Source organism: Myripristis murdjan, chromosome 17, assembly GCF_902150065.1.
Source record: "Myripristis murdjan chromosome 17, fMyrMur1.1, whole genome shotgun sequence".
In the NCBI taxonomy this organism is placed as follows: domain Eukaryota; kingdom Metazoa; phylum Chordata; class Actinopteri; order Holocentriformes; family Holocentridae; genus Myripristis; species Myripristis murdjan.
Genome location: NC_043996.1, coordinates 11,168,027 through 11,234,340, shown reverse-complemented (window position 1 = coordinate 11,234,340; position 66,314 = coordinate 11,168,027). Strand labels below are relative to the sequence as shown.

General features: G+C 39.9%; 2 protein-coding genes across 3 annotated transcripts; one reads left to right on the top strand and one right to left on the bottom strand.

Annotated features, from left to right (window-relative positions):
• Nucleotides 1–63: 63 nt before the first annotated feature.
• On the top strand, nt 64–20,450 carry LOC115375169 (macrophage mannose receptor 1-like). The gene is made up of 31 exons (XM_030074535.1): nt 64–172; nt 601–954; nt 1,766–1,936; nt 2,066–2,221; nt 2,671–2,781; nt 4,336–4,473; nt 4,590–4,766; nt 5,090–5,247; nt 7,332–7,445; nt 8,560–8,675; nt 8,860–9,008; nt 9,097–9,293; nt 9,428–9,540; nt 9,816–9,903; nt 10,040–10,193; nt 10,384–10,422; nt 10,816–10,979; nt 11,516–11,577; nt 13,186–13,286; nt 13,432–13,574; nt 13,855–13,966; nt 14,279–14,406; nt 14,544–14,576; nt 17,150–17,246; nt 17,621–17,853; nt 18,195–18,360; nt 18,609–18,776; nt 18,879–18,995; nt 19,319–19,477; nt 19,789–19,824; nt 19,996–20,450. Exons 1-31 carry the CDS (start codon nt 82–84, stop codon nt 20,238–20,240), a joined length of 4,290 nt encoding a protein of 1,429 aa, XP_029930395.1. The 5' UTR covers nt 64–81; the 3' UTR covers nt 20,241–20,450.
• A 12,274-nt stretch (nt 20,451–32,724) lies between these two features.
• cacnb2b (calcium channel, voltage-dependent, beta 2b) lies at nt 32,725–65,243 on the bottom strand. 2 transcript variants are annotated; one of them, XM_030074253.1, is made up of 14 exons: nt 64,826–65,243; nt 51,661–51,723; nt 47,385–47,507; nt 46,044–46,183; nt 44,217–44,278; nt 44,077–44,102; nt 43,600–43,680; nt 43,359–43,417; nt 43,134–43,243; nt 42,492–42,500; nt 41,142–41,293; nt 40,612–40,707; nt 37,483–37,656; nt 32,725–34,874 (listed from the first exon to the last, which is right to left on the bottom strand). In XM_030074253.1, exons 1-14 carry the CDS (start codon nt 64,841–64,843, stop codon nt 34,086–34,088), a joined length of 1,902 nt encoding a protein of 633 aa, XP_029930113.1. In that variant the 5' UTR covers nt 64,844–65,243; the 3' UTR covers nt 32,725–34,085. The 2 variants fall into 2 exon arrangements, with proteins under 2 accessions (XP_029930113.1, XP_029930114.1); XM_030074254.1 differs by lacking the exons at nt 42,492–42,500; nt 64,826–65,243 and adding an exon at nt 58,335–58,487.
• Nucleotides 65,244–66,314: the final 1,071 nt, after the last annotated feature.

The window sequence follows — 66,314 nt, the reverse complement described above, 5'->3', positions numbered from 1 at the left end:
AGCACTATTAAAATTCCCTCTTCTGGATGATAATCTACACAATCCTTTATTGCTAGTAATGTGTAGACTGTGTCTGCCAGAATGAGACATATGAGAAGAATGTTAACCATGTGGATAAGTATGGCAGCTTTTGTGCTCCTCGTCCAAACATCCCAGTGTTTGGCGTCAGATGGTACAGTATTCAAGCTTTAATTTTAAAAAAATAATAATAATAATTTGTGGCTTTTACAGTCTACTGTGCATTGTGTATCGTATGTGCCCATTATTTTTAGCATGTGGGTCAGTATGCACTGCAGGAGGCTATTTTTCCAGTATGTCTTGAACTACTTTTTTTTTTTTATATATGAATTGTTGTCCATTTTAATTGATTTTTTTTTAAAAAAATCTGTTTTGAATTCTGATTGTCATTTTTGTTTTGAATTTGGTGAGGAATTTAAATTTGAGTATACTGGCAGTTTCTCCAAGGATGCTCAGGATTCCTCCGTTCTATCACAATCATGAACAGAGCAATCTGTTAAATTAGAGACCAACTCTCAACATTTGTATTACAACATTTGTATTTTGTATTTCACTGATTGCTCTACCACTTTGTCTCCTCAGATTCACCATTCATGCTCACTAACAAGGACACTGGTTTTTGTTTGATGAAGAAACCAACCTGCCTCGAAGTGCGCTGGACAACTTCTGACCGGCTTTTCGTTCCCTCGAAGGCAAGATGCGTGGGAGTCGGGGGAGAGAGTGAAGGGAGTGAAGTAAACCTCTTTGAATGTGATGAAAAAAGTGCGCTGCAAAAGTGGGAATGCAAGAATGAAACGATGCTTGTCCTCAAAGACAAAGAGCTTTACATAAACATCAAAGCAGAAGACTCGGTGGTTATCTCCAAAGAAACTGGGCCCAACAGCCAAATCATAATATCAGGGACATCAAGAGGTGCTTGCTCAAGAACATCCAGAGGTACAGTATTAAACACTGCTTTACAGGAACTTCTTTAATGAGTTTTACTTTACTGATTTTTACTTTTTTCTTCATAGTTTCCCAATAGGTTCAGTTAAGAAAAATCTACATATCATCATATCAAGCAATGTGTTTCCATCATATTGCAGTACATTATTATTTTCCTTCATCTTGGGTACCTCAAAATTCATAAAGCAAAAGAAAAATCATGGGAATAGAAACAATTATCTTTCTCAGTTAAGACTGTAATTTGAGCACTCCTGTAAAACTGAGCCTACTGAAAGGATGATATTAGTTTATTTTAACCTGAGATGGGTAGGCTGGTAATCCAGTGGCTCATTGCATTGTAATTTATGCCACACAATCATGAATTTTTTCCAGGTCAGTGAGCAGCACATAAAACAAATATATTTGCAAGATCTAATCCACATCTGAAAAAAGAATTTAGAGACATATCTTTTGGAGCACAGTGTCATATTTTTAAAGATAGATAGATAGATAGATAGATAGATAGATAGATAGATAGACTGTGAATATTGTCCAGACATTTCACAGAGACATTACACAAAATATACGTCTTAACAGGAGAAATGTATAACTTTCAAAAATTTTAACACAAGTAACAAAATAAATAAGGTGGATCAATACAAAGAATATATATATATATATATATATACATATATATATATATATATATATATATATATATTTTTTTTTTTTTTTTTTTTTTTTTTTTTTTGCATATCCTAATAATAAACATATGAAGATAAAGTTCTCAATCCAAGTGTTTTTCTTGTTTCTTCCGATTCAGTACTTTACACCATTGAAGGAAATGCAAATGGGAAGCCTTGTATGTTTCCATTCAACTACAAGGACAAGTGGTACAGTGACTGCACCACAGCTGACATCTCAACCAAACGCGCCTGGTGTGGAGTTGAAACAAGATATGATAACGAACTTTGGGGCTACTGCCCAACTACCTGTGAGTATTACCTCTGAATGCTATAACTTTATTTAAACTTAAAACTGTGGATGGACGGCATATTTAAACTGCATATATACCTTGTGTGCATTATTCTTAAATAGTTTTCTCATTTATTTATTTGTTTAGCCACAGAACACTGGATGAATAATCCTGCATCAGGAACATTTTACCAGATCAACACACAGTCAGCTCTGACTTGGCCTGAGGCTCAGACCAGCTGCAAACAGCAAAACGCTTCCCTGCTCAGTGTCACCGATCCCATTGAGATGGCTTATATCTCAGGTACAGTGCCCTGCTGTGGATATCTGCTTGTAATGATACAGTGATTGGTGAAATACTCCAAAGCACATATGCTTATAAATAAAGCTTTTAGTAGCAAACTGAGAAGGCAAGTAATTTGCAAACTGTTATGCGTCCACTGTAACACAATGGATAATGCAAAACCGTTACATACTGAAGTTTATCATTTAATGTCTCAGATTGCTACAGATAATAGTCTAGATAAAAGTAGTAGATAAAAGTCTGTTATTTTGTCATCAAATGGCCAAAATTAGCTGCTGTTGCTTAAAATAGACCAAAACTTGTTTATATTGGTATTATATGCATTTTTATAATCAGTTTCTAAGGCTATGTGGCATTGCATGTCTCATTTAGATTATAAGTCTTTATTATTATGTTACTTTATCATATTGCATCATATGCATTCATGCACTCATGCACCTGCATTACAGGACTAGTAGCCTCAAAAGATGCTAAACTTTGGATTGGGCTGGTGGTGGACGAGGAACGTGGCTGGCACTGGGCCGATGGAAAGCCCTTCCGTTATCTGAGATGGGACACCGGTAAGCTTCCTTTTCACAAATTTTATTTATTTTTATTTTATTTAACCTTTATTTTGACAGGGAAGGTCCATTGAGAGCGGGCTCTCTTTTTCAAGGACGCCCTGTAGCAGCAGAAAACACAGAGATTACTGACACATCAAAAACAAAAAACAATGCAGTAAAAAATACAGGCATAAAAACAAGGTAATAAAAAATTTTTGTGACATAGTAGAAATCAGGTTAAATGAAACAGGTGCAAGCCTGGGTCTGGGCCCCCACTACTGTATCGTGAAGTAGTCTTTTAAAATCTTCGAGAGAGATAAGTGTATCATTTCTCAGTGAGTCAAATGCAACAACATTGTTGTTGCATTTGATAGCTGTAGAAACTATATCTGCGAAAGAAAAAGGATGATGACATGAACAGCCTTGATTACCTTGCCTCCACAGTGTGAAGTGCTGGATGTGTCACAATTTTTACAGCTTACTGATAATCCACCATGTCTTACCCTTAGAGAATGAGAGAAACCAAGGCACTCATCATGAAGTGAAAACATTAAAACGTCTTTATTTCACTGGAATGGATTACGTACATTATTACTAATACAGATGCCACACTGGGCCTGCAGATGGGACCAGAGGGAAGGTCATGGGGTTACCAAAAGTGACAACTATCATCATGTAGCCAACATGAATGCTGTACTAAGCCAAATTCCATAGCAATGCTTAAGTAGGTTTTGAGACATAGTGTGCAATATTAACAATTTGACCTAGCTGTTGCTAGAGAGAAGGTCATAGGGTCAGCAAAATCATAGTAGTAGAAAAAATGTTAATGCTTGAAGGTTAATATGCAGCTCTATTCAAAGTTGTAGGTTACAGTGATGTACTTGAGAGATTCAGATTCAAAAATTCCCTCCTAGACACTGGTTATTTGTTCAAGTTTGTTCAAGGATTTCAGTGCTACCGATTTTTACCCTGTTGGCAGGGCCTGAGACAAACCATGTCTGCTCATACATCAGTCAGTCCAACTATTGATTTCAAGGCATAATAGCCTGAAATCTGTTGGGTCAACTGCCATGAAATTTGGTCAGCATTTCATGCTCCCAAGTGGATGAATTTTGTCAGTTTTGGTGATCTCATGACTTTTCCTCTAGTGCTATCTTCAGGACAAACTGCACAAACCACACTCTACCACTATTGACATTCCTCTGACATGCACCAGGCCAGGAACCAGTGGCATCTAATGACCTGCATTACATGAAAATGTTTGAACTGTTTATATTGAATTATTTAAAATTGTCCAATGGGAATGAACACAACCAGCAAGTGTTTCAAGTTGACATTTTCCCCAGTTTGTTCCTCTGCAGACCAGAGACTTTCAAATACTTTCATCTTCAGTTTTCCATTGTGTAAATATGGTCTCACTGTCAGAAATTCATCATCATTGTCACAATGTCCCACAGTTGATGTGGAGCTGTTTGTAAGAACATCAAGTCAAGTGGCTTCCCCTTATTCTGGACGTTGGAGAGTAGCAAGCACTGTCCAAGCTCATCACCATCGTTTCACCATTTTTTTTAGGTCATCCCCTTACTACTCCAGGACAAATCTGTGCACTTCTTGATTCGGGTGAACAATTCTACTGGCAAAGTTCATCCTGTTACAAAAAACTGGGGTACATCTGCTACCAAGGAGGGATGTTGCCACCTCCAGTTCAGGGTACAGAAAATAGCTTTCCCCTTCTCTGCTTTATTTACCATGTTTTTGTACTGTTTCTGGTAATAACAGCACCATATATCAGTCTTTCAGTCTGTATCTCCTTTTTTTATGATCAGTTGAGACAGGTTTTTGTTCAGACCACTGGATCCCCTACAATGGCCACTGCTTCCATCTTAACCGTGACAAGAAAACATGGTCCCAAGCTCTCACTGAGTGCCGTAAAGATGGAGGAGAACTGGCACGTGTCGACAATGTGGAGGACAAAAGCTTTTTCATCTCTCAAATTGGATATGGTAAATAAAGAAAACAGAAAGAAACTGATGGAATAACAATATGATTTTTTATACATACAAAAACAATTAAACCTGGAGCTTTTCTATTATATACTTTTAAAAGCAGCAGTCCAAAAATCAGTACAATGGCCACTGGCACATTTACAGGTCTGTGCAGTTTGACATTTACCAATGGACAGTTGATACCAGTAACTCCAATATGTCCAGTATGTAAAGTGAATATCTGAAGAGTGTGTGAATGCCTGTCACTATTTACATATTAACATAGTGACAGATGGCTAATTGTTTAGAAAATGATGAACATTTTCCTCTGTCCTTGTCAGCACCAGCTACTGATGAGCTGTGGATTGGACTGAATGACAAGAAGACAGAGGGGCTGTTTGACTGGAGTGACCACTCCACTGTCACCTTCACCAGCTGGGAGTCTGGAGAGCCGACTGCCTCCGCTGACCAAGAGGACTGTGTTCTCATGAAGGGAGAGGTAGGGACCACTACTTACACATATGCTGCATCTGTAGCTTACCTGTAGACAGTATACAGTATGTGCATGCATCACATCACATATCCACTGCTAGGAAATGTTAAAGCTAACAGCCTTTGTTGATTTCATGCAAAAGTCTGTAGTCATGGTCACTAGTCTGTTCTAGTTATGTGCCTAATGACAACAAGTCAACCAGGCCAATCAGCTGTCGGGCCGGTCCGGTCCGGCTGGCCTCGCCAGTCTGATCTTTTTTTTTTTTTTTTTTTTTTTTTTTTTTTTAAGTCAGAGAGACAGGCCAGGCCAATCAGAGGCCAGCTGTGAAGAGATCAAGACGTGATTGGTTTGTTTTGATTAACACCTGCCCCAACAATCTTAGTGTGCTGTAAACACAGGAAGCCTGTTGAGGAGGGAGTGTCGCGACTCGCGTGTTTGTGTCTGACTGTGGAGGAGAGGAGAGGAGGCGGAAGAAAAGGTTGCGTGATTCAATAGAAGTTAATAAATGAATTCCCCAAATCCGGGGAAAAAAGAGGAAATGTTTAGTGGATGGGGAAGGTGTAGCCTGCGGAGGATTCCTACGTCATTATCGAGGCTTCCTGAAGCGCACTCGAGTGATGCAGCGTAAAATGCCGAAGTATGTTTCGGAGGTGTGTCGGTGAACACCTGTGCATGAAACAAAACGATAAGCAGCTTCAACGCTCTCAAGATGGACAACACTGATTCTGTAGTTTTATGTATTTTATTTTATTTTGTCTTCGTGAAGATGCAGAACATTAAGATAATTGTTACACCTCACCTCAATTGCAACAGACTATCCCAATTAAAGTAACTGTACACATGGCTACATTGTAACGTACCTGATGCGCTGATGGTTGCTATGGAAACATCATGCAAAATGCCTATCTAACTCATCTAACTAAACTTGCATTTACAGGCGTTGTTCGGATGCAGTTAACAGCTAAACCGAATCTATGGTGGTAATTATAGGCATGAAAACTTATCAAAACGTCATGATATAAACATTAAGATGGTCTAAAACATGCTTAATAATTCCAGCAATGGTGGCTGATCCAGAAATTCAACTGGACCGAAAGGTAACCTGGGAAGTAGGCTGTGATGTCGGCCGCGAAGCATCGTGGAGGTGTATCCTGCAAATGAGTCAAAAATAGGCTGCATCTGTCGGCTACATTTGCAGGACCCCGCGCGGTAAAATTGAATTTGGACAGCACTTGTCGCGCCGCCGTGACGTAAGCAGCCTACAAATACGACCTAGGTAGCGTACAGCCTTTGAATTGGGACAGAGCCACAGTCTCCAAGTCCGGCCCTGCTGTCAAGTGTACATACAGTATGTTGATAAAAAATATATGTGTATGCCAAAGGTGGAGTGATAGCTCGGATTCTTACCCATATAGTCATATTTGCTGCTGTATGTGAGTGTAATGCATCAACCAAGTTTGGTCCAATAAATCCCTCTCTGTCCTGAGAACAGAAGCTTCACAGGGACTGCTCTTCTCCAGCATGACTGAAGTAGATACAGACCGGAAAACAACATGGTTTTGAGCAGCAACATGAACCTGAAAAATTGTTAGGGAAGGATGCCGAAGAACACACATTTGTTTAAGTCTCACTTTCCTTTTCTCATAACAGATCAGGATTTAATGGACCAAACTTGGTGGATGTGTGCAGGGTCAAAAAGTACTTTTTAGCTTACCTGCCAAGGTAGTTGGTAGATGAAAAAAAAAAAATACAGGCCAGACATATTTTTACCAGCTAAAAATAATAAATTACTTTTTTACTATTGCAATTTAATATTATTACTATTTAGCATATCATCTTGGTCTCACATGTGATTCTCAGTCAGTATTTATAGTAGTGTACTCGCTAAATACCCACATTTGGTGATTGACCAGTGTTAATTTTAAACCCTGGAAGTAATATCTTCGTGCTGAACAACAAATACGATTATATGGGTAAGAATCCAAATCACTTTAAGATGGATTTTGGACATTAACATACAATGACTGTGTGACCATCTGGTACGTCCGGTCTGTACGTATGGCTGAATTTATGTTCCTTTTCTCTTGCAGAATGCAAACTGGAGTGACCGTCGATGTGAGGAGAAACATGGCTTCATTTGTATGAAGAAGAGTGACTCCAAACCCTCTGGAGATGAAACACCACAGGATGAAGGCTGCAAACCTGTGAGAAACTGTTGTTGTTGTTGTTATTATTATTATTATTATTATTATTATTATTATTATTATTTGCTCCTGGAAAAAAATATACAGTCACTGAAGGCTGTTTATTTATCCTTTACTTACCCAGGAAGGGCCCACTGAGCTACAGTATATCCTCTTCCAGCAGAAGACATAAAAACACTTACACAAAACAAGAAAAGAGAGAAAAAAAGTGCAGAATGATCTGTAATATCAAAGTCCAGAAGGCATTTCACATCAGGGCAGGCTGTGGACAGGGCTCTCTGAAACAAGAGCAAGCTCCCTTTAAAATATTTTAAAATTTACTTAACTATATTTTTGAATATATTTAAAGAGTGTAATGTTGCTAGATTTACATTATTTTGCAGTTCATTCCTCGCCCAAGATGCATTGAAAGAGGAGGCAGTTTTACCAAGCTCTGACTGCACTTTTGGAAAATTATAGTTACTTGAGGAAAAGATAACAATCTTAAATGGGCAAAAAATAAATTACAAAAATGTATGCCTCTGTGTGTAGAATGTTTTGTTTTCAGCAAAAATGTAACCTTGCTGGTTATTTATCATCCTGACATCAACCAGCATGTTTATTTTTTACTGCAAAGGCACATGATAAGAAGGTAAAACTAGCCTGTCTCATGGTGGTCTCCTCAAATTTGGAGCAAATTTGAAGAATTGTGGTTCATTCAGATTTTTTTCCTGAGTACCCAGAGAAAAGCTCTGTCCCAGTGTGGACAGCTTTAGTATTAAAGGAGGTTGTCTGCTAGTATATTTTTTTACTGCAGACACTAAGTGATTTCAGTCCCATTACAGGTCATTTTTATTTATTAAACAGAGCACATATGCCTTCAGGAATAGATGTACTGTCCAGATCAGTGTGTATTACATATATATGTATTTTATGTAATTTAACAGAAAATCATTGTCAGGAATCTTCTGAACAATATATGACATTAAAGTAATGGTCAAAATTTTTGTTAAAATCACTGACATGTAATTTTAGAAACCTCATTACTGATATTGTCCTGCTGTACTAATCCAGAGCAGACAGGTTTTGCTCAATACAGTACTGATCCGTTTTGTTGTGTTTTTCCACACTCCAGGGATGGAAAAGGCATGGGTCCTACTGTTACCTCATCGGGTCTGAGACAAAGACATTTGATGAAGCTAAACAAGATTGTGAGAGCTCAGCTTCTTATTTGGCTGATGTCTCAACTGGGTAAAAACATATATTTTTACTCCAAACATTTTTGATCATTTACTAGACCTCAGAATTTCAAAGGCTGAGCATTTACTGGGATTTAGAATTACAGAATTATGTATTTTAAAAAAATTGTGATAGCAATACATTCACATAATCTGATGTGCCCAGAAAGCCCATATACTTCTGTGAATATTTCCAGGGTGGACAATGCATACCTTGTCAGCTTGGTGGGACTGAGACCAGAGAAACACTTCTGGCTTGGGCTTTCAAACCAGAAAAACATTGATGAGTTTGTGTGGACAAACACAAAATCAGTGAAATTTACGCACTGGAATGCTGAAATGCCAGGTATGAAGAAACCAGAAATTCCATTTATAGGATACTGTATAAATATGGCCCACTCTCATTTTCTATTTTTTCCCCTCAACAATGCAAGGGAACCAACAGGGCTGTGTTGCCATGACAACTGGGGTTTTTGCTGGACTCTGGGATGTGCTGCCCTGCACCAATAAGGAGAAATACATCTGCAAGCATCAGGCAGAGGGGACACATCCAACCCCTGTCCCACCAACACCTGCCCCTCTCAAATGCCCCGATGGCTGGACTCGTTTGACTTCAAAAAAATGCTTCAAGGTACGGCCACAGGAAGTAAACACACACACACACACACACACACACACACACACACACACACACACACACACACGCACACACACACCAAGAACTTTTCATCTGCTCTGAACTACATCTTCTCACCTGTCTTGCAGTTTTTTCACGAATTGTCTCAGAAGACTTGGTATGACGCCAAGAACTACTGCAAGACCATTGGAGGAGATCTGCTGAGCATCCACAGTACTAGTGAGGAAGAAGCAGTTAGACGGTATGACCTGTTTCAATACACTTATCAGGTTCTCCGGCAGATAGCTTTGTCTAGTGTGCATACAGTATGTTCAATAATAACTTCTCCTTAAAGCAACGGAATGAGCTAACATCATTCCACAGCAGCTACACTGACAAGGCTGCCTGCGGATTTATCTGCAGGCATTTTTTTTAAATTTATTTATCGGCCTTATAAGCACAGATATTGGCCAATGCAGATCATCTGAGAATGCCAGCCCGAATAATCAGTCTGTCACTATTCTTTATCTGCCACAGTGAGATGATCTCAAACAGGTACCGTGTAAACGCCTGGATTGGCCTCAGTGACCCAAGCACCGGTTATGTATGGAGTGATGGATCCCCGGTGAGTTACCTTTGTTTGTAATATACATTTATTTTTAAATGTTGCATCACATATTCTTAATTGTTTTATCAAAGTTTACTGCCGAATACATTCAAAACATTGAGTGATAGTACTTTTTGTTTTTTTGTATTCACAGCTAAATTTCCAACACTGGCAGAGTGGAGAGCCAAACAATTACAATAATGTGGAGTCATGTGCTGAAATCGTGTCAACAAGATGGGAGCAACAGGGCTTTTGGAATGACTTGCACTGTGAGAAATACCTTGACTGGCTGTGCCAGATCCGTGCAGGTACAGCTGAGGAAATGCTGAATCTGAATCCATCTTAGCTCCAGGAGAACAGTCAGGATTCAGTGCCGGTTAAAAAAACAACAACTTTAACTCGAAAACTTGTGTTCTTAAAAAAACAACTGTACTCGCTTTCAACTGACTTTTTGGCTTTTTTGTTTTGTTTTGTTTTATTTGTCTTTTGTGTGTTCAGGAAACACTCTAAAGCCTCCACCAAACGACACTGTTCCTGGTAAGTTGCCATTAAATTATTGCATTTATATATTTTTACATTTCTTAGCCTATGAGCAACTTACAGTTTTATATATATATATATATATATACACACACACACACACACATAGTTTACTGAGGGGACATCTTGGGGCTAATAGTGTGCAACCTTGTCAGATTTTTGTTTATACATCAACACAGGGAAATAACTGAATGTTTATTTTTAATTCATTTTGAATATGACACCAGACACAGCTAGACTGAAATGTAAAAATAATTATGTAAACTTATTTGTGTGACAGATTATAAAAAATCACAAAAAAGGATGCTCCTTGATGGGATACAGAAGGGAGAAAGTTAAATATAAAATAAGCAGAATCACAAATTGTGAAGTTATCTCTAAACTTTGCAGACTACAATACCACTGCCGATGGCTGGATTGAGTGGAGAGGGAATCAGTATTATATTAATGAGAACTTCATGGCAATGGAGGATGCTCGTCACTTCTGTATACAGAGACATGGTGACCTGGCTGTCATCAACAGTGAAGCTGAAAATCTCTTTCTGTGGAAGCAGGTGGGCAGTAATCCCTATAAACAGATTTTTATATCCAGACATCTATATAAAACAGTCCATGTGGGGAGTGAAATATGCAGAATGCATTGACAGACATGTCAATGACATGGATCTTAAACGCCTACAAAAAGTATAAATATTTATATATTTTATGAAGAAATGTTTGACTCGTAGGTCAAGTAGGTCAAGCTGCAGCCTCCAGCTAGTGCTAAGCACGCCCCCACAGTGCAACACACACACCCACTTCAGCACAAGACACACCCATGCAGATGAAGAAATGTCCATTTATTACAGTACAAGAAACACCCACCCCTGTGAGGTAGGGCACATGATGGGAGTAGACATGTCATGTACTAGTATCGCCCCAGAGGCTAAACTGTGACATTTATAACACATTGTGTGCATGGCTCAATGGTCATAGCATCCAGCACATATATTGAAACATTATAAAAAGTACCGTAGATCTCACTGTGTGTGTGTGTGTGTGTGTGTGTGTGTGTGTGTGTGTGTGCGTGCGTGCGTGCGTGCATGTGTAGATATCCAGATCATATGGAGATTTTTACATAGGTATCTCAGTGGATCTCGATGGAACATTTGGGTGAGTCTGAATTAATCAACCTGAATTATACCAAACCTTAAGAAAGACATTCACATTTTGTGTTGCTACAGCTTGAATTCAGAATATAAACACATCCCATTCATGAGGAAGCATAGATCTGTGAGAGTGTGTAGTATCAGCTGTTTGATTGTAGCTGTGTAAGTGATCATTAGGGTTTGGTATTTGTTTCGATTTTTATCGATTCTGCTTCCGGTTCCGGTTCTGCTTCGTTCTTTCTGATTCAGGTTCTTTTCAGATTATGTCAGTACCAAAAAATCACATTGGATTGAGAGCAAAAACATCTTACTATCACATGAATAAATTGCATAACTACTGTTAGATGCTACCATGTTGAATCTCAGTTCTTTTTGCAATCATAAAAATATAGAGCTAATAATAATAATAATAATAATACATTTTATTTATAAGCGCCTTTCACAAACACTCAAGGACACTTTACAAAAGATGAAACAGCAATAAAAACACAGGTAAAAGACTAACTAAAATACAAAGGAAACAATGCAAATACAAAGGAAACAATGCAATTACAGGGAGTACGCAGCTTTAAACAGGTGAGTTTTGAGTCTAGATTTGAACAGAGGGAAAGAGTCGATGTTGCGGATGTCCGGGGGGAGTGAGTTCCAGAGTTTGGGAGCAGAGTGGCTGAAGGCTCTGCTCCCCATGGTGCTGAGGCGGACGGAGGGCACAGAGAGGTGGATGGAGGAGGAGGATCTGAGGGAACGGGAGGATGAGGCAATGTGAAGGAGGTCCGAAAGATAGGGAGGGGCGAGGTTGCTACACCATTTCCTGGTCATTTTTAACCTAAATGGAGATTCAGCCTTTTAAAAGGAATGTAATAGCCTCACAATAAACCTTCTTACAGCTTAAACTTTGATCCATCTTTTGACAAGATGTGCAACACTTTAGTATCATTATAATACAACAATAATAATAATTTTATTACAGGAAAATACATGTTCAGTTTTACGAAACAGATGTTGGTTGTCAGTGATCAGATTGAACACGTCAGTTGTCTGCTTTCAGCATACTGACATCAGCATGTTGAAAGCATCAGCACCACATCTCTCACACAAAAATTTGAATACTGAAGATAAGTACCCAAAGCATCTTTGTCAGTATTGTGATTTTGAGCAGTGTGTTTGCTGCTGCCACTGGTGATTGAAAGATAAACTGTCAAGGTATTCAGCTGCCCTACAGCAAATGCATGACCTTTCAGTAACTTGATGGTAAAATTGCACAATTAGTAGTGAGGAAAAAAAAAAAAAAAACTTCTCATGCATAAATTTTATTCATGTCTGATATTGGAACCATAGTGTTGCATATTGTGTTTAGCTGAGCTCATTTACAGCACAAAACTGTTGCAGTCTGCATCCCAGCTTCCAGTGGCAGCTTAATTTGTGCACCGACACTGGTTGCTTTAGGACTTGATCTGTGACGCGGAGATTGATTTAGGGCAGAGAAAGAAAAGACGTATCCTAACAAAAACAATTAGGTCTCAGCCCTGCTGATTTTAATTCCCAATAAACATGTCCAGTGAGATGTTTTTGTGGTGACAAAATCTTAACTGCTTTTCTGTTTTCTACAAAGGTGGATGGACAAATCTTTAACTGTGTTTGAAAAGTGGGACCAAGATGAACCAGATTTCAAGAATAATGATGAGAACTGTGGCGTCATGACTTCCTCTCTGGGTGAGCAAATCAAAAAATGATTAATCTTTACTGGTACATATTCATGTGACAAAGCATTGACCCTGAATCAGATGTTCAAGTAATTAAAAAACAGTGAATTGTGTTTGATGAAGTGTTGAACTTAATATCTTCTTCATGCTCACAGGTTTTTGGAGAGATTTGAATTGTGGAAGGTCACACAAATCCATTTGTAAACGTATTGGCTCACTGCATCCCAACACCACAGCACCCCCCACAGCGCCCCCTGCAGGTGGCTGCCCACCTGGCTGGTCAAAATTTGACACAAAGGTCAGAGATTACTGTTAACCTGAATAAAAGGATGTAAAGACCTCTGATATTGGACAGACTTAATCCTCAGTGCTTGCGATTATCTGCACCTTGGATTAGACTGCACTATGCTGTAAATGCTAATTTTATGAAATGCCACCTCATATATGCAATTACTAAACTGAGCTTTCAGTCTTTTTTGTCATGAAGAACTGCAGTCTGACAGCTGTGTGAGGACTGTGTTTGTTTGGTTGTGTTAAGGTATATTTTTCAGATTAAACATGTTATTTCTTACCTATAGTGTTACCTATTTGTTACTGACAAGAAGGACACGTGGTTTGGAGCAAGGAAACAATGCCAAAGCATGGGACAGAAAACAAATTTAGTCTCCATTCTTTCAAGTCGTGAGCAAGGTATGTTCTGTTTGTTTCTACTGATAGTAATTATCCACAATATCTATACCATGTAATGTTTATGTTTTTAAATAAAACTGTTCAAAAATGTTAAAAAAAAAAAAAAAAATGTGTTTGCTTGGTTCTGAAATGTAAACCAGTGAGTATCTGAGAGATGTTGTTAGCAGTTTTCTTTTGTTGTGCAGTTTAAGATAGAACCGTACATTTATAAAGGGTCTATGAAAAGGATTCACTCTATGCCACACCCCCACTATTAGAGGAACAAACCAAATATCCTAATGACCTTTGTACCCTAATATGTTACATTTTCAGTGTATTTGGTCACCCAAATGGCTAAGGCAACTACTACTGACCTGTGGATTGGTATGAATACTTTAAGAGATGATGGATTTTACTGGACTGATGGTCGTCCAAGGAAGTACATAAACTTGTGGTTTAATGTAAGTAGAAACAATGTTGTGGTGAAAGTGATACTGTATGCAAAACTGTTGTTTCTAATATTTAATATAATGCATTTTGTTCATTTTTCTTGTGGTGTTATGTTCATGAATATTTTTGTTGCTGTTCTCTGTTACAGAGACGACATTGGTGGTACCACATGGATGACAAGGTAATGTGTCCAAAGTACTATTTAATATCAAACTACTCAGTTTAGCTATCGTAACTAAAGACAAACCAAATGCTCTATGAAATGAAATGGGCAAGGAAACGGCATCATAATATATTCAAATTTTTATATTGTAGTGGATGTTCTTGCCTTTATAATAGTATTGAAGGATCTTGTCAGGTCACATTGTGCAGGCTGTTCTCATGAAACGTTCGTAGGAATTCCTACGAAAAATAATGCACAAATTTTCGTGCATATTCCTACGAATTTCCAGCAGCACGAGCGATCAGCGCGCCTGCGCGAGCCCCGAAGCGAGAGCCTTAAGAAAAATGGCGGACATTCCTTTTATTCTCAGTGGAAAATGCAATATTTTAAGAGAGCTTATGCATTCAAATGCGTTTTGATAACATTTCTAGCGGGAAATGTGCATTTTATTTCCAAAATCTTCGTTCAGTTAGTGTATATAATGTTTACTTTGTTAGTTATTACGAAGATTCTTTCAGGTTTCTATCGTTGCTATGGCTGTTGCTATGGACGCTGCTACCACTGTCGCTGATGTAGCTTCCGCTCGGAAGTCCCTTCCTCACTGACTGTCACCTGGAAATCTGGGGAGGGAGGCGTGGGGTTAACCTGCTCTCACAGAAATCCGTGAAATGAGCATGACCTCCTAATAACGCATTGCGTGCTCCTCGCATGTAACCTGTTTTAATCGATTTCTATGGTTTTAATTCCGTGTGATCACCACACAAACGGTGTTCACTGGAAGTCGGCGAGATTCCGTGACGTCACGCTGTGGGTGGTGGTTCATAGATCCCGGAAGTGCAAATTTAATCGATATTCCGGAAAAGGTCTGATTATTAGCCATAACGTTGTAACCATCCAAGGCAGACTTACCACGAGCTATGAGGATGTGTAACGATGGCATGTCCTTCAGCCGAGTCCACAAGTCCCATATAATATCAACTTTATTTTAAGAATTCACAATGTTTATCCTAACCCGGAAGAGGGGTACCAGAACTACAATTCGTGCAGAGTTGCAACACACAGAGGTGTCCTGCGCCATAGATTTTGTAGTTCTAATATGTTATGTCTATTATGTGATGTTGTGATCACTAATTTTTCAATCTTTATTATAGTTTTTGGGTGTGGGAAGAACGCCTGTTTGGTCAGATTTTATTTATTTTTTTCTTAAGATAGTGAAATCATGTTTTTTCCATGTTTTGACACTAGTCAGTGGCGCCCCCTATTGGTTTGCCATCGGGCATGATAGTAGAGGTCAAGAGCTTTCCAAAAATGTTGACCCCATGTCTGTGCCATTTTTTGTTGCTGCACTGCAAGCAGCATTGTAGTTCTGGTACCCCTCTTCCGGGTTAGGATAAACATTGTGAATTTAGGTTTAAAAAACATACATACGGTAGTTTTTCAACAGCAAAAGCATAACCTTAACATGTAGCCTATGTTTATACCACGAGTAAAGATGTGTTATGAAAAAAAAATATATATATATATATAGACTATATAAATCGTTAGTGCTATTTTGACGTGTTTCCGCGGTTTTTCCACCCGCTCTGTTTCGCTGACTGAAAGGGTTGTGTTCAATGGCGTAACATATCAGCATATTATCAACTTTCATGCACTTTATTACACTTTATTGACTTTATTGATGAAAGTAAAATCAGACACGTCGCTGATAAACACTAGGATTATGGGTAATGTAGTGCTTCTCCGTGATATGACATCGCAAATAAAACGTGTTTTCTTAAAATAAAGTTGATATTATATGGGACTTGTGGACTCGGCTGAAGCACATGCCATCGTTACACATCCTCATAGCTCGTGGTAAGTCTGCCTTGGATGGTTACAACTTGCAAGTTGCAAGTGGGAAAAGACAGCCCAGGGCTAACTGGAGCTTTTGTCTCTAACCCCTGCATCTACCTACCCATACCCCTGTATTTGTTTTGGGGCAAAATAAATAATAAAAAAAAAATGTTTTGGGCATGGCTTGAACCAGAAGTAATTTATTACTTTGTAATTGTTTAATTTTAACCACAAATAAATATAAAATAACTGAAATTCCTGCTTATTAAAACCATATAGGTTTAGGCAATCCACTCTAAGGACTATGTATTCTGCAAATACATTCTGCATATCTATGTATGTATATGTATATGTATGTATTCTGTCTATTCTTTCAGTCTATCTTCATCCCCTATGCAGTGTTAGAAGTAGCTATCAGGTTACCGCTTCTCAAGCCTGAAGGACAGAATGTCCAAGACAGCCTAAGTAGTGTTATATTTTGCAACAAGAAAGAAAGAAAGAAAGAAAGAAAGAAAGAAAGAAAGAAAGAGAAAACTCAATTGAGAAGAAATTGCATAAAATGTTTTGAGCCAAATTTAAACAAAAATGTTGCAAAGAGTAATGCATTTGTCAGAAAGCTGTCATTCATTACTTGCACAATATAGGTTTGGATACACTGTGGAGTTTCTTAGCCAAAGTATACACCATGAACCCTCAAAAAATGCCTTTGCTCCTGTCACAGTTTTCTGTTTTCCTACCTATTCCTTTTTTTATGCTAGTGTTTTGCGATGAACACTAATCCTGACTTTGGGATTGGGAAATGGCTAATGAGGTCTTGCAATGACACTAATGGATTTGTGTGCTACCGGGACATTGGTAAGTTGATTCCCTGCCATCTTTGTTTTATATATTTGCTCTGGTCTAGAAATAATTGCAGTAGACAAGACAGACATAATATAGTCCTGAAGTGTTTCTTACATCAAGGGACAGAGTGAAGTGTGCCCTACATAATGTACATTGGTAAATTAAATTCTAAATTGCCTAACAGAGAAGTCAGTGAGGTACTGCACCAGCCAAAAGATAATATAATTCTTGATTTATTCTTGGAGGATACAAAGAAGACATGTTGTATGCTAAATTGTCCTGTGGGCATAAAAAGACTAGATGAATAACATGGGATTTGGTGAAGAACTGATTGTTGAGTAGACAAAACAAAATCCACTCATAATCTAATTTCTTGTCTTCAACAGATCCAGCTTTTCAGCATGGAAGCCTAGAAGAAGATCCTACCAATTTTGTCAAGCTGGTTAATGACACCATCAAGATTGTGACTCAAAATCTGACCTGGGATGAGGCCAGTGAAAACTGTAAAAATGAAGCCGCCAAACTAGCTAATTTGCGAACTGGCTGGATACAGGCCTATGTCCACCTACAGGCTTTAAATGTCAAGGCTCCCCTGTGGATTGGACTGAACAAAAACAAGGTAAAGTACCAGGCTGGTAGTGTACAGCGCAGACATGGATTTAGAAATTTTGAGGAACAAAATAAGTAATATGAATGATTTTTTATTTAATTTTAATATTAAGTTTCAAGTCAATTAATCTATCCAGTACTTATAGTACAAAAGCCTCAAGAACCCTAACCTTTCCAAACAATTCACTCAACAAACCTATTATTATGGTGGGAGAGTAACTCAAATTACAGTGTGTGTAATGGAATGAATCATTCATTTAATGGTGTGTTCAATAGATTTTTGAGGTCAAGTAATACAGAAGTTAATTAGACAATGTAGCTGAATGCATTTTGATCCATCTCTGGTTACAGACCGATGGTTATTTCAAGTACATTGATGGCTGGCGCTTGGATTTCACCAACTGGTACCCAGGTGAACCAAGTCGGGACCGCTCTTGTGTGTATGTGGATGTGGATGGAACATGGAAAACAGCTTTCTGCAATCAAACCATGAACAGTGTTTGTATGCAGTCTAAAGGTATGAAAATTAGCAGGTTAATATTTCAAATGAATGAATAGGTCATTTTAAATTACTAGTTAATTTTCCTTCAGTAGAGTTAATTCCAGAAATTCCTGGGTTTTACTTTATGTGATATACATGTAGCATAATTTGCTTGTTATGCTACAGCAGCAGAGAGGTGTTCATTTCACTGTAGTTGTTCTCAAGGTAGGAAAAGGTCTAATTATTACACTGCAAACCTTAAATAATTTCTCTCTCAATCACAGACATGCCACCACAAGAGTCGAACGAGTACCCAGGAGAATGCCCTGAAGACGTGGATGGACGATATGGAGACCAGACTTATACCTGGCGACCATTTAAGAGTCATTGTTATGTATTTATCGCAGATGAAAGTGAATGGCAGGATGCATCTGTTAGCTGTATAAGACATGGTAAGACTTTGCTTTCTAACTTTTCTGATGGTTCATTTCACACATTTGATGCACTAAACATTGCTTTGTTTACTTTACGAACTTGCATTTTCTATTGTTTAGGTGGGAACTTAGCCAGCATCGAGGATACTGAGGAGCAAAAGTTCATCCAAGACAGTTTAAAGACATTTGAGGAAAGCCACAATTCTTTCTGGATTGGTCTGTACAAAACCCATGCAGGTACAGTACAGTTACACTCGACAAGAAAAACAAAAAATCTCAGCTTCACTTATAATAAATGAAGAAAATGTGTGTATTATAGAAGAGGTTTTAAAATAAATTGATTATACAATTATTCCTGATGAATAATGTGAAAACAAACAGGGTAACTTAAGCTAAAAAATAAACAATACAGATCATTATATTATTAAATTAAATTACATTAAAACAAAAATTACCTTCTCGAGAAGAACAAACAACGTGCAGTAAAGACTTATTGCCGCATAAGGACATTAAATAGTTGTTCTGTCAAATTATATGAGATAATTTCTATTTGTTCTCAGGGTCATGGTTGTGGTTGGACCAAAACGTCTTGGACTACACTAACTGGGACATACTAGAGCCTGATGACGACTCTTATGGAGAGATTATGTCCAGAAATGGGAAATGGAGGACAGGTGCCCGTTGGTATGACAGGGCATACATCTGCAAAACAGCCAAAGGTGAAACAATCAGACCACTGCAGAGTGAATGTGGTCTTTTCATAGTATGAGGAGAGTGTGTAATATAGTGCCAGTGGTTGAAACCATAATTATCCCTGAACGGGAAATTGATCGTGCAGCAAATAAGTAGGACACACTATACTTTATACATACGGCAAAAAAATATATCATATATTTAATTCCCAAAATTTCTATTAATTCATGGAAATTAAAATGTTGCAGAAAAATCATAGCAATTTGTCAGTGACACCATCCCATTTTATGTCTTATAAAAGATTATTTATGGAATGTTTCCCGTTTTTCTCTACCAGTGATATCGACTACAGCAACAACAACAACAGTAGCTAGTAAGTTGGATTTCTTTCTCTAGTATTTATGTTGAACATACATTTAGAGTCCTCAAAACTCATGGATTTTAAAATAATTGGACAAGACATCCATTTCTCTCTATGTTTGAATTTTATGTTTCCACTAAAATTCCTTTTACTGATCATCATCTGCTTATTGAATCTTTACAGCACATCCACTTGTGAATCCCCGTCACCCTGCGCACATCAGTTTGGTAGTTTTGCTGGTCATTGCTATCACTGCCGTGCTGGCAGGCGTCGCGTTCTACTTCTACAAGAAGTCTGGTCGTCCCTTACCGGCCTTTGACAACCCACTCTACAAGGACAGTGAGCGGTCCCAGCCTGACGTGGTGGACACCAGTAAACTGATAGAGAATGTAGAAGAAGAGAATCCTGAGCCTATTATAACTCTGTGATGTAAAAAGTAGCTGAACCTAAAGGGACATATATCATATTTGTAGGGTGAGACGGCAAATATTTTGTTGTCTGCAATGTCTGGCTGTAAGAGATAAAAATAATTGTTCTTTATTAAGAGTGGTTGTCATTCAAAATAATGTGAAATTTATCATATTTTTTTATAATAATAAATATATCTGTGATTGAATATCCAAACTTTTACTCATTATACCCAGTATAGTACATTTATTGTGTTTATTACACTTTATTTGCTACATTATCATATTGTTCATGTATTACATGCATTATAAGCTTAGAACTAGCGTTAGGAAGTGAAACAGGCCATAATTCACTCTCTAATATCTACTTTATACTTTATATGGATTTCTTGGAATTTGGCATTGATGTGATGTCGCTAATATTGGTTCTTGTGATATCCCTATCCCTATAAAATCAAATGACAATACAATCCATTGTTTGTTTTTTCACAACCACTTGTGAACTGTGTGGGTTTCACATAATGTATAATCCAGCAATATCCTTTTTGATAGAAAGTGCATCCGCAGACAGAATACACACCAGAGACAGAGGACAGAGTCATGTGTTAGTAAACTACAGTGCCGTGAAGGATCTTTAAAATTCTTTCTATGATCTTCATAATGTTTTGAAGCATGGCACCTCCTCCTCATGCTGGTCACTAGCCTGCTCACACACTGCTGTGGGATGGCATCCCATTCTTCAACCAGCATTTGTCGCAAGTCAGCCAACGTGGTTGTGTTGGTCACTCTGGCACGAACAGCACGCTCAAGCTGATTCCACAAGTGTTCAATGCTTTGTGAAACGGACCCCTGAAGCACACGGGGAGCTGCGGAGTCCGTGCTCACCCAGCCTTGTCATGCAGTAGCGGTCAGTAACCAACTTTGGAAATGCCCGCTAAGCTTTGTGACTATGTGTGTTGTGTCAGAGGTCTGATATGAATGGCTAGCATCGTGCCATATATACTTAACAAGTGACGTAATGCACTACTCGAAGCAGCACATGCAGCTTTCTGCATTGCGAGAGAGCAAGAGAGAAAAAAACTCATTAGGCCTGTTTCCACCGAATACGTTCCTGGTAGGGTGGCCATACGTCCGGATTTAGGCCGACATTCCGGAATTTAAATGCTTTGTCCGGCGTCCGGCGCAGCCTCAAGCCGGACGCTTATTTGTCCTCCTTTTTGGAGTTGCACTTGAACGCAACGCTGGCCTGACTGATGTACATCGATATCAGTCATATTTTTCGTCATAGACTTTTAAATTACAATCCAGAAAGTGCATTAATTGGATGCGCATTAGTTTTTCTCCTCCTGCGCTGCTGTGTGCTCATGCCGGAGTGCATGTGTGTGGCGCTGTCTGAAGTCTGAAGCAACCTGATCTCACAGAAATCCGTGAAATGAGCACGACCTCTTAACAACGCATTGCGTGCTCCTGGCACATAACCTGTTATAATTATGTGTGGCCACCACAGAAACAGCGTCCACTGAAAGTCAATTAGGATCCGTGTCGTATGGCCACCACGCAAACGCTGTCCACTGAAAGTCAATTTCGTGTGGGTGGTAGTTCATAGATCCCGGAAGTGCAAATTTAATCAAAATAAAATAATACATTAAAAAATAAAAAATCGCCAGTTTTCTAGACTAGACCTACCATATTGACCCGCATAAAAGACGACCCTGATTTTAAGATGACCCCTCTTTTTCAAGACCATTTTTGGAAAATAGGCTACTTTTTATATGGACAAAATCTTGTTTGAATAAAAAAGCCACCGGCCTGCATCAGGCGGGTCGGCCGCGGCACCGGCTGGTACCGCGCCCACCCGGTCAGGTCTGCGGGATCTGACAGGTGAGCGGTCAGTGCCGCGGTCGGCCCGCCTGGTGCCATGGCCGGTAGGAGTAGTAGGCTATCTAACATGGAAGGGCGCAAGCCAGTAATTTCGCCTAGGGCGGCACATAGGCAGAACCGCCACTGTATAGTTTATAATTTCATCATTTTCATATTTTTCTAGTCCACAAAAATCACATTTTAAGCCATTTTGAAATCAATGAACGAAATTTTATTTTAATCTGAAAAACACCGGCGTTACCAAGGCAACACGCTTCATGCTACCTGGTGACTCCCGGCTTCTCGGCTTCAAAGACGTCACGCCGTGGGTGGTGGTTCATAGATCCCGGAAGTGCAAATTTAATCGGTATTCTGAAAAAAAGGTCTGATTATTAGCCATAACGTTGTAACCACCCAAGGCAGACTTACCACGAGCTATGAGGATGTGTAACGATGGCATGTGCTTCAGCCGAGTCCACAAGTCCCGTATAATATCAACTTTATTTTAAGAAAACACGTTTTATTTGCGATATCATATCACGGAGAAGCACTACATTACCCATAATCCTAGTGTTTATCAGCGACGTGTCTGAATTGACAGCTTTCATCAATAAAGTCAATAAAGTGTAATAAAGTGCATGAAAGTTGATAATGCGCCATTGAACACAACCCTTTCAGTCAGCGAAACAGAGCGGGTGGAAAAACCGTCGAAACACGTCAAAAATAGCACTAAAGATTTATATGGTCTATATATATATTTTTTTCATAACACATCTTTACTCGTGGTATAAACATAGGCTACATGTTAAGGTTATGCTTTTGCTGTTGAAAAACTACCGTATGTATGGTTTTTAAACCTAAATTCACAATGTTTATCCTAACCCGGAAGAGGGGTACCAGAACTACAATTTGTGCAGAGTTGCAACACACAGAGGTGTGTCTATCATGTCCGATAGCAAACCAATAGGGGGCGCCACCGACTAGTGTCAAAACATGGAAAAAACATGATTTCACTATCTTAAGAAAAAAAAATTAAAATCTGACCATTCAGGCGTTCTTCCCACACCCAAAAAGTTTGATTAAGATTGCAAAATTAGTGATCACCACTTCATATAATAGACATAACATGTTAGAACTACAAAAGCTATGGCGCAGGACACCTCTGTGTGTTGCAACTCTGCACGAATTGTAGTTCTGGTACCCCTCTTCCGGGTTAGGATAAACATTGTGAATTTAGGTTTAAAAACCATACATACGGTAGTTTTTCAACAGCAAAAGCATAACCTTAACATGTAGCCTATGTTTAGCCTATACCACGAGTAAAGATGTGTTATGAAAAAAAAAAAAATATAGGCCTATATAGACTATTGCTGCGTTCCAGGCCACCCGTAACTGGTAATTTACCGGTTAAAAGTGGGCGGGGCTATAGCCAAACCTGTGAATTCACGCCTGTGAACTCGATTGTGCTCAACGTACTCCGACTTCCTTGTTCGAATGGAGACCAACTGAAGACGGTTGTATTTATCGGTTATGCCTGGAACGGTTTGAAGTCGTAACTCGTGACTTTGAAGCCGTGATTCACAGGTTCACAGGTCCGCTGGAACGCAGCATATATAAATCTTTAGTGCTATTTTTGACGTGTTTCGACGGTTTTTCCACCCGCTCTGTTTCGCTGACTGAAAGGGTTGTGTTCAATGGCGTAACATATCAGCACATTATCAACTTTCATGCACTTTATTACACTTTATTGACTTTATTGACGAAAGCTGTCAATTCAGACACGTCGCTGATAAACACTAGGATTATGGGTAATGTAGTGCTTCTCCGTGATATGATATCGCAAATAAAACGTGTTTTCTTAAAATAAAGTACGGGACTTGTGGACTCGGCTGAAGCACATGCCATTGTTACACATCCTCATAGCTCGTGGTAAGTCTGCCTTGGGTGGTTACAACGTTATGGCTAATAATCAGACCTTTTTTTCAAAATACCGATTAAATTTGCACTTCCGGGATCTATGAACCACCACCCACGGCGTGACGTCTTTGAAGCCGAGAAGCCGGGAGTCACCAGGTAGCATGAAGCGCGTTGCCTTGGTAACGCCGGTGTTTTTCAGATTAAAATAAAATTTCGTTCATTGATTTCAAAATGGCTTAAAATGTGATTTTTGTGGACTAGAAAAATATGAAAATGATGACATTATAAACTATACAGTGGCGGTTCTGCCTATGTGCCGCCCTAAGCGAAATTACTGGCTTGCGCCCTTCCATGTTAGATAGCCTACTACTCCTACCGGCCATGGCACCAGGCGGGCCGACCGCGGCACTGACCGCTCACCTGTCAGATCCCGCAGACCTGACCGGGTGGGCGCGGTACCAGCCGGTGCCGCGGCCGACCCGCCTGATGCAGGCCGGTGGCTTTTTTATTCAAACAAGATTTTGTCCATATAAAAAGTAGCCTATTTTCCAAAAATGGTCTTGAAAAAGAGGGGTCATCTTAAAATCAGGGTCGTCTTTTATGCGGGTCAATATGGTAGGTCTAGTCTAGAAAACTGGCGATTTTTTATTTTTTATTTTATTATTTTATTTTGATTAAATTTGCACTTCCGGGATCTATGAACTGCCACCCACATGAAATTGACTTTCAGTGGACAGCGTTTGCGTGGTGGCCATACGACACGGATCCTAATTGACTTTCAGTGGACGCTGTTTCTGTGGTGGACACACATAACTATAACAGGTTATGTGCCAGGAGCACGCAATGCGTTGTTAAGAGGTCGTGCTCATTTCACGGATTTCTGTGAGATCAGGTTGGTCTGAAGTCACTGGCTAACAGCAGCACACTGGCTTAGCTTGTCTATTCAGAGAAGAGGTATCACTTCGGCTTATTTTTCAATCTATGTTATCACACGCATACTACTGCTCATTCGTTGGTAGCTGAATTGTTAGGTCTGTTTGATAAGTAATTTACATTTTTAAAATAATAATTTAAAATATTGTTAAATTAAAAAAAAAGCCAACATGATGCAGGTCAAAGACTAAAAAAGAATATTGACTAAAACTATTGACTAAAACTAGACTAAAATACTTTGGATTTTCTTCGACTAAAACTAGACTAAAATGCCAAGACTTTTCGTCGACTAAAATGTGACTAAACAAAAAAGAATTCGAGTTGACTAAATATGACTAAAAGTAAAAAGGGCATTTGACACTAGACTAAACTAAATTGAAAATAGCTGATGAAATTAACACTGGTGGACCTGACTCCTGACTGATACTTCTATGATCAAGCCTCCATGTTGCATAACTATGAATGAGCAATCCTCAGATACTAAAAGAGCCATAAATTTGGGCTGTGTCAGGCAAAACTTTCCATTCCAATTTTACACAAAACAGAAATTATATTAGATTATAATATGTGTTTCAATCAATTCTACATGTTGTAATTCAGAGTTTGTGGCTCTGAAGACTGTCGTTGAAAAATGTCAGCATTTCCTGATGATCAAATTGTTATCTCTGCAAGTGTGGGACCTGCTTGTTGGGAGTCACAGGACATTTTAATGTATACTTGGGATTTCACCCTGAGACCAACACATTAACTGAGACAATAGAGCCAGCAGTTCACTTTAAATTTGAAAAATATGTTTAAATTTGATTGTTGAACCCCCTGGAAAAAAAGGGAGGGCTGTGGTGCCCTGGTGGCACACTATGTAAAGTGTCTACCACAGGTTAACTTGGCCACAGCACCCTCTGATCAAATCCAGCCCACCACTTTGCTGCATGTCATCCCCTTTCTCTGCCCTGCTTTTCTTTCCAGTGCCTGTCTAATAAAGTAGAAATGCCCCCAAAAAATCTTTTAAAATGGGAGGTCCCTACTAGTTTGCACTCAAAGAGCAGCCTCTTGGAATACCTAATTTCAAGAGCGTCTTTAGGTATTGTGGGATGCCTTTCTCCAAGGAGATCACACCTTGAACCTGCCAAGAAGGGCAGTTCAAAGCTGTGCCCTGTGGCATTAAATAAAATCATGCAGCTGTAGTTTAAAAATTGAGAACAATCAAAAAACAGTTTATGTGGTGTGGCTTCATCCTTGATCTGCACTCTGCTTCCCATGTCCTTGTCCACCTGCATAGAGTACGTGTTTTTTTTTTTTTGTTTTTTTTTTGTAAGGTGCTGGTAAGGACTGGTCAGACGGGCAGGAGCAAAAGGTTTGCAGTAACACTTTAAAAAATCAGAAGAGTATACTATACTCTTAAAAACCAATGTGTTTTGGCTGATAGCCTTCATCAAGAAACGGCAAACCAATGATTTGGTCTGGGCCAAATTAACTCAAGCCGAACCCAACCTGCTCTCAGCATGCCAAGACAGAAGGCCCACAAAATTTACATCAAACAGGACAATACCCCTGACTTAATCCTCATAGTGGGCAAGAAAAAACTCCCAAAAAAATCACGTGCATCAGCTGGAGTCATAGATGAGGATACACCTGATTCAGTGCCTGCTAAACACTTTGTAACAAAGCTTGAATCTCATGAGTTTTGTAAGAGTTTAACATTTTTTCAATCTGAGTCTCTAGCAAAGATGTTTATCACCAGGCTTTGCATTCCTATGTGCTTTTTATTAGTGAACTGGAACTGTGCTAAAAGGCAAGAGGCAAGTCCGGTAGTGAAAGGCTTCTGTGTTTTTCAGGCAAATTGTATTCTTCAGGTAAGTTTTTTTTTTCTTTTTTTTCACAGAGCTTCAGTACTTTTCAGTTAAGTTGTAGTCTTCAAGTAAGTTGTAATATTTAGGTTAGATTTCTAAATAAGGTTTCTTTGTGTTTCCGGTAAATCCTATTTTTCAGGCAAGTTGTATTCTTCAGGAGAGTTTATTTATAGACAGGGCCTCTGTATTTTTCAGGTAAGTTGTATTTGTCAGTTAAGGTTCTTAAATAAGGCTTCTCTGTTTTTCAGATCAATTCTATTTTTCAGGTAAATTGTCTTTGATAGGGCTTCTGTATTTTTCAGGTAAGTTTTATTCTTCAGGTAAGGTTTAAGATAAGACTTTTGTGTTTTCAAGTACATTCAGTTTTTTTTAGATGAGTTTTTTTCTTCTTTTTTTTTCAGGGCTTCTGTATTTTTCAGGGAAGTTGTATTCCTCACGTGAAGTGGTTAGTCTAAACTGTCTGCTGGTGTGAATGTGTGATGTGATGGACTGGCGACCTGTTCGAGGTGTTTCTCTGTCTTCCAGCCCCACCCTGCAACGCTGAGTAGGAATAAGCAATTACAGAAGATGATAGATAACCAGCTTATGAGATTTATTTGAACTCAACATTGAGCATTTTTAGTGTGAGATGTTTATTCATTGATCACAGACAGCAGTGACTGAGCAGTTAATGTGGTACATTGTCAGTGGCTTTACCATTATGTTGCTACAATGGTCTGTTTCAAAGATTACGGCCGTTTCATAATAGTCTAGGTTAAAGCTTAAGCTTAGCAGTGCTTTACAAAATGGAAATGCTACTGTTTTCCAGTTTTCTACATAATAGGCCCATAACATCTCAGTGGCAGAACACATGCATGGCAATACATAATCTGCACTAACTCAGTTTGTTTGCTCTGTCACACTCGTTATTTCTTGACTGAGTTAGACCCCACCTTCTATTTCCACCCTTTAATCTTTAAGAATACCAGATTAGGGATCAAAGTTGACTGCGAGGCATTGGGAATGCGTCTTTATTTGTTAAGCCTTCTATTTTGTACATACCTGTTAAAAGTAGGCATTAATTTATATTCTCACAGGTAATGGGTACATGTATTTTGTGGCTGTTATTTGTTATTTGAGACTGTTAGTTTTTGTTATTTGTAGACTGCTTTTATGACCAAGCTTTATATCCCAAGCCTTACTTTATTATTGAAAATCAACTCAATAATACAGCTTATTGTACACTGTTAACATTTTTCTCCTTACATTTGCTAATATTTTTTCCTTTTCGTTTATCCTGTGCCATTTTCCACAGAAACGAGCAGTTCATCCATACATCCATCCTCAACCCCAGTGGAACCAATAAGATGCTGTTCTGTCATGTGCAGTTTGACCTTATGAATGAGTATAAATACCTAGGTATACTAATAGACTCAAAACTCACCTTTAAAAATCAAATTAAAAAAAAGTTGTGAAAAAGGTTAAATTCAATCTGGTTAAATTGCAGAAAAGGGGGGGTGGGGGTGAATGCTGCAGGGGCTCAGTCTGTGGAATAGATGAACTCAGGTGCTCCTCAAGGGAAAAAACGACAAGCAAGGTATAAAAGAGAACTGACTGTCAAGCTGTAAAGTTTGCTGCAGTCACGGAGGGAGATCCTGAGGCACTCTTGAGTGTGAAAATGTAAATTCCTTTATTCAGAAGGGAGACCCAACGTGTTTCGATGAGTTACATCTTCATCAGGGGTGTGAAAGTATAATGTGCACAGGTGTGTATTTAAAAGGGTAATCACATGGTCACATGGGTGGACGTAGGGGTGGTCACAAGACCACGTTATAGCGGCTGCAACCAATAGTGTATACACAAGAAATAAAAGCAAGATAAAAACAATTAACATACCTTAGCAAAATGCTAGAAAACCCAATACAAGCCACAATATTAAAAAACAGCAAGGCACATGAAAGGCACATGAAATGGCTAAGAAAGGTTGGCCAACCTGGGATGACTATCAACGATACATAAACAAGAAAAAAGAAGAACCTTGATGACCTTAGGGTTACACCGCCCCCTAGTGGTTCCAAAAAGGAATCCCTAGGTCTGCCCACCGGAGGAGGACAACAGGAAACACCACAAAAAAGAAGAACAACAGGTGAGTCCAAATATGAGTTCGTATGGTAAGTATCATAGTAGGGACTGCTGGTGTGGAAAAAGTCCATGAAAAACAAAGTCTTAAAAAAGGGGGGGCCCAGATGTTAGGCCGAGCACTGGGAGAGTCTTAGTCTTAGTGAGGACTCATGTTGAAAAAGGTCCTGAGAGTGCTCATGAGGGGCACTGGAATGGTCTGGGTGGGACCTGTTGACTTCCTGAAGTCAACAGGTCCCTCATGAGCACTCTCAGGACCTTTTTCAACATGAGTCCTCACTAAGACTAAGACTCTCCCAGTGCTCGGCCTAACATCTGGGCCCCCCCTTTTTTAAGACTTTGTTTTTCATGGACTTTTTCCACACCAGCAGTCCCTACTATGATACTTACCATACGAACTCATATTTGGACTCACCTGTTGTTCTTCTTTTTTGTGGTGTTTCCTGTTGTCCTCCTCCGGTGGGCAGACCTAGGGATTCCTTTTTGGAACCACTAGGGGGCGGTGTAACCCTAAGGTCATCAAGGTTCTTCTTTTTTCTTGTTTATGTATCGTTGATAGTCATCCCAGGTTGGCCAACCTTTCTTAGCCATTTCATGTGCCTTTCATGTGCCTTGCTGTTTTTTAATATTGTGGCTTGTATTGGGTTTTCTAGCATTTTGCTAAGGTATGTTAATTGTTTTTATCTTGCTTTTATTTCTTGTGTATACACTATTGGTTGCAGCCGCTATAACGTGGTCTTGTGACCACCCCTACGTCCACCCATGTGACCATGTGATTACCCTTTTAAATACACACCTGTGCACATTATACTTTCACACCCCTGATGAAGATGTAACTCATCGAAACGCATTGGGTCTCCCTTCTGAATAAAGGAATTTACATTTTCACACTCAAGAGTGCCTCGGGATCTCCCTCCGTGACTGCAGCAAACTTTACAGCTTGACAGTCAGTTCTCTTTTATACCTTCAATCTGGTTAACTTCAGACATATTAGAAATAATCTAACAACAGAAGCTTCCAAATTGTACTCCCATGCTATGATTCTCTCCCACTTAAACTACTGCCTTACTAGCTGGTCACAGACAACCAAAACCACATTACAACCAGTGGAACGACTTTATAAGCAGGCTTTGAAAATCCTGGACAATAAATCTAATACTTATCATCACTGTATAATTTTAGAAAAACATGGCTTTTTTAACTGGGAAAACATGATCAAATTCGCTGACATATTATTACTATATAAGATCTTCCATGACTTGGCCCCCCCTCCACTCAGTGAGTTCTTTACACAAACTCAGATAACTACTACAAGAGCATCTACCAGAGGAGACTGCAAGATACCATACAGGAAAACATCCTTTGCACAGTCAGCTTTTTCCTACAGAGCAGCACATACATGGAACACCCTACCTGCTGCACTCAGGGAAATTGCTAATATACACACTTTCTCAACATCCACAAAACAATGGTTGCTGGGTAATCAAACCTGCAATCACATGTAATTTTTTATTTGTTTGAATTACCTTAGCCCTTTAGTAATTGCTGTCTTATATATTGTATGCTTGTCAATTGTCTGTTGTGACATACTTCTTGTACCTCTGTTAGTTATTTCTCTGTAGCCTGCCATTCCTGGGCAACATCAACCTGCCAGGGACTACAGATGCAAAATAGCCTGATGGCTGAATCTGGTACATTTTATGCAATGCATGTGATTAATGTACATTGTCCCTTCTAAATAAACAAATAAACAAACAAACCTTTTGACCTCTACTCATGAACCCTTTGTTGTTCACTTAAAACAGTCAACTAACATTTGACAATAAATACCTTGTGTTTCAAATGTCAGTATTGTGTCTGAGACCCTTTATAAGAATATTAAGTTATAACATTGGTGTAAGCTCTATGAGCTTACACCAATGTTATAACTTGCCCATTTTTAACCATGTTGAAACCATCACTCATTTCACTTAGGCCTAAATTTAGAAGACACTAGACATTTTTTTGAATTAATTACATGAGGAATTTTGTTCCAATATGAAAAATCAGTGGTAAATGTACTTTCTGTTAAAATGTCAAATTGATTGATTTCTTTTTCTTTCTTTCTTTCTTTCTTTCTTTCTTTCTTTTTTTTTTTATTTTTATTTTTTTTACCTGATTTATGACCTGTCTTGATGGATTGCTATCCAGATTGCACAGTCCATCAGGGTGAGCTTATGGTAGCTGATTTTGTGGTTGTGTGAATCAGAGCAGACCTCTCCCACTGTCTGCTTCATAGCTTGTTAATCAACAAGCTATGCAGCAGACAGTGGGGAGATCCATTTGTTACAGTCGTGCATCAAAAGATGTAATATTTTTTAAACAAAGTTTTATGAGGCTATTAGGTTAATTTAAGAGAATAAAAATGATGGGAATGGGAGGGATCCTCTCCCCTTCTCCCACAGGACAGAAAACTGGAACGGGCACTCGGTCCACAGGCCCCCTGGTGAGAAGCGGTGGTGGTTGGGGCTTCCCAAGCCAACATTGGGCTGGTCATGGCATGCTGCTGCCGAAGAAATGTGTTCCCATAGGACAGATCCCAGTTTGGAAAAAATGTTCAATTTCAAAATATTACATTTTCTGCCTGCGTCTCCATCACTCTCCTGTGTGCACTCTCTCCCTCTCTCAGAATCCACTGTCTCAGGCAGAGTTGCCCCGGCCACATTGGGGTCCAAAGCAAATTTCGTCATGAGGCCTCCCCTGGTGTACGCTCCTGCCCGCCAAGTGTACAATAGGTACAAAATTGGTGCATAACAAAATGCTATTTAACGTAACAATCTTTATTAATAAGAACAAAACATCTGGAATCAAAAATAAATTAGGTCATCAGTTTATAACAACCAAAAATTATATCACAACAACAAATGTTTTCCTTAAAAAACTTCAACCTGAAATAGAAAAAAAAATTAGCAGTCAGATCCTTGTGTTTTAATAAAAGTAAGTTTAACCTGAATAAATAAATCTAAAATAAATATTTGTCACAAAATAGTTCATTAATTAAACTATTTTAACAAAAAATGCTTTCCTTAAAAAAGAAGCTACAACCTGAAATGAATAAATATCAAAATGGTAATGTCTGCTGCTGGAAATAATTGAATCCCCAGCAGACTGCAGAGACTAGACCTCCTATGTGGTGAACTGCAGCTGGATTGTATAATGTGGCCAAAGTTTTAAATTTTTATTTAAACAACATACCCACCTTCAAGTGAAGCTCGAGCTTGTTTTTTGTTTTTTTTTTCCCTCTTGCTTGTGCTGGATTCAAATTGTCTCTTCACCTGCGCTGCTGCCCGGCTCTGAGCAGTGATGGGTCAGATGTTGATTGGTAATCATTACAGCGATGAGTGTGGTAGATGACAGACCTCAACTGTCTTGACTGGGCATGTGGGGCCCTCATGAGCTGCTCACACCGGCCCCCAGCACAACATGAGGCCCCATGCACAGCGCTTGTTTTGTGTTTAGGGAGGCGCGGCCCTGGAGAGATGGCAGTCTGTTCTATTGCATGTTACATCCAAAACACACCCATGATTAATTAAGGGACCAAGTACAACTCTTTTGAATAATGCACCTGGCACAATGACCCTTTTTCCGCCATTAAAATAGCAAAAGTGGACTTGGTCACACCTGGAATGCACTTCTCCCATAACTTCGCCAAAGTTATGGGAGAGGGTGTGTCCTGTACTAACACTGGAGGCTGCAGGCAGACCCTTTTCTCTGGATGGGGCAGAGCAAATTATTAACCTACTGAAGCCTCCTAGTGGTGACAACAAAACACTGGTAGGGACGGGTCCGGCAAGCACAGCTCTGGCTGTTTTATTTCCTGTGTAGCCTATTAAAGAAATCTGCAATCAGTTAAGACAACAAGGTAACCAGTAAAAGTAAATTCAAACGCAAGGCAAACTCTAGTTATTAATACCCAATACAATATTTCCATTTTTTATGAAAAAGCATTCATTAAAGCTGTTTACTGAGGAATGTCATCTTTTTTTGTTTTTTCCACTCTTAATTTTGGAAGCATTTTTGTGTCAGGTACAAGTTCAATGGTCAGTGGAGTAAAAGTAAAATCATCAAATAAAAGTCACTTCACATGATATCTAACAAAAGTATGCCTATTAGTCAAAACCAACTCTCGAATGCTATACAAAATGAAGATTTTTCAAAACAAATAATTTTGAAATAAACAAAGTCAATTCAGGTTGGTAGACCTGCAGTCTTTCAAATCAAAGCACTCATTTACTGTAGGTAAAGTTCAACCAAACAGTGCAATAGGCTATCTGGTTCTCCTTACACATTACTAACAAGGCATTTATGAAGTATATACAAATGCATAGAGATTGTATTCAAGCAATATATTTTATCACAAGAAGATGCATAGAGTATCCAGCACATAGCACAAGTCAATGTCACTAAAAAATTATTCATGCTTCCAGACAGAGCATATGCAAGTCAGTGAACTCCATTAGAAAAGTAGGAAGCAAAGTATGACTTCATTTTACAACTGTGTAGAAAAATAGTTTTGGCCTTTCCTTGCCAATGTTTAAAATAAATTGTTGGCTTTTAAAGATATGCCGGTAACACGGTATGCATGTGTCTATACATATTTTAAATACATGGGGGCAGAATAAAATGTGACACTGAAACAAGCAAATAGTTTAGATAGTATTTGACCAAAATGATTACTAATAATGCCATTTCAAAACAAACAAAAATCCCTTTTTGTGACTTTGTAGAAAAGAAAACTAGACAATCAGTTCAATTATGAGACTGATGCAATGCAAAAGGAATACAAAACAGAATGACGCATGAGTGAACAAACATTTAGATATGTGTTGCCCAGACATTGCTGGGCTCAATCCTGACAAACGTTTGTGCAGGAAATACGCATAGATATAGCCATCTGGTTTAGATGATAATAAAGAAATGCATATGACAAACAAAAAGTTGACCATACCAGTGATTAAAAAATCCTTTTGATTGATAAAAAGAACAGAAAGACAATCAGAGTATGTGCGTGACAAAGGGAGAAACAGAGTGACAGACTGGTGGGGAGAAACATATATGTATAAAGGCGATACACCCTGCCCATCCATTAGTGCATTATAACTTGAGCAGCATTAAACCATGCACTGACCCACAGTACAGACAACAGCAACTAGTGTATGTAGGAATCCCTGTGCCAGTGTCTTGCATCTCCATGCCTCCCCTCCCTATCTCGGTCTCTATCTCTGTCCCTGTCCCTGTCTCGATCCCTATCTCTGTCCCTTTCTCTGTCTCTGTCTCTGTCCCTATCTCTGTCCCTGTCTCTCTCTCTGTCCTTGTCTCTGTCTCTACCATGGTAGTGGTGGTAGTTGTGATGATTGTGCACCGGATAGTGCTCCGTGTGGTGTGTCCGTGGTGGAATATGCTGGTGGTGCCTGTGCTGCCGGTTGCGTTCATTGTGCTCCAGCTCATAGTCATCTCCAGCATGTGGCTGGCTGTTTGCGCGGTGATGTTGGTGGTGGTGGTGATGGTGATGGTGGTGGTTGCTGTTATGATGATGGTGGTTGTGGTCCCTGTGCGTTGCCACAGGCCTATGGTTGTAGCGAACCTCCTCCTCTTCCTCCACCTCCTCCACCTCCTCGACCCTCTCCTCGGGTAAGTGCCTGCGCGGGAGCCTCTGGGGATAATCCCTGCTAGACTGTACATCTATGCTCCCAGAAGGTTGGCTGTGCTGGGTGTGGTTGTGGTTCTCCGTCCTGCGGTGGTGGTGATGATGGTGGTGGTGGTGGTGGGTGTGCTGGGATCTCTTTGGTTCAGTCCTCAGGGGCCGCTCCTCCTCCTCTCTGTGGCCCTCCTCAGTCCTCTGCTCCTGAGCAGGGGCTGAAGGGGGCTCCTGATCCAGGTAGTTCTCACGGGAACTCTTCCTCTTGGTGGCTGCCAACTTCTTGCTTTTCTGCTCATCCTGGGACAAGAAGATGTAATGCCATGTAATGTGAGCGCTCACACATGAAAACGAATACACACATTAACATGCACATGCATATAGTTTGCACACACACATATGTAGGCACACTGTGCATGCGTCCACACAACACCACAAAAAAAATCTCTCTTATCAAGTCATTTAGTCTCAGTCTCAGTGTTAAAAATCTTGTGTTTTCTTTAACCAAATGTGGACATCAAATATTTTAATAATGCTTTTTTTTTTTTTTTTTTTGAAACACACTGTAGTTTTGATGGTATAAACTTTACCTCAAATTATACAATTGTAGCAGCTGAGTGCAGTGTGGTCAGTGCAAATTAATTTGCTCAGTCACATTACCTGCTCCACTCCCAGGTTACACCCAACATCTGTGGTAAAAACCATATCTGTAGTCATGTCTCCTCTAAAATATTTTGTTTTAGAAGTGGCTTGGTCTGTTATGTATTTTCACAGACACCACTGAATGATCATAGAAATATTATAGGAATATTATAGAGAGCAGTGTGTCTGTGATCCTCTTGCTCTACTGTGACTACATGTCACTACTAGTCACTTTGATCATGAAGGTGACACTACTCTATACAGTACATAGGATACAGTATAGAATAGCATTGTGTATTTATTATAATTACATATACCGTATAATTACAAATCTGTGTGCTATTTCAGCACCATGGACAGCACATTTAGGCTGCAGATATTTGAGAGCCGTGGCTGGGGCCATGGACTCTAACTTGCACAAACCTCATTCAGATAAAGTATCAGTGAGGCAGCCAGACTAGCCTAACACGTTAAACTAATCAACTGCTCTGCTCCTGCACTCTTTCTGTTATTAGGCAATGGAGAAGGGGGGTGGCAGGCTAACAAGTGGGATGCATTTTGGTCATTTTGCTAACAAGGAGGAATGCATTCCTCATGCCCATCTACAATTGTGATATGCCTTCTCTTCCATCATCATTTTGGGAGGCAGCCAGAATGGGGTGAAAACACAGTCACCATCTAACTGTTGGCAGATGTAATAAGGCCAATCAGCCCAGTAGTATCAAGAAAAGGACACCTGAAACAAACGTCACTCTGGAAACAAGTTGATTAGCACTGGGATTATCTCAACCCAGAGGTAGTTGTTTTCATTAATTTAAGGAAAATCAAGATTTTAAACCTGAATGAAGCTAAATGGCTTGTTGTGGATTTTTTTTTTTTTTTGCAGTATATACACAAATATACACTGTATATATATTCACAAATACATATGCACGCGCACACACACACACACACATACAGTTGCCAGCCACAGGTGTGTGTTGGGCTTCGAGGGCACAATCAAGGTTAGGGCGGTAATAATCAGTTTTATCATGGGACCTATGCTGGGACTATGAAGTGCATCTATTCTCTACATCACACACACACACACACACACACACACACACACACACACACACACACACATCTAATTTCAAAACTAACTTCTGAACACAGAGTGGCTACTGTAACGTCTTTCTACTGCTGTGGTAGACTGGTGGCGACTCAGCTACAGTACCATTTGATGACATTTCACTCACCAGATGTAGAACTATTTCATTTTCTTTAATTTCTGCATGTTTTCCAGTCGAGTAGAATGAGGAGAAATGAAATGAAAATGTTACATGAATGAATGAGTGAACTGAACAGCTGCAGGAGACTGACAGTTCCTCTGTCAATGAACATTAACACCCCCTCCCCTCTGTAACTGTTGGTGCGATTCAACAATTCACACTCATACAGCATGTGGGTATTAGTAAAATTACAGTGGGAGATAAAAGGGATGCAGATGAGATGAGATGAAATGAGAGGAAAACTTTAGCTGGTACCTGCCACTTAGCTGGCAGCTAACTAGACTGCTTGTTCACATGTTTTTAGAAAACAGTGTGCACATCAATAAAGCACAGTAAATACATCGGTTGGAACTGCGAGTGACTAAATAGAGCAGGCCTGGTGTTGGCAGCCTTAGAGGAGACCCGGCTGTTTGCAGTCATCTTTGAGCGATCAAATGCCCCTTGTGCTTGAAATTCAAACACCAAACATTCAAGATTCTTCTGTGGGTGTATGCTGATGAAATGGCAGCAGGTGTTTTCAATGTTTTGAAAGGAAATAGCAATTACAGCTCACATATTTAAATGCAATTGTTCACGTTAACAAGTTTTCTAATGTGTTTTGCACAATTGGCAAATTCAGTTCTATTCAGATTCAGATTTTCAAAACTCAGATCTGCCAAACGACATAAAAAGGCAGAGGAAGTGGAAAAATAGATCAGATTACATGGAACAGAAAATGAGGGAACCTATATAATGCACAAAACAATGAATTTATTTGCTTTTAGTGCTATAAACTCCAAGCACTTCAAAGCAAACAATGGGCACAAAAATGAGCGTGGTTAAGTGCATCTTGGTAACATGCTCTTCCTCAAGCTTCAGTGATGTCTTTATTTCTATATTGCATCTATGTCTCACCTCTTGTCACCTGTTTTCTCTCCACGTGTCACATCCATGTTCATGAACCACTCATACCTTTGTGTCACCTTCATACTCCTTATTCATCTCTGCCTCTGTACCTGTATTGCTGTGGGACTGGTGGGCAGTGTATTTTCTGCCAGCTGGGCCACCAGGGGATTGGCAGACTCCATCTCTGGTGGATGAGTGGCTCTCCAGTAGGACTCCAAGTAATCAGCAATGTGCTCACAGGCATCGGTTAGCTGGTTCTCATCCAAGATGACATCAAACATTTCCTACAGGAGAGGAGCAGTAAACAAGGAAAGAAGCATGGAAACAGGTACAGCACTAGCTTATAACTCAAGACAGCAATTCAAACACAACCTATGCCATTGCTTTTCTGTTTTTTTCCTCAATCCACCCAGACACCTCTGACAGAATTGGGGGGGCTTTAAAAATAACACTCTCCTAGTAATCAGATCACATTAGTTTGTGATTAGGTCCTGTAGCGAGATTAAGATAAGATGTAAGGAAATAAGGTCATCTCAAAAAAGAAGGACACCCACGTACAGTGAGGCACCTTCATAGACAGCTGTTAGCATGAGAATGTGCAGGATTAGCTAAACATTTAATGGAACTGTCTGGGCTCTAGTTTCGCAGACCTGGCGAGGCGCGGGCGCAGCGCCTCGCCACTGGGTGTGGCCAAGTGGATTTTGCAAGTTTGGCACGCCGTGCGCCTTGGCGCAACTACTGTGCCGTTCCTCCTACCGGCGCAAGGGAGGAGAGAAGGCGTGGTGTGGGTTTGACACAGGTGTCAAACCCACACCACGGTGTTGGAGCCTATCCCAGTGCTCATAGGGCGAAGGCAAGGAAACACCCTGGACAGGTTGCGAGTCCATCGCAGGGCAAATCAGGGTTTCCGTTAGAAAAAATTGGCACCGGACAACGTGACCGGTAGGATTTCAATTTACCGGACAAATGTTTGAAATTCCGGTCAAATATTATCTGAATTTACTGAGCTTAAAATTATATGCAGGCTATATAAGAATGATATCAATGCATGTCAATTTATAGCATAATCTTTTTTTTTTATTGAAAAGCAGGCTGTATCAAATAAAATTAGTGCCGTCAATTGACTCACGTGCGTAACGTCTAAAATAAATAAATAAATATTGCACAAGCCTGTGCTCTTTTAACATGAACATTGCATAAAATTGCAACTACAATTTGCAAACAAAAAAACGGGCTCATATCAACTTGCCAACTTGAAATCAAATAGATGCAATAAAAACTTAATTCAGCAGCTGAATTAAAATCAAAAGTCTCAAGTGTCTCTCCGCAACTTGCAATGCGCATCAGTCTTGTGACCTTGTTCTCCCCCAGGCGACTTCGCTGCGCTGTTTTGATCCGGTTCTGCAGAAAAAAAACCTCTCTCTCCCTCTGGTACACCGGAGACAGGGATCACGCAGTCTATTTTTTTTTTTTTAATTATAAATAAAATTACGTGGAAATTGACTGTTTTAATAAAATTCAAATTGTGAATATTTTCACCGGACACTTAAAAATTACCGGACTTTACCAGTCATAGTCCGGTGATTATCGGATAACGAAAACCCAGAGTGGAATATTTATATATATGGAAGAAGAACTGTGTAGTTAACAGGAACAGCGCCAGACAGCATGACTGGAAAAAAGACATCACGGTACTGGACAAATTGTTTGACTGACAGGTGATCAGGTTGGGTTTCCATTACGCTGCCAAACGGTGCCAATCTCCTTTGATCTGACATCAGTTGTGATAGGACAGTCGATATGGAGATACGTTTATGTGCTGATTGAGATGGTAGCATTGAATAGTGGTTTTTGTGGTTATTTATTGCATTGTTAATGTGCCTGACATTCTGGAAACCTGCCTGTGAGGTTTTGGTGACGTGTGCGCACTGCCCGCCTGTCAGCCAAACTTCCACTGCGCCAGCCACGCTGCGCCTTGCGCCGAAAGTAGACGTGGTTTCAGGAGGCGAGCTTTTGGCGCACCTCGGCGAAGCCTTTTGGCACGAAACTGTCACTGCCCCAAGCTGAATCTGTCGACACCTCCCCCTGCTGCACCGCCACTCCCATCTCGGCGCAGATCCGTCTGCGAAACTTGGAAACCGTTCGCCTCGCGCGTTGCGCTGGTCGAAACTAGCTCTGCGCGGGGTGCGCCTCACTGCGCCACCCTGTGCTGCGCCGGGAAACTAGAGCCCTATGTCTTGACTATGCAATGTATAGTTCTGTTTTAACACTCCACTACTCAGCACCTTAACTGTTTATTTATTATACATCACCCAGCACCTTAACTGTTTATTTATTATCCATTGCCCAGCACCTTAACTGTTTATTTATTATTTATTATCTATATATTACATCCTAGGTTAATACATTCACACTGTTTTTCAGACTGGAGGGGAAGTGGTGATTCCTAGAATCCCAGTACCGGGTGTCAGGTTCTGCCACTTGGTTCTTGGTTTCGTGGTTTCATACTAACTCTCCTTATCTATACAATCATGTATATACTTCAATTCCATCTGTATATTTCATTTCATATTCATTACCATCTGTATATTTCACATCCCATATCTCTTTTTCTTAGGTTAGCCCTTATTGTATATTTTTAGTTTTTAGTCTTTATAGTCTTTATTGTAAATATTTAGTTAGTCTTTATAGTCTTTATTGTAAATATTTAGCCTTTATTCTGTTTTATTTAACTTTATTTTATGTTTCTACTGTTGCTGCTGGAACTCCAGAATTTCCCTGGTTGGGATCAATAAAGTATATCTATCTATCTATCTATCTATCTATCTATCTATCTATCTATCTATCTATCTATCTATCTAGCTATTTATCTATCTAATTTTAAACACTTACAAGTTACAATTAGAATAAACCTTTAACTCAGATAGGGTCTGCTGTTGTATTTTCAGGTTACAGGAGAATTGCTATCAGTCTCTTCTGAAGCCAGGAGTAAATTAAAGTTACCAGGTTCAACCATTTTCCATTACAGACAGACAAAACCAAATACATAGTTTAAAAATCAAACTATAGATAAAACATAATTACTTTATTTGGTTTATTTGGTTTATCCACAATCTAAAAATTTACTCCACCTTTTTTTTTTTCACTTCCTCGAGAATAGTCATAACAAAAGCCCACCATAATGGCAGATAAATCAACATCAGACCCATTTCATATTGTGGCCACTAGGTGGCACTCACCGGTGGACACTGGGCCAGCTTGTCTGCTGCCACCAGCTGAACATTAAGATGTTTGGTCTGAGATTTCCCTCTAGTCTTGATCAGTCTGGTCAACACCTGCACAAAAGAAGTGAGGAGAGGGAGGAGGGGAAAAGTGTTTCACAGTAGCTGCTGACATTTTGGACATGCAAAGTACTAACACAGATGCTCATCAGTTAATTACATACCTATTGTACTTCTAGAAAAGACAACAGATACTACTAATAGCATGGATGCAATGATTTTATATAATCCGACCCTGGAGAATCATGTTTCTTTGGTGTACAGAATAAAATATTAGAATGCCTGCTCATATATTGAACTGTCATGATGAACCAAAGCAAAAGCTGTGAAGCCTTTTCAAAATCATCAAATTTTCATCAGAAGCTACAACAAACCTTTGGCACAGCAGCCATTTTGACACAAATAGCAAGGTAAACAAAAGTGCCACTAATCACATTGATGAAGACTCTTTTTTTTGTGTGTGTGTCCCTATTCGAAATGAAGCTTACCTTCGGCGAGGAGATCTTGACATAGACGAGGATGGGGGCCAGGGAGGTCTTGGACACCTGGAGAGGGTGGTTGACTGTGTCTGCATCCAGCACCACCAGCTGCAGGCTGCGGGCCAGCTCAAAGATACGCTCCACCTCGCCCTGGATCTGGGCTGCAGGAATGGGGAGTAGAGGGGATGAAATTTTCTCTAACAACCAGCAAACTGAATCCAGGGAGGCTATCAATCTTCTGTCTTTGTTTTCATGCATCATTTGATACCATATAATACCATATATTATATGAAATATTATAATATCACAAATGGATAGAAAAGTGTATGTATCGTAAAGTCATTTTCAGATCTTTAAACCACACTGCAAAAACAAAAAAATCCATAATTTCACCAACATTTCATTTAGTCTCCGATTCAGAGTGAAAATCTTGTTTTTCTCAAAACACATGAAAAAAAAAAATCCCCCAATTGGATGAGATAATCCCACTTGTGTTCAATGCAGTTTCACTTTGAATTTTCCTGGAAGCAAGCATCAATATGTTGACATAAGGCAGATCAGCCCGCTAGTATCATGAAAATGACTCTTGATTCAAGAAAATCATAGAAACAAGTTGATTAGGTTCCGAAACAACAATAAACAATGAAAAACAACTGGAATTATCTCATACAACCGGCCGACTTTCTTTTCATGCTGAATATGAGGCTAAATTACTTGTAAAGTTGTTGATTTTTCTAGTGCATACCCATAAATTACCAATGTAACCTACATTACTGTTCATGTCATTTTATATTCAGAGTACTTTTCGTCCACTCTATGCCACTGCATGTCATGCCAAGTGAGTTTATAAATGTCAGCACTGCCAGATATGTTATGTGATCAACCCACATGATAAATGGAAAATGCATGACACCTCAACAGAACCGAGAAAACAGTAAATCTGACTGGCACCTCTATAGGTTCCTGAGGTAAAATAATGTATGAGTGGTATCTCGGTGTGTTGAATGGAAAGATTAATTCTGATACAGACCACTAGAGGGAGCACAGGAAAGCGGGCAATGGAGGAAGCAATAGCAGGGGAACTTTGGTGCTTAATGTAGTTATGGTCCACATGAGCATGGTACCACGATGACCATGAATTCATCCTGGCATTTTTCTGCCACTACAATAAACATACAGACAGCATTTAATCCATGCCCAATCTAACTTTAAATAGTGGGGAAGAAAGCAAGTCAATGTCTGTATGAGTCACAATCTACACATTAAATAGTGGCTGCTGGCACAGAAGGAAGGAAGACAGGAGGGAAGGTGGAGTGTCCAAACACATATGAACTATTTCAGTATTTCAGTCATACATACCGGCAGCATCTGGGATCAGAGAGCAATGAGAAAGACAGAGTGGAGAGAGCCAAGTAAATCTTATCCCCCCTCTATTTGCTTCCCATCTATTCTTCTTCTTCCCAAGGGGAAACCTAGAATAGCCCACAGTCTTACTGTGGCAGAGAAAACTGATTCTTAACATCATACAACCTTTATTCAGAAAATGAAACAAGGCTATGTCTCAAATGACCACCTATTTTCTATTTAGTGCTTAATAATCTCAATTTATCTTGATTGAGGCGCATTATGGTGGTTTCTTTTGTACATTATTATTATACTGTGGTCTAAATGATTTTTCTTAATACAATAAGGAATAAATGTTCATATTTACAACGTATGGAGCAAGATGGTTGACCCAGGCCAGACATGGGTGAAATAGCATTGTTTGCTGGTTTTAACTTGCTTAGGGCGTCAGGTGAGTGGGGTTTGCCCCATAACACAATGCGAGTTGAGATAACGGCAGGAAGAAATTAATCAATACAGCATAATCTCTGCCACTGAAAGCATCTGAATTGTCTTGATTCAGCAAACCCCAGCAATGTTGTTCTCTAATCTGTTAAAAACAGCACCAAAGATAATATGCACTATTATTTTACCCAGGTCAGTTCATAAGCTATGTACCTAGATTGGAGCGTGTGTTGGACCGGTCAATTAAGGCCTTTTTGCCGGGATTGTTGAGTATGGACCGCTTCGCCAGAGAGATGTCTGCTGTGACCCGTGTAATAGTGATTCTAGAACAGAAAAGAGACAAAGTGACAGCAGCTTTTGCATAGTTATGGGTATTTTTATTCTATTGTTATTTCTTTTAATCATCAAACAATGCTAAAGAACTAAATCAGAACTTACCTGCCTTCAAATCGATGTTTTAAAAAATCAAATAGTGCTTTTTGCATCATATCTGTGACCTAGGGAAAAGAAAAAAATGGATTTGATTGCAGATCCCCCTCAATTCAGATTAGAGAATACACAAATGCTGTTTGTCGGCGCTAACAGCATTATAGTTCCATTGTAAGTGAAAGATGAGTCATTAAAAGCTCAGATGCATCTGGAGCTCTGACCAGTCACAGAGGGGGTGATGCAGTCTTACCTCTAAGCCCTTCAGCGATGGCCCCATCAGAACCACAGGACGCATGGTAGGCACTACGTCGTACATAGCCACCTGCTCCCCCTGCACCCCACAGGAAAGAAGGACAACACCGATTCAACTTGAGAAATCTGATGGGATGCTATGCATGTCTGACTGTGAGCGTCTCAGATGGAGCTGAGCAGCCAAGGGAAACGATATTTAGATGGTCACTGAGCTTGTCAGCTGAGAAAAGTTGTCCACAGCTGAAAGCTTTGCAGTCCATCTATCAACAGCCAATCAGACGTCTGCATTTGGGATTTAGCCTCATGAACACGAGGTAAGCATGGATGGCATTTGTGATGTCTTTGCTCTTTTGCTTTATTCATGCCTTTTGTGTTGTTTATGGAAATTCTGTGACATTAAAAGTGTAATATAGACTGATTTACCTTGTTTCTCTAATGAGAAACCAAACAAAACCAAAAGTTTTCAGAGACTTACCGGTTTCTTTTTCACCTGCTGATTAGCTGTGCACAGAGAGGGAGGGAAGAGTTATCTAATGTGAACTCACACTTTACAAAAAAAAAAACAAAAACATTTACATACATTTTTTTTTTTTACTCAAATGAGCATGAACTAACCTTGTGAGGGAGGGGTATATTTTTTTGAGTTCATGTCTTGAGCTGCTTGAGCTGCTGCTTTGCTGAAATGAAACAGAAATGTCTTGATAGGTGAACAGGCTTACACGTGTCTCACAGTACAAATAGTCAGAAAGAGCAAAACAATTCTGATAGTCACCAATACCTAAGAAGTAGATTTTGTCTGGGTGATTTTACTGCTGGCAGCCATGGTGAAAGTACAGGATTATAGCATTATAGGATTACAGCAATATGTTTATATAATACTGTCTCCCTTCAAAAGAACTTGTGTCTTGCAGTGATTCATAGATTTGTTTTTGGTGCAGCTAAAGATGCATTCTATATATTCCATGTGTCACATATATTCCTCCAAACACGCTAGTTCCTTGGTTTTTCTCTATTTGGTAAGTCTAACTGAGTCTAAACCTTATCAAAATGTTGTAGAGTACAGCAGACACTTCAGTTTACTTTAGTTTATTATTAACTTGAAAGTGGATCAGCCATCAAGTGCAAGGCATCTGTGAGATATAACTTTTTTTTAAACTGCCAGCCAGTCAAAGTCACAGACTTGGAGGCCAGGTTGGCTGAGAATATGGCAAAGCCTTACAATAGCTCATACACTTTAAAGAATGCACGCAAATACACAGATGTCACTTTCATGTCATTCACAGTATAGAATGTAATATGCCACCGTCTCAGCAGTCAGTCATATTTACACTACCTGGTGCAACTGCCTGCAACTGATTTGCAGTGTTTCACCGACAGATGTGCATTTGATTTCATTCACAGCAGTGAACCTCCTTTGGTGGCAGACTGATCAGAGTCAATACAGCTTATTGACTAAGCAGAGCGAGTGATTCTTTGGGTGATATGCAGGAAGTCTCCTATACGACAATAACTTGGAATTACTTTTCATTTTGAATGCATTCCTTTTAGAAGTTGTACAACCAACTACAAGTGTGCACATCATTTGTGGGCATCCTATATGAAAATAAATTTGACTGGGATTTCCTGCCTGAGGAGTGCCGGCTGGCTAAATTCAGATCTTTGATTAAATCACTTGTTCAGACTGAGTTGTTTGTATGTAGTGATCACATATTGATTGCCCTTGACCTCACTTTTTATGTGTTGTTTCATGTACTGCAAAAATTGTCATATAAACAAGTAATTTAGTCTTATAGTTAAAAGTTAATTGTGTTTTTCTTTAAACAAGTCAAATATATTTGCCAGTGGGATGAAGTAATCCCACTTTCTTCCAATGCAGTTTCACTTGTTTCAGGGATTTTTATGGGAGCAAGTATCAACATGTTGAAACAAGGCAGAATAAGGCAGATCAGCCCAATAGGATCAAGAAAATGACTCTTGATTCAACAGAATTCTAGGAAAAAAAATTATTAGCATTGAAACAAGTGAATTATCTCATCCACAGGCAGTAGAAAACCACAAGACTGAATACAGAACTAAATAACTTATTAAAATAGATTTTTGGCATTGTGTTTCCTTTTTATTTTCATGCCTTACATTACTCTCCACAAGCTTATCTTATCAAGAACTGCCTCACATCAAATTTGTCACTGATTCGACACTCACTCAAATACCTTTCTAAAAAAAAATCCCTCTATGTTTCTCTTTAGCCCTTATTAAAGAGTGTCAGGTAAATGCTTAAAATGTAGTTTAATCCTCTGTAGGTCATTTTGTGATGGTGATTTTGAAAGGACTGTACAAACAGAGATTATTTTTATTATCATTACAAGATAACACAGCACAGTGCTTGTGCAGTGGGGTGCAACCACATTATATTGAAACTTGTGGAAGGAACAGCGTACATACTTGGCTAAGGCCTTGGCAGCTTTCCTGGCCTGCACCTCTCTTCTAATGAGGATGGTTTCCAGGTTGACTGGACTGGGGATGAAGCCCACCACACCATCCTCTTTCACCGGTCGGCCGATCCACCAGTCATTGTTAAATTTCTGGAGGGAGAAAACAAAAAGGCGGACATGTTTGTCACTTTAATGCTTACTTCAAGGCTGTCATTTTGGTTACTTGATTGATAGTCATGGGTAAATTGTATTTTTTTTCATATCATCACTATAAACTAGGGGTGTGAAGCTTTGGATTAAGAAGTTTTGACTAAACAACTATCTTTCTTTTCTGGAACAATTCAATATGACTCAAGCTCAAAATCACAATTTAAGTCAACAATGTGATTCAGTACTTTTAGTCAAAATTTTACATTCTTTTTTATGCTACTTTAATCAATATTACATGCATTTTTACAGTTACAGTGAAATGACCCCTTGCAATGTGAGAGTCATCACTGTGGGTCTTCTTTCCACCTTACAATTTACAGCCAGCTTGTGTCTATTCCCTGGTTTGATCTTTCTATATCAACCCAACAATTAGTTCCTCCTCTGCCCTCCTCTTCAGCCCCTCGCTGCTTCAACTTCATTCAAATTGCCTCTGAGGCCGAATATCATGCTGATAAACACATCCAAATTTCAGATCAGTTATGCAAGTGCTTTTGCTGCTACAATCAGCACTGTGGCAACAGAAAAATTCAAAGCAGCTTAACTTGCAGCTGAAAGTCAGCAGCCTCACCACATTTTCAAATTGGAGGTCAGAGATAAAATGATCCAAGTAATCAAACAACAGCCTTCATTTATGCATTTTTTTGCCTTAAGTCATTTTTTTTTTTTTTTTTTTACAAGCCATGTACCATGAACCTGGAAGCAGGACTAACTCTGTTTTTGAAGTCGAGTTTGAGCTCTCAACACCCTCTAGTGGTCAGAAACAGTTTAATGTAGCTTCAAGCAGTAAAACTGTCCTTTCCTTATCTTATTTTATCTCATCCAAGCATCATTATTGCTACATAACTTATTTCTTTCATGCTTTTATCCAAAGTGCCCTACACTGTCTTGTCAGTGTCAGTGCCATGCTCTGCCCAAAGTGACAGAACCGTCATCTGCCACAATCATTATCAACATCACTGACCAGTATCAACTCCTCCTTCCTTTTCCACGCCCTCCTCATCATCATTGCAACCATCATCATGTTGTGTATGGGCCACCTTCAACCTGCCCTGGATCAGTCAGGTGCAAGGCTCATCAGCTAAGTATTTGGAATGACTCCACCTAAATCTAATGTAGTGATGCCTGTGTGTCTGTCTCTAACCTCTTTCACATGCAGGAAGTCTCTGGCCTCGAAAGTGACAGCCTGGCCTGGCACGGGGACGTTGTCGTCGTCTGCTGGCGTGTAGGAGAAGTTGCAACGCACGGCAAACGCCACAGGCTTGTACTGGGGACAGAGGAGAGATGAGTATACAAAATGACTTTGACAAACAGATATCTGGCAGTTATCACAAACCATAGATTTGTGTTGACCTCACCAAAACACATGTGAGTGGTTATATGCACATAATGTTTTGATAAATGATATATGCTATTTAATATTCTTTGTTCAGTGACATTGCCACAATCCTAGCTGAAGAGAAACAGGACCTTAAGAGGTACCTGAGAGGAGGTGGGATTTGGACTGATAAGGGCATACTGTTTTTGGGAATACAAAGAAAAAAAACTGTGATGTTAGAATGAACCATGATTTTAACTGGAGTAGACAAAGAAGCAATTTTATTTGTTTAAGCTTCATTAACTAGGCAAGTCACCAAAGAACAATGTTATATTTCAAAGGACATCCTAGCAAGAGGAAAATTCACCTCTGGATATGAAGTGGGGAGGTGATAAATGTAGAACACCAAGTAATATGCATGAAAATGAATTACTGTTTGTCAGCTTGGTCGGGGATTGAAGTTGAGCTAGAAGGACCTGGCTACTTTTCAGAAAGGCACAAGCAAAAATCCCTCTGCACTGACCTGATAGATAACTGGATGAAGATAAGATTGTCAGCAGATTATGAGTACTTTGTATTTAAATTGATTTGAATTTATAACAAACATATATCATGATATCACCTTGTACTTCCATGCCTTTCTCACAAATGAATAGCTATCAATCCTGTGTTACAAAACTGGAACAAATGTGAGACGAGACTAATTCTAATTAAAAATATTAAAGGATAGAGGGGTTAGAGAATTAAGAAAGTGATCTCTATATTTCTAATGCTGAATTGTGTGCAGCAGTGGCATTAATATGCTGTATCTATATAGACAGATAGAAAGATACACACATATGTTGTGGCATATTCCAGCATAATTCTGCAGATATGATATGATCATGGTGTATGTGCCTCAGAGCATGCCTGTGTGTCTGTGTGCATTATGCATGTTGTGCACACACGCTTTGTACGTGTGTGTGTGTGTGTTTTGCATGTGTGCACTGTATGTGTGTAGTGGTGTGCTATTTTAAGCACCACAGGGTGCCAAAACAGCTCTGCAGCTTTTTTAACAGCTTGCAAATTGTGCAGTATGACCTTAAATCATTGATAAGGAGAGACAGTAAGATAATGCAGATAATGTGCAGCATATGGGAGGAATAAAAGAAAGAGCATATTCCTCTATGAACTGGGTATTTATTGCTTTCTTAGCCACATTTCCTACAAGGCCAGTTGGTCATAAATAAGTATTACGAAAGCAACGGCTGAACACCTCAGGATGAAGACAAACCAAATATTCTGCTATTTTCCTCTCCTGACAGTATAACTCCTCTTGCAAAGTATCCTTCCCAGCATGCACAGGAGCACAAGAAGTACAACAGCATCTTCTTTTATTACAGTGGCCAGGGCTTCCTTGCAGCTGAGTCCCTGTTGGTGTCATAATCCTATCAGAGTCAAATGTCAGTGACGTGCCGATCAAGCTGCTAATTACTCCAGTTTGGAAAGTTTGGTGCTGTGGGAGAAGCTGTGGGGTCAGCGTGGGATGGGCCGGCTGTGTTTGCCACCTTAATTACACAGCACCATTGGGAGCACATTAAATCTGTGAGGGAGGATTTAATTCAATTTTCAAAGGGACGTGCATCAGCAGGCACGGCTTATAAGACAACGAGAGAGGCAGAGTTTCTTATCTAGTGCGATACCTTTATGTCTTTGTGTAATGACCTCCATGAATCACTGCCTAAAGAAAAACAAAGATAGATACCCCACCTGCTGCATGTCTGTAAGTCACATACTACACCATGATGGCCAAAGCCACAGAAATTCTGACAAGATGAAGTTCTCTCTTTGAGTTAGCTTTTCCTGTTGCGCTGAAATAATCTCCCTGAAGTGATATAGTTAATGTCTTTGTCAGCACTGGTCAGATTCTTCATGACGTTTGTTTTCTAACTGCACCAACTTAAGCAACTAACAACTCAACATGTAGTAATGAGCTGCCACTGGTTCCGTTTTCATTCAATACTGAGATCTGAAATTTTCTAAAGATCTTTCTGTTTTGAACATGATTTCAATCACTTCAAACTTTTTCACCATTAATATTGTTCAGCATGATCATTCAAGTTCTGCTGACCACCCAATTTTTCTGTTATCAGGCAATTGAATGGGCACTATGATCAAACACCTATCCTAAATATAAGGACTAGTAGGTGCCAACTAACATACTAGTAGGTTCAGGAGGCTGTTATGACCCACTTGTCAGCAAACAGTAGGTTTAGCTACCTTCGTTAGCTCTAGCCACCATAATTACTTGGTTAAGGTTAGGGAAAGGTTTGGAATCACGGTTACAGGTAGGAGAAATGACATAACTGTTTTTACTTAACATTGGGCTCAAACTTGGGTCTTCCACAGGAAAGTCCATGCCACTGATGCATCCACCTCCCCCACTACCTCCTTGAACAGCTGACTTAGTAAGTCTTTATACTACGTCACAGTGCGTCTGGCTACAGGGTCCTGTTTGACTAGTTAAGACTGAGTGACGATATGAATAGATAACAGCCCGCTCAACTACTAGAAGGTGCAGTAGGCCCCTACCAACTCACACCTGTGGGGGTGATTTAGACCGATAATGACCTTTCAGTGGTGTGATAGCAATCAAATTAGTTGGCAGGGGAAACCATTTGCATTGGGGGGGCTTTAGGGTTACAAGCTTTTAAATCTGACTTCATCAGCTTCTCATATCATCTTCATCAGCTGACTCCATATCAATTCAGTGCAAGATGACAAATAATTAAGTCTTTGGTACATTCTGTGATCCCAAAAGTGATGAAATATTGGATTTATTTTATATAAATTGTATGGGCTATTTGTAAACACTCTGGTACCCAGCGAAAATGGGTAGAAATATTGAAAAAAAACAAAAACAAAACAAAACATTATGATTCTTTAGGCCACAAAGATTGATGTTCACTATGCAGCTCTGAGTGTCCCAACTCTAATTTTTCCCATCATGTGGCACCGGTTTTCGCAGTTCCCATGTGGTAGAAAGTCAGATTTGAGATAGTTTTTGGTGTTTTAGTGTGCAACAAGTAAACCCTCACATGAAGACATTCACATAAAAAGGGCATAATTTTGGCTCTCACAGCAGGTTGGCATGGAGGACAACAAGACAATAATAGAAGGAAGCAAAATATCTGATTTGATTGGTATGTGAGGAGGTGCCTCAAAAATTTCAGAAAAGTCAAAGTTCAATCAAAACTCAAATTTGAAATGTGAAATGTAAGTTGCTGGACTTTGGGGAACACAGAATTTTGAAACATGAAACTGGATTTTTAACATGATTATGCTCATGTAACTTCATTTTCTCCAATTTAAGAGCTCTACAAGGCTTATCCAGCAAGTGACAGTAGCGTCTGTATAAGGCGCTTCAAGCCAGAAATTGAAAGAGGTATCGATTTCTGGGGCATTTTGCTCTGTCTTAGTGTTTTTAAATCCAAAACAAACTTCAAAACATGTTTATTTCCTCTCTGCCATCTTTGCTGTCATTGCATGCAAATTCTAATGAAGAAAAAAAGGAGTCTACATTTTTTTTCTTTGAACATTATGTGAAAAAAAAAAATAGTGGGAAAACTATGACAATCATCCCAAAACATGCAGTGGTGAAGTAGGACTAGCAAGTGATTTCATAATCCCTCATCTCATAGGCACATCGGATTACAGATTACAGTCCAACTATAATGTAATAGTTGTTAATGCAAAAAACATTCTTCACTTTTCAAAATTCATCAATAGGCCTTTTTGATTACTGTTGGACTATGCAATATGCTACCAAGCAGTCATCTGAAGAGGGTAAAGATTACATTTAAACTGAATCAGCAATAATCAATAGCCTTCATCATTATCCTTCTCCAGCCATTGAGCACATAACGGGATGACAAGGATGAAGATATTGCAGTGACTCATTTTAATAGCAGAATATTGCTCTGCTAATCCGATGTCCTGATGTCTGTGTTTCCTGTGTGTGATGTAATCGTGTCCTTGAGAGCAGCCTCTCTGAAAAATGAGTCTGTGAGAGCCGGGGTGGCGTGTTGTGGGTTTACAGCATGATCCAACACTGAGAATATACCTTGGCTTTCTCCAACTGCACCTGGGCGTTCCTCTCCTCAAAGGCATCCTCCTGACGCTCTCCCTGAGAGAGAGGGAGAGAGAGAGAGAGAGAGAGAGAGAGAGAGAGAGAGAGAGAGAGAGAGAGAGAGAGAGAGAGAGAGAGAGAGTAATTATAATTATTATTATTTGATTGTTGTGCAGTGGAATTGTAAACTATTTCAGTGATCAATGAATACGAATGAATGAATATTTTATTTTCATGACCCATCCCTCATGGGATTATTCAGACACATTAAATGATAACAAAACATTCAGGTGTGTAAACCCATCGTCAGTTCACAGCACAACACATAAATATCATCCAAAGATAAACATAAACACCATCCAAACATAAACATAAACATAAACCTCATATGGACAGCATTCTAGGAGATATCCCATTAAGGAACAACAACCAGTGTACAAACCTAAACACGCAGCCCCCTCGGCACATGACCCAATACACATATCCAAACAAAACCAAAATCTACATGGTTTCAAACACTGTATGTTTGATCTGGTTCATAAACCAATAATCAGCAGTCCAAACAGAACAGAGTCTGAGAAATTCATCTATTATATGTTACTTTTCTCCTCCTATCTGATGCTTAAAAGATATTCAGAGAACACGAAAACATTATCAAATAGGCATTTGATCACAGTTCTACAGAGAGTGTGAGGGTGGTGCAATGCTTCAAAAACAAATCTCTTCAACTTAGTATAAATCACCCTAACACCTACACCAACAGATAGTGAAAGGAAATGCCTGGATGTGATTTGAAACTAATTCAAAATGATTCAACATCTATGCAAATGCTTGCAACTTAATAACATTTCCCAGTCATTCCTTCTCAGTCAGTGTTCTGTTTCCCAGCATCCGTCTCCCTTTAATTGTCATGAAGTGGCGCATTGGATCCCTCCTGGGACGCTCAGGTTTATGTGCCATGTGTCCCAGAGATTAGATTGTCCCCTCAAAGACATGGTAATTAATGCCCTCTGTGTCATAGCCAGGAGGTGGCACAGACCTCGTGTCAATCTGGCACTCAAGACACACACTTGCATCCCAAAGTCACAAATCAACTCTCTCGTAGACAGCCCGCTCCCTGACGCATTTTAACAGTGCAATGTTGCTGAGTCCTTGGTGAGTTTGACGTCAGTGCTCTCAAATCAAATCTTAAATTGTTTTCACACATAATCATATTCATATTCTGCACACAATAGCAGCTTCACATTAATAGGGTTCCACTATTTCATACTGTGTATATGTTGATTTTGTTTTGCAACTGTCCAACACTGTGTTTATACATATCTTTATTTATATACCCACAGTGTATAGCAATCAATACATACTTTATACATTAAGATATCCACTTATATGTCTTTATCTATATACAGCACAATTTTTTTTTCTGTTTATTTCTCTGTATTTCTGCATAATCACCCTCAACCTATGAGTTGAAATTGTTGACTGTATGACTGTAATTTAATTCTTGATACTTAATTAACTTTACAATTAACTATTTAATTGTCCTTTCTTATAATAGTTACTACTTCCACCAACACGGGTGGAAATGGGTTGTTTTCAGCCCATTCCATGCACTTCTTTAAGCAAGTGACTTTGTACAAGTTACTCCCAACACTGTCGAAGACAACCCTAAAAGACCTCTGAACAGGTATAATGCTATAATGCTGGCCCTATAGTGTTGCAATATTTGGCTAAAATTGGTTTGAATTTATTCTTATTTCAGATACAGCCGTGAAGGTGTGTGCATTGCCTTATTATAAGCTGGTAATGTGGATATAGAACTAGCATATCTGGACTGTTGCACAGTGTTGGCACAGGCATGGGATCTTCTGAGTGCCAACGAGTTCTTATCAAATCTGATTCTCGTCCCTGTAATTTTGGCTAAGCAAAACGGACTTGCCTGTAATTTATCTTACTGTGCTCACACCAGATAAGACCACATGACGAAAACAGCTGAACAGCCCAGACTGCATCCAGTGTTCAAACTTCATGCTCAACTTAACCAACAGAGAGCACGCTCAGTTTCCCTTCTGCTCTCCTTTACCCCCTCACCCACTCTTGCGCTGCAAGTTATTCCAAACGAGTGCACACTGCACTGTATGCCACTGGTGAGAGGCTCTGACTTTGACAGTGATGGATGCAACATGTCATTACTAGGCCAATAGTTGATAGTGGACCTATCTTCTACTCCAAAAGGCTCAGCTGTAGTAGCTTGTATGATTTCTGCGTTGTATTCCAATGGGAAAGGGCACAACTGAGGCAGAGCTGTAGAAAGAGAAGCAGTGCGAAAGAACTGGATGGAAGGAGGTGACGGCGGGAAAAAAGAGAAATTTCCTAATTAAGACTGAAGTGAGGTTACATGTTGAGTGTGAGCAAAGCATGCGATGGGGAAATAAGATGAAGAGGGCTGCCGGAGTGATGAAAATGGCGTGTTGATGGAGGTGGAGAGAGAAAGAAACAGGACAAATTAACAGGGTTTGCTGGGGAAGATGAGAGGAGAGACTTTATAGCTTCACGACACTGTAAATCAAGGAAGTAAGAATCAGAGACAGAATAGAGAAAGAGATACTATATATGTGTAGAGATGAAAAAAAAAAAGTGGGACTAAACGCCTACATCGTTCAGTGTAAATACCTGCGACAACCTAAATATGAGGAGAGGAAGAAGGAAAAAAAAATATTTAAAAGATGAGAGGAAAGTCAAAAGGATTGGGAGAAACACACAGGAGACAAAAGAAAGGTGAGGATGGGATATATTAACGAGGAGGGGCAAAGCCGGTGATTTCAGGTAAAATTTGAGGCATATAATACATGGAGGGTGTTGTTCAGACAAAGAAAAAAATAGTCAAGAAAGACAATTAGATGTCAAAAAGAAGGAATAACAGAGGAGCTGGAAGTATGTCTCCCCAGGGCAGAATTATGCCCAAGTGCGTGTTTTTGTTTACCCATGCCTGGTACAGACATCTGTTCGCACAGCACCCGCCTCTCCTGCAAGCCAATGTCACCCAGCCAATAGAACAAAACGCCCCCGCTGAATTATTAAACAATGTTAAGCTCACTACTGCAGGTGACTTAAAGACGCCTCCTGTCTGGGAGAAAGAAAACTCTGCAAAAATGATAAATGTAGATGCAGTATTATATAGCATCAGATATAGTATAAATTGTCATATCTCCCCAGGGGAAAGCCCATGCATTACCGAAGTGTATACTAAATATGCAATAACTAAAATGTGGTTGTATCTCCTGGAAGTATGAACTGTGAAATCAAATGCAATGCACCAAATTTTTAAAATAAATCTTAATGTAATTTCGCATAATTGTGTTTGTCTGTCATTGACATTAAAATGGCTATTTTTCCACAAAGCACATTTTAATAAAAACAAAGAGTTTGGATTGACACCATAAAATAGTTCAGTGAGATGAATTTGCCCTTTATTGACGTGTATCATCCATATTCCAAATGTATACTTTAGCCTGGTTCTTATGTTCCTGTCACCCTCTACACTCCTCAACCAAAACATCCATTATGGCATGACTCATTCTTCAATTCAGTGATTTTTTCAAACTCTCTGCCTCCCCTCTCCACCTCTCCATCAATCTCCCCTTCTTTTCCCTTTGCTCGTCCCTGCCTCCCTCTCTGTCCACGCAGCCTGCTGGAGAACCATCCCAACCCATTAATGTGATTGCGTGGCTTAGAGGGTGGGCAAAGGAGGGCGGAGGAGGAGGATGGTGCGAGGGTGTGTGAGCAAGTAAAGCCACGTTCAAAGTCCCCCTCTCAGGCGCTACCTGAAGGTGACTCCTTTCCCACTCAAAAGCGTTTACACAGCTCTTTCAGCATGCGTCAGGGGAGCGCATTAGGAAAAGAGTGTCTGATTGGGGAGATGGACTCCGTCCCTAAATGTAAAATAATCAAAGCCACTGAGGCACCAGGAGCCAGCTGGCTTGCCTGGAGCATCCAGTTGCTAAGAAGACAAACTAAACTCTGGGCTGGGTCTTAAAGAAAGTCTGTCAGTCTGTCTGGAGTGATTTATCTGTACTTTGGAGCATTTGCTTCTTTAGCTCATTTTGTTTGGCAGGTGGGGAAAATACATTTTAAACCATGGGTGCAAAAATAATATTGAAACCACCTGAAAATGCGACTAAACTGTAGTACAGTTTGTTAGGAGTAACATAATCTGCCCCAACTGCAGGAAACGATATCATAAGGCATAGTTTTATGGGTATAAAAAGACGGATGTTGACATCTGATAGCCAGCAGTTCCTCATGCTTGGAAAACCTAGCACAGCAAAATGAACTGAGAGCTAACCACAGTCTGGACTGATGCTTACGTTCAGCTATTTCCTCATGTGTTCTTAGATAATATGAACCAGAGGGTTTAAATTATGGCAATGAGTTCAGACAAGTCCATCATGCATAGTTAAAGATAAAAGGATGGGAATCCACCCAGACTGCCGAAATCACTAACCTCACAAGAACACAGGTTGCCAAACCTCTGTCCAATAAACCATCTACAAAAGTCACATGAGCTCATGTGATTGTTTACAAGCCGTGGTGAATGTGTAATAGGCCATTGTGTAGCTAAACTCAAACCAAAGAAAGCAAAGTATACACCCTGAGAAACAACATAGTGACATTGGAAAAAATCAACAACAAACACACAAACAAACAAAGCAGAGAGTGGGTACTGGGTTTGGATCCTGAAGGTTCATAAAATGCACAACAGGTGCAGGTGAAGGCCACACACTTTTGGACAGCCACCACTGATTACAGATTTGTGGCATGAGTAGAAATCTGATATGAGATAAGTCATGGTCTAGCACAATAAGGAATATGTTTCACTGTGACTTTACTCCCTAGTAGCGAGTATATCATATTAATTGAGAAAAATCTTACCAAATGGGGATCCATGTTCATGACCATGCTACTTTAAGGTCCTATAAGTAAGAACTTTAGGAAGTCATGATGTTTTAGATTGATTACTTATTATGTTCCTTTAATGCCATTATTTTGAGGAACATGTAAGACACATTGTGATGGTGACAAATCAGCGCAAAATGCCTTCCCAATACCTCAGTGATGTTGAGGAAATACCAAACAGCAGTCAAAGATATAAGCTCGCATCGAGGCATACGTGTTGAAAATGCTGTTGCATCCCTGCATTCCAGACTCTAGAAATGGTAGATAGGCCCAGTGGCATATATGATGGGCAATTAATTACAGAATCTCATAGAAAAGAAAGACAAAATAAAATAAAAATACCCTTCCAGCCAGCCAGCCAGCCATCTATTTTGCCAGATATTTTGACTCACACACAGCACTCGGCCTATTTTTGTATTTCCTGATTAACTGCTCTTGTCTGTCTTCTGCACTGGCGATATCCCAAGCTTAGCATGCATAACAATTAGTGCTCACTTGTGTCACTAAAGATACCGCTCCTACTGCACACTCCCTGTACATATGGAGGGATGTTTCCATGGCAACCATTTAAAGAAATATGCCACCTAAGCATAAAATGACTCCCACTGATGAAATGTGTCTCCCTTTGTAAGTTGTCTCTGCTGTCATCCTGGGAGGAATGCATCAAGAAAAATCATGACTTAGTTACCTCAGCCCCTGTTCATATTCAACTTACACCCTCCAGCTGTATGTTTGTGACGCCAAAACGTGGTGCTTCACAATGTTTAGAAAGGCAGCAGCATCCTCATGGACTAATTAAAGACAGGCTAACAGTAATTCAGCTGTACATCTGAATCAATCAGAGATCCATAGAGGGGCTATGGAAGTGACAGTCACATCTACATAGACAGTGTCAGTATAATTAGGTCAGCTTGGCAGTGTTCACCCCCAATGCTACTGTACTTCTCACAGGCGAAGACATCAAATGCATAATGACAACTCGTAATTCAAACCAATTGACACAGTAGCATGTCAGGCAAATAAATAAATAAATAAATGAATGGGCACACACGCTCAGAGGCATGTTCATTTTAAATATGAACAATTAGCTATACACAACACAGATACACTCAAAGGCAGACAGCTGAAGTGTTTCCAAGAGACACAATCTAGAATAATGCTTGCTTACCCTGAATGCTATGCTTGTCACACACCTCAGACTTTGATCCAGCATCACCAACAAGTATAAAGCATAAGAATCCACACAAAAGCTGGGGTGAACTATGTGGGGATGCAACTCCACAGTGACTGAGGGAGCAGGGTTCAGCATACTCCTGCCTACATGAAGGGTGGGTGTCTAAGAAATGAGTGTGAATGTAAATCTGTGGCTGTCTGCCTGGTCGGCTGTGACGTTCCGTCTGTTTTTGCTGTGCGAGCCGTGCTTTACGCGTTCTTGCCACTCCTGCTTACCTCTCCTTCCTTCCTGCTTCCCAGGTGCCGCCGCTAGCTGTGGCTCACCTGTAGTTATGAAGCCTTTCCTCAGCAGTACACACAGACTCCATCTTGAGGAGATGAGCTCCAGATTGGCAGGTTGGCAGGTTCATTCCCACCAGTGTGCAGATGCACTTTGCTTATGCCACCCTCTGCTGCCCTGCCAAATGTGTTCACCATGCAGAATTACCTGGCTGCATGATTTTTAAACAGTTATTGTTACAAATTATAATGGCAGATACCTTGTTGTTTTTCATTTCCTTTTCCATTTTTGAATCCTGTTTTTATATTGCGATGGATTAATATCTCTTGAAGTCTTGAACTTGTGTATGCACTGGATAGTCCCATTGTTCTCTAAGCACAGTGGGGAACCACAATTCCCATCAAATTAGTGCTGGACAATCACAGGTGCTGGTAATCACACCGATCATCCAGAGCACCTCACTGAATGTTTCCAACAACTTAATGCCCTGATGAGGGTCTGACACCAAAATCTTGGCACATTGAGGGGATGAGCTCAGCTGAGGTATAAAACAGGGTTTTCAAAGAGTTTGAATCACCATAACCACGAAAGGTCCTTGTTCATACAGTCATAAATGTGCAGAAAAAATATTATGCTGATAGGCCAGGCAGTATGCAAGATTAGCTGTGGGCACATACACACACACACAGACAGAAAAAAACAGTGCTGTCATTAGGCTTTTGTGCAGTGCCCATGTCAATTGAATAGGGAAAAAAATGTTACATGCAGAGCTCAAGCTAAAAAATCTACTAATAAGAATGTTTTGCCTGTCAGTCTCATGGATGTGCAGCCTTCTCAGCAGACCCTCGCACAGCTGAGTCAAATATGAACCTTTTCCAAAAAGAAAAGGTTTTCTATGTGACCATTTTGGTTGCAGTCTGTTAGCTGTGGCTTCTTTCATGTTCCAGAAAACCACAGTCAGGTCAGCTCTTGCTTCAGAAGACAGAGAAAGAGAGAGAGCAGTGGTGGTTGAGCGAGCTAGAGAGTGAATGAATAGAGGGGGTGGTGGAATCGAGAACATTTTTCAAAGGTTTTGTATCACCACAACCATGAGCGGTGCTTCGTCATACAAAATATTAGGCTGGTAGGCCTAGTAGTATGCAAAATTAGTGGACTCACACACACACACACATACACAGACACAGACACACCAAATGCGTGCTCGCTGCCAGTCTGCTGCCTGCCAGTGATAATAAATAAGTAAATAAATTACATCAGTCAGCTAATTGGTCAGTAAGGTTAATCAAAATGAAATAAAATATTAAAGTTAATAATAGTTCACATTCCATCTCCAGACTCAAAATCCATTGAGACAGAGGCAGCTTCCTGGCTTCTACAATAAAACATTTCAGTTTTCATACTTTACAGTTCATTAATATAGTCCTTTCAATTGATATACACGCCAGGGAGATAATGCATTGTTAATTACTATTTTACGCATTACTCTTTTGCACACAGTCCTCTGCAATTGTATCCACATCAGGTCTGCAGTCAATCCATATTCAATTCAATCAATTTAAAATGTGACAAGAAACTGCACTTCACCGACTGATGGCACTCTTAATTACCTCATAACAGGCTGAATGTACCAACTTTCCCAAGCCAGTAGGTTTCCGGTCTTTGAACTCTGAATTGACTCCCTGAATGTACTGAAGTGAAAATGAGTTTGACTCAAACCTGACTTACTCACCCTCAATGTACTCTACACACTATTATCTTCACTAATGCACAGGCATTTAATCGATCACAAGTTCATCCCCTCCCTTCCCTCTTTCAAAGTATCTCAATGCATGTTGGGTTCTAACTGTATGTTACAGCACCTTTTGGCTCAAGATGTCAAAGTGCCTCTCTGATGTTGAGATATTTCCAGTATTATCATACAGTCATGTAGCTGTTCTTTTATTTGCATTTGCCTTCCTGGTCATTATATCCACACTATAAATGACTATCAACAATCTCTTGTCTGTAAATATGTTATGATGTTTCCCATCCAAGACATTGTGATATTAGATTTTGTCCATATCGCTCAGCCCTAATGTAAAAGGCTGTCCAGGCCCGATGCTAACTTTTGAAAAATTAACAATATGGTCGCCATTTTGATGGATTATACTTGATGCTTTTAAAGCTGCTATTGACAAGTTTCTTTCAAAGCAATTTTATCATATGTGGTGAAATTCTCATTATATGCCAACAGGTATTCACAAAGTAAATGTACTGTGGAAAATCAGATCTCTCTTGCTTAGTGTGACCTAATGAGAATGGGTAAAAATCAGGACAGAGGAGTTGATGGTGGGTGTGGTCACATGGCCATGGTAGGTGTGGCCTCCGGTACATTACATTCAGAGTGAACAGTAACACAAACAGTACAGCACGTGAAAGTCAAAACACGAAAATGTATTCTTTTTGTTCATAAACATGAAGTCAACTGTCTGTCATTAGGGAAAAGAAACACAATGACCGTGCTTTATGTTGACAAGTAAAGCATGTGAAACTCAACACTAAAATTTATTACACAGCTAGAAAAAAAAATACAACAGCCATAATCCACTTCAGACACAACTATGCCTGTCTGTGGACAACACCAAAATAATGTTTCACAGCAATCAGTATTTAATGTCTTATTAGGCTATCACTAATGGCAACTTTAGTCTAATTTGGTTTTAGTCTAATTTTTGGGAGAAACAGGTCAGGATTTGGGATTTGGGACAACTGCTCCTAATTAAAGACTGTCCCAACTTTTTTGGGATGTCTGGTCACCCTACTCTTGCTGCTCCTGTTGCTTCTCGTTAGAGAAAAATCATTTTTTTCTCTCCAAGTCATTCTACGAATTACAGCTAGGGGCGTCCCCACCTCAGTGTCAGTCATGCCACGTGCACACCTTGGCGCGCACCCAGGGCAGCCAACCTCCGCTGTGTGTGTGGTCTTGAGCGACCTAGCTTACAGCATTATGGCAGACAAAAAAGACAGTGAGAAATGTCCTGTGCCTTCATTGCCAAAGACTCACACAGCCAAACAGCCAAGACAGGAGAAGACCGAATTTGATCCAGCATCAATCTGCATGCAACAAATGTGTAAACAGTTTGGGGGGATGTGTCATGTTTTTCATGTCTGTGCAGGGTAGAGCATCCCACCAAATACTTTGACACTGAGGAGGTGTTGATGTGATTGCCTACACCTACGCTGAAAAATATAGCGCCAAAGTGAAAGTTCAGATGACGTCGGTACATGGTGCCTACATAGTTTTATGAAATCAGGACAGAAATATCAGTTCAAAACAGCTTGCATCAATGTTTTGAAATCAATTTGTTCTGCAAGATAGTATCAAAATGGAAAAAATCTTGATTTCTTTGGGCAGGTTTACATTGAGCTCAGTCACTTCCTACCCATCTCTGCCTTTCAAATGGCTGCTGTGAAGTTATTCCATGTTATTCGGCCAACTGGGTGATGGGTGCAGGCTGGCTTGGGCTGGTTTGAAGCCAGATCTGAAAATCCTGCAAAAGAATTCAGTGTGCTTCACCGTGTGTGTGTGTGTATGCGTGTGTGCGTGTGTGTGCATGTGTGTGTGAGTGTGTTGCATGTCCGTGTCTGTGTATGTGGGTACAAGTGTGCGTGGGTGCACTGTATATATAATTGTGAATTCATCTGAGGGGAGGGAAGGCTGGAGCAGGTACCTCTGTGATTAAACATTAAAGTGCAAAAGACCCTGCTTGAGAAACTGCTTCTGTGAATGAAATATTTGATCAGCTTCCTGTGTGTTGAGTTTCATTAGTTGTACAAGTGAGTAATTTTAATGAGGAAAGATACATAAGATCCATGTCACACATATCTCACCATATCCTGGTGGATGTGCAGAAACAGTGTATTATGTAGAACAACCACTGAATAAACAAGTTTCATTAAAACCTTGCTGGCTAGCTACAGTGGACAGAGTCATACATCAAAAAAGGACAAAACAGCACCTGCTTCCCAAACATCTTTTACTACAAAGCATTGTGGGCCGTGGAGCAGATCACTAATCGAATTGTGACTAATTTCCTGTTGGCCCTTCAATGATCTGCTGGCGCTGAGCCCAGCTGTTTGCAAATTTCTCATTTTTACCTATAAATGTTTTCTGGCTATTCCAGTGGCTGAGGCATATTGATATTTTATCTGATATCTCTCTCCTGTTACATTTAGTTGGTGATACTTTTAGATACTTTTTTTTTTTTTTTTTTTTTTTTTTTACTTTTACAGTGCAAAACAAATTCCCTTAGGGGCAATATTTTTTTATTTCTTCTTTGATTACTATTATTATTATTTTTTTAATTCATTGCTGCAATGATTGCCTTGCTGCTCATGGTCATTATCAGTGTGTTCATTTGCATACAGTGTTTGTTTGGATCCAGTTTCCTGCCTTATCAGCTGTTTTGCATCATCTGTCTGGAGGAGACTGGCACCTTGCCCTCTGCCTGATGCTACCACAGAGCAGATATGGCCAGGCTGGCACTGCCACCTTTACTTTGGCATGAGCCACAGTCTCCAGAGTTAAAGGCTGCATTACAGCCCTTTAGAATTCCAATTATAGATTGAAGGTGGCAGGGCATCTCAACTAACGTAAATATAATTTATCTTCAATGAGGTTAATGCGGGTTTTATCGTTATTGGTGATGTTGCCAGTCGGTGATTTCAAAGGAGAGCCAGAGTTCAACTATGGGACATATTAGTATTAAATCATTTTTGATTTATTTATTTTCATCCGTGATGACTCCACCCTCAGTCCATGAATGTGGAAATAATGGCATGATGAAGTCCGTTTTGTAACTCCTGTAATCTGCATTTTATTATTTCTTTCTCAGTTCACAGGGAGTGTGCGGCAAGATATGACAGAAACTATTCACATCTAAACATTCATAGCATTTGGCTACAACCATAAAGAAGCGTGAACTTTTGAAAGGGTAAAAAATAGGATGAAAAAAAAAATGTATATAAAATCACAGCACCAAAAACTAAATAAATAATAATAAAAAAAAAAACAACATTCAAGAGGTTAAAAGCAATGTGTATTTGGGCCTCTCTCTGTCTCTCTCTCTCTCTCTCTCTCTCTCTCTCTCTCTCTTGCTCTCTCCATCACTCTGGGTCATGATTGTCTCTGAGTAAGGAGATTAAGATAGCATGCGTCAATCCAGGATTTAGAGAGAGAGAGACAAATGCAAACTCCTCACAGAAAGCCAACAATACTGCTTGGCCTGTCTGTGCTTGAGCTCCCTGGCCATCATCAGATAGAGATACAATAGCTGCATTAATATTATCTATACTACTTAATGTCTGGCTTGCATGGGTCTTGTAATAGATATATTTCAGCTATAGCTCATAGATGGTGGCTGTTTCTGCACTGCACAGAGTTATGAGGCGGCATGATTGCAGTTGGTTTAAGGAGGGCGATGACATGGAGGGAGGGCATGAAAAACCATCTTCCCAACCATTCCTGTTATGATCATTTCTCACTTATAGCATAGAGGCAATTACTGTGGCACTACTATCACTGTAACTGTCACCACTATCATTTCTCTGGGGGAAAAAAATCTTGTCAGAGTAAATAAATAAATAGATACAAATAGGAGGAAATATGAAAAACAATCTTTTCCTAAGCAGGAAAACCACCCTAATCCAAATGAACGTGCTCTCCCCAGTATTTTCCAGAGCTTTCCACACAACACCAATACCTTGTTCCACTTCCTGCCGGGGGGAGAAGAGGAGCTATCTGGATGTAATGCCCCAGTAACAGCTACTAAGAGGCTTTTCCTATTCTGGGTAACAAGCATTGGGCCAGCACTAACCGGCGTGCCACAATACAAGACAGTAGGCCATCCAGAGGCAGCAAAGTTCCCCTATTAAGCAATTAATTGATCTCACTGCATTTGGCATTACGGTAAATTTCATGTCAAATAAATCTGTTTTATTTTTTCCTTACAAATGAAACATTAGAATAACACAGGCTGCTATATACAATACTGAAATTCTATTGTTCTCTATTCTAGACATAAAATTAGAGACAAAGATGTGTTTCAGGGGGGTCATTTGGGCTGCCAGGTAGGTCTGTACATCCATACCCAACTATAAAATCAACGATGTAAAATATTTACACCTTCAGGCAATGGCTCAGTCACCTGCTATGCTAGCATGTAGAGAGACAGTAAAGAGGAAGTGATATACTGCACACTTTCCTTAGTTTCAGTTCCCTAACCCCAGATCAAACTGGGACCAGGTTACACAGAGGTCACAACAAGTATTTTGGATATTTTATAGCCTAAGAAAACCCATGAGTTAAGGAGACACAAGTGCTACAAAGAGAGTGATTTATTCCTCGATACATTATTTGCAGTCAGTTTCTTATGCAACGCTGTACATCTATAGCCTATAATCCACTGCAGGCCTATAGATCCTATGGTTTTCCCCTTGAACACATGTCCCGCACATAGCATGATACACGCATGTTTATATGCATCTCGATCTGCCCTGCGCACTGTGCCTATTCTAGTCTACAGTGCGTTGATGTGGAAAGGCATCACACAAGGATTAACGCTCAGTGCAACAGATGGTGCATTCTCCTACCCCTCCTGCTCGCTCACACACACACACACACACACACACACACACACACACACACACACACACACACACACACACACACACACACACACACACACACTTAAAAATTGTGGAATATTTTACCTTCTTCTTGGGTGGCATGGTGGTTCAAGTGCTCTGCAAGCGGTTAAGGAGCAGTTAAAAGTACGGTTCACCTGGCTGCAGTAAAGAAGACATGGACCCGGGTGCCATGAGATTGGCTTTCACCTGTCAAAGCATTCGAGTGGATTTATCCGAAGCAGATCTTCTGTGATTAAAAAAAAAAAAAAAAAAGCAGCGCTGTTTAAACGCGTAAAGCGCTGTTTCGCGCGTAAAGGTGAGATATTTCCAAAGTATCCGCGACGCGCAGGCAGCGCCAGACGCGACTCAAGGATGAGTGGCGTGAAGGGTTTCACTTAAGTCTGTATTGTGAGTTAGTGTAGTTACCCTTTCCCGAGCCCTAGGGGCATTAAAGGCTTATTTCTCAGGCGGCATCTGTTGCTCCGCACCGCTCACTCTGACCCCAAGCGCTGAGCCACCAAACCTACTAGGTGTCCAAAGCGACGGTCCTTGTGCGTGCTGAATAACGCTGAGTGTGCAAAGTGAGGAATTTCTCGTTTATGTTGGAGCTGGTCACGTCCTCTATGCGTGTGACGCCAGATTAATTTGAGCATCCAAACAACTTGCTGAGGTTTGGCTGAACAAATGGAAGCATTATAAGGGCTTGGTGCCAAAACAGCATCATGGCAGGCTTGCAGTAGCACATGGTGTATTTTTGTACTGCAAGTGCACATGTAAAACTACAGGTAGGCTCACATCTGCCTGGTGGATGTTTTATTCCCCAGGATCATTTAGACTGTTCATCACACTGGGAGCATAATAATGACTTTCTCTGATCACATTAGGTCTCATTATGATTTTTTTTAATATCCTACCAGCCAACCCCATTATATCCCTTTGTGTGTGTGTATGTGTGCCTGCATGCATGTGTAACCATGTATGCATGTGTGTAGATTGACACACTAGTACATAAATAGCATTAAAGGTAAGCAATGTTTTGCGGTCCATTTGGCACCGTGGCCTGTAGCCCAGACAGCCAGGCAGGGGACAACAGCAGATGGGCAGTGTTGGGAGGTACCAAAATCTCCAGGGAGCGCTTTGGGAGCAGAGGGACACAGATGAGTGTATTATATAATGCAGAATGGAAAAATAAAATATCCAGGGCTGAAGTGGCCTGGGCCAAGCAGGGTGAGACACTGTGGGGCAAGGAACTATGACCCTCTGCGGGTGAGACAGGCAACCAGCACTCACACACATGTACACACACACACACATGCACACACACTCCCCAGCCTTATGAGTATCTCTACTGCTGGAACCGATATCAGGGCTCAAACCACTTCAGGCATGCAGCTCTCTCTCTCACACACTCACAATCCACACTTTCATACTTAAAGCAGCACATGCACAGTTGTTAGCCGCACCTTACTCATCATTATTTCTATTTCACTGTTTTATACTATAATAACTTCGCTTTTTTTCTTTTTTTGGCACATATAATAAGTACAGTGACACAATAAAAAAAAAAAAAAAA

Bases quoted from the DNA above. Each gene is read 5' to 3' on its own strand.
- LOC115375169 (XM_030074535.1), top strand. From the start codon at position 82: ATGAGACATATGAGAAGAATGTTAACCATGTGGATAAGTATGGCAGCT. The intron at 5,248-7,331 runs GTAGGGACCACT...TTTCTCTTGCAG, and splicing joins GTGTTCTCATGAAGGGAGAG to AATGCAAACTGGAGTGACCG. The intron at 14,577-17,149 runs GTAATGTGTCCA...TTTTTATGCTAG, and splicing joins GGTACCACATGGATGACAAG to TGTTTTGCGATGAACACTAA.
- cacnb2b (XM_030074253.1), bottom strand. The intron at 46,184-47,384 runs GTTAGAGACAGA...TTCTCCCTCCAG, and splicing joins ACTTCCTGCATGTGAAAGAG to AAATTTAACAATGACTGGTG. The intron at 43,418-43,599 runs GTAAGACTGCAT...TCTTTTCCCTAG, and splicing joins CATCGCTGAAGGGCTTAGAG to GTCACAGATATGATGCAAAA.